The following is a 60,948-nucleotide window of genomic DNA, read 5'->3' as shown; positions in this document are numbered from 1 at the left end:
AATATAATTTTTAGGATAAATTACAAATACACCCCATGATGTTTGATTAAAATACGAATAACCCCCTGTGATTTTGAAAATTATATTCCACCCCCTGAGATTTCTAATTTTATAACGAATCGCCCATTTAATTAATAAATCATCAAGTCAATTAACAGTGGTTTACTGCTAATTGCTGTTAAGTGCTGGCTTTGTGTTATTTTTCCCTCCTCTCTTTTTAGTTCTTTTGATTGGTTCCTCACCAATCTTGGGTTATGTGCTAGCAGAGGATTGTGCTTCCATATCGGTGCCAACCTAGTTGGGATCGGTATGGTCAGCTACGATACTATTTGCACTTCTCGTCTTTGTTGATGTAAGTTTTCGCATGTATCTTGTTTTTTTCATAAATAAAGTTTCTTTTTACTGATCCAAAAATAAATAAATAAATAATAATTTGTAATGATGTTAGAAATATATTTCAATTAATAATTTAGATAATTTTATTATTGTATAAGAGAACAATTATAAATTTTATTTATTTTTAGTTAGTTCTATTAAATAAAAAATACTAACAATGAGATATTTATAATTTTTCAAACCGCATGAGACAATCTGTACTTTAAGCAAATCTTAAGGGTGTATTTGTAATTTATCCTAATTTTTAATATTAAAATATATTTTAAAAAAAATTACCAAAGGATATTAATGATATTTTCATATAGTTAATCCACTCACTAAAATATATCACAAACAAAAATAATTTTTTTAATCTATGTACTAATAATTTCATACTAACAATTCATATATTAACAATTTCATTCACCATTTGTGAGGCATTCTCACTGTGTGATTTGTCTCTGGATTCGTAGATAGAGAATGTTTGAAAAAATGACTATTTTATTTAATTTTTACAAAAAAAAATTAAATTAAAATTTAAAATAATAATTAAATAATTTAACTTTTTAATTATTTTAACAAAAAAATCAACATCTCAAACGGGCCTATTGCTCGTGGTCCATCCCCCGCCAATAATTCCCTGCAGGGCTAAGGTCACCCGCCATCCCCATCTTGGACCTTAGGTTACGTGGCGAAATCCCAATCGACGCAGCAACTACACTTTCTGGATCAACGTGACGCACTTCACGTGAAAACCGATAACATTAACGTTGACGTGCCCACTTCACTCCACGTAACCACGTCCACGTAGGATCGACTAAGCACGTCAGATTAAAAAGGTATCGAAAGAGAAAAAAGATGAAGCAGGTAACAGAAAGGTCACAAGAAGTGAAGCTCAAAAAAGCTCTCTGATAAATGAACATATAGCATAGATATACATATATGCATTTCAACTATTTTCTCCCTCGAGAATGGCGAAGACCGGTTAGGGTTTCTGAAGAGTGAAGATATTGTCTTTGAACGAAGCTTTTGGGTTGAAATCTTAGTCGCAGGTTCGTTTAACTGGAAACTAATTTGAGGGTTTATTGCTTTAATCTGTTTTTCATTTTCATTTGTGTTACTGTGGATTGTTGATTGATATTTGAATTTTAAGTTTATCATTGTAGCTTTGCTTAGTGATTAGATTCTCAATGAAAGAGCATTTGATCTATTTGCTCATGGTCGGTGAATTAAAATTATATTTCTTCAAATTTTCGATTCAAAGCTCAGGTTTGATACTAGTTTCTAAGAGAGAGAGAGAGAGAGAGAGAGAGAGAGAGAGAGAATTGAAACCAAAAAAAAAAATCAAAAAATATTGAACTTAATCATTAGATTCTCAAATAAAAGAGCATTTGATCTATTTGCTCAATTGTATGTGAATTAAATTAGATTTCTTCTAATCTTTGATTCAAAGCTGAGGTTTGATACTAGTTGCTGAGAGAGAGACAGGGAGAATATAAAAAATTAAAAAATTAAAAATTAAAAAAAAAAACCCAAAAAATATTGAAGAAAGAAATTACACTTCGATGGAGTATGGTATACCCCATTTGCTTTTCCTTTACTTGGTTGAGTATGAGGTGTCATTATTGTTAATGATTTTGGATGCAAATTATCATCTCATTCATGGATCTCATGATTTTGGATGCTCCATACTATATGAGTGATAAGACTGGTGTTACCAGAAAATGCTAACACCTTAGCATTTACGCTTTGGAACGCAAGTTTCGAAACATGGTACACTTTTATTCCAAAATGATAAATTTAGCGATCCAAACCAATCCCGTAATTTTTCCTATGCTTTTCATTAAAAGTTCTCCTTAATAGGGAAAAAATTATATATAATGAACTAAAATTTAGATGGAGTGGAGTTTTGAATTGACAAAATATAAAACAATGGGTCATAATGCTCTTTGAACTATGTTGAACAATTGATTTACAATATATTGGATGTCATATTAAGAACGCCACCCTTGTTGTACCACGTTTTAGAGCATGCGGTGTACCACGTTTCAATTCTTGTTCCTCGTACCAGAACAATCAACATTCTAGGTAACATAGGACAGGACAGTCATGGGAACAAGAAGGGGAAGGTGGGAATGGAGACGGAACCCATAAGGAAAGGATACTTTATTTTCAACTTTTTGTTTGGTTGAGTAGCATTTTATTTTACTATTATACTTTTACATATTAACACAAAGGTGTTACTTGAAAGGCAAAATTCTAACATAAAAGATTCATTACTTTCTCTCTTCCTCGGACTAAAAAGGGAATGTATTCAAGCTAGATTAGGGTTGAATCCAATTCAATAAGAAAATACATTGATCGTGTAATCTGACATATGGTCAATACGGATATGTTAAACATCCGATCAAGTATGGTTGTCTAATTTTGTTAACAATAATAGTTCAAAAATTTAGACATATACATTGAATTCAAATGATATTGTACTCGTATTTTCATAATGCAATATTTTGTTGAAATATTAATCATTTTAAATTATGTAAATATAAGCATTTTTGTCCATTGTTGATATGTTTTGTTTTTAAGAATATAGAGCTTAACTCAATATGCCGTTATCCCAATCACTAGGGGTTTAGCTATATGAATCCATTTGCCCATTGCTGGAATACCCTGTTTGAAAAATTCTCAGGATCCATGTATATGAAGTATTAAAGTGTGACTATCAAGGTACAAAATTTCGTTTTGTTTCCATTGAAACAACCAAAACATTTGTTTCCTTGGAAATTGAAATGATTCATTGATGGAAAATTTCAATATTTCCATTGAACCATACCAAACACACCAAAACACTATGGAACATACCAAAACAATGAGTTGTTTCTATGCCTAGTAGGAATATCCAACAATGGTAATTTCTATAAGCCCCTTTTTGTCATAGGAAAAGATTTGAGAACACAAAAATCTTAAATTTACTAGAGAATCTAAGAAACTAGAAAGGAGAAGAGGAGGTGATAAAAAAAAAGTATGATTGAGTTACTTTTTCTTTGTTACCACAAATGTTTTTCCCCCCCTTTTTTTTCTTTTATTTTCATCCCAACTACTACTAGAATTTTGCATTATTTTATATTATTTCTTACAATGGCAAACCCTCTTCCCCAACTCTGCCGTTAAACATTTGGTTTATGAGCTTCCTAGATTCTTTGATCTCAACATGTTCAATTATTTATTGAGAATTCTAATAACCTCTTGTATAGGTTTAGCTTTTGTTTCCAAATATTTTCATATGTTTTTTATATTCTTTTGTCATTTCTCTTATGCTTCCGAAACAAATATATTTCAAAGCTATCCAAAACAACATACCAACATATCAAATTTGATCCTTGGTGTATAAATTTTAGGGGTTTTTAAGGATAGATCCCATTTATGGATCTTGTATAGTATTTATTTAGTCCTATCTATGTTCTGTTAACCTTAGAGGTCCCACACTGTATTAAATGACCAAAATACCCCGCAATATATATACATCGTCTAATTCTCTGACCTAGTGGGACTCACATTTGTCGTCTCTTCTCTACGACCGCCATTGTTTCGCTGACTCTGTCATAGTTGCCACTTCTCTGTTGCCTCCACAGTTTTCGAGGACCCCATTGTCTGGTGTCTCATGGAAAAAATAAGTGCATGAGCTTCACATGATAGGAGGTGATGGAAAATCTACAAGTTGATTTCATATACTAATTAACAATACATAACAACTATTTGAGAAATATATAATTCAACACTCTGTGGGTGGAAGCACATTTTAGCTTTGGGAAACGCTTGAATTTAGTTATGAATATGGAGGGATTACAAACATCTAATATGTAATCCAAATTCTCAGAGATTACATATTACAAGAAATGTGGTTTTGCCATGCCATAGTTTCAATTCTCAAAGATTACATATTACATATGTATAATTTTTAAATATATATATATATAAACAATCTGGTTAAATATTACAATAATCTAGGGTTTGTTGCAAAATCATACTTTTGCAAATTGTTAAGCGATTCACATTTAATGAAGAGAAAAGCTAACTGCACAGGAATTTTTCCCAGAATCAACCCACATGTGCGCCCCACACAAGTGGGTCCCACCCTTTGTGTTTGTTCTGTGTTTGGTTCTATGAAAAAAAAATCATGCATGTAGCACAGCTGTTTAATGAATTTGGGATTTGGGACTATGAAATTTGGAACTAGGATTTTATGAAGAATTTCACACTTTGAAACTGCTCACTGTGAGAGAAAAATTCGTACTGTGAAACTTCACACTGGTAAAATTGAGAGTTGTCACTACACAAAGTGTGGGAATTGGGAGCACCTATGAAGAAGTGAAATTCTATATTATTGTCAAAGTGTAAAATCCATATTGTGAAACTTCATGGGAATTGAGGATTGCACTTCTGAAGAAGTGAAATTCTACTCTTCTAGCATAAAATTGACTGTGAAACTTCAAGCAATTGTTGGAATTGAGGATTGCACTTATGAAGACGTGAAATTCCACACTTCTCTATTGTCAAATTGTGAAACTTTACACTGAAATTCCACACTTTGGGACCCAAAAAAGTGTTATTTTTTATTTATTTTTTTACATAATTTCATATTCAATTGAGATATTGTTTGATAGATCTCATCAAGTATAATTTTTATTGAAACAAATGTGTATAATAAAAGTTATAGAATTTTAAACTTTGAAACACACAAACTCAAAAAATTTGCCAAGTGAGTGTGTCTCATGTGCGCTGACTTCTTTCTTAGATCTCTGCATGCATAGATAAAAGGTGAAAAGGTCCAACATTTTGCTGAAAATTTGAAAAAACAACTTAAGTTTTCAATATTTCATATAATGGTACTTTATGGGATAACTAAAATAGTTATGGGACCTATTGGAAAACAAGGACATGAAGTGGGACTTATCACTAATTTCCCCTACACTTTATGTTGGCCATCAACCTGCCACAACCCCCTCTTTTCTTCGAGCTTGGGACTGGCTTGGTAAATCTATACTTGTTATTGAAGTTATATCTAGCAAGTACAACTTTGATAAAAATAATAATAATAATAACTTTTGCAATTAGATTAGACCACTCTAAATTGTGATCATTTTAGTAGTTAATGGATAAATTGATTGTATCGGATAACGATTCACAACCTGTTGCTGACTCTGGATTGTTGGATTGAATCTTGAATATATGGAAGTCCAATACTTGACATGCCTACCTATTTTTTTAAGGTGCTTGACCCAGACAAAATCCTTCCTTTTCATAAATTGGAGTTTAAACATTTTTCTTAGAACTAGAAGGGAAAAACAAAATATGATTGTGCATGATGTTGAGCTCCAGTGCCTCTGTTAAATCCTTTCATAGTATCTTGTAAAATTGCTAAGGTCAGATTAGAGGCTCACCAACTCAAGACAAGAGAATTGATGACCACTGATGGCTAGATGTTGCTAACATATTAATGCCGAGCATGAACAAAGAAGAGGGAGAAATCTAGATTTTTACATGTACCATGCCTAGATCTTTGTATAATTATGTTTAGGGTCAATTTGACTAAGGTTTTGATGTACTTAATAAATTAGAATTTTGCTTCACAGATTTTATGACTTTTTATTAGGTTTTAGGTGTCAAGTTTATTTCAAAAAATTTGCAAATTGTTTGATATGAGCTATAGGAGTCACCCATGAGTTGTCTTGTGCATCAAATTATGTTATTGGGTTTTATGTGGAGTCTTTATCTTTATTAGGTTTTGAATATTCTAGTTAGTCAAAATTTCTTAATTTCTTATTTTTTAAATCATATTCCTTGTACGAATAGGAGAAGTTTAGTAACCTATAAATATGAGTGCAATCTTTCTATTCATAGGAATTGAGTTTTCGAGAATTGTACGAAGCTTTTTTATGGCAGCTCCAACAAAATTCACCATATCAATCATTCATGTCATATTAATAATCCTAGTTGCCTTGGAAAAGGAAACCAATCACAATAATAATGATGCCACATCCCTGTCTAAGTGAAAGAAAAGAGTGGGCAAACTTGCCAGCATCTTCTTCTTCTTCTTCTTCTTCTTCTTCTTCTTCTTCTCTCTCTCTCTCTCTCTCTCTCTCTCTCTGTGAAGATTTTAGCAAATCTTGTTGATATGATTAATAATTTATCCAAAAAAAAGAAAATGATATGATTAATTAAATCGTGTGTTGTTTACTTTCATCACAGGAATCATAACAATATTTGTATATTTTGATATAATACTTAATATTCTTCCACACCATTGGGGTGGAGTCCTGATGTTCATCTTTATCTCTTTTGATGTTTCTTTTGAACTTTACCATAGTTATCTAGTAGGAGAAATACTTGGTAAAAAATCAGGTCATTATTCTCCTCTTTATAAGTAAACATGTGTGTGTGTGTGCGTGTAATATGCTGTTTCGAAGTGTGCTGTTTCCTTGTATCTGCTTCCAAGCTGATACTGCAGTTTAGAATTTGTATTTGGTGGGTGTATTGTAAATTTAGTTGGCAATGTTCATTGTGGTAGTGAATTACAAACAAGAAGATGTACTAACTTTTGTGGGTATTCTGTTATTGACAGGGAGACCCTTCATCAATATGGGTTCATGAATTGATCAGCTGGTGATATTTATAGCTCAAACATTAAACTTGAACATATGAAATGATGATATTATGGGATCTTTAAGTTTTGTGAATAAGAAGATGGACAAAGTTTGTGAATTCTGCATGGGATTGAGACCAGTTATTTACTGTAAGGCAGATGCAGCATATCTTTGCCTTTCCTGTGATGCAAAGGTTCATTCAGCTAATGCTCTTTCAAACCGGCATCCCCGAACCCCGGTGTGTGAAGCATGCAGATACCGCCCAGCTCATGTTCGATGTTCTGATCATAGGATGTTTATGTGTCATGGCTGTGACTGCAGTCTGCATAAGGACTCCTCTCAACATCAGAAACAAGTGATTAGTAGTTTCATGGGGTGCCCTTCTGCTAAGGATTTTGCAGTGCTGTGGGGTTTTGAATTAAATAAATTGGAGAACAGTACTCTTCAAAATCAGTTCGTCTTGACTTCATGTGTGTCAGTGGATACTGGTGTTAAGAATTCAAACTTTCCAAGACAATCTATGTCTAGTCCACAGACTGGAGGCCCTTCATTAGCATCCCAGGCGACCACTGTGACTTCAATCCTTGGTGCAGAATATGAAGTTGGACTGAGCAGTCAACACACTGAGGTAGGTGTGAGTTATCTGAGTTTAATAATTGTCATATCCATATATATGTTTGCTTGAAATATCCATTTTTATTTTTGCTTGAATCCTGAGTTTCTTTTTGTTGCCATTTTATCATTTTTCAAAGTGTTCTTTATTCTAGTTGATTGCTGTCAATCTAGTGTTCAATCTTTTTTTATAGCCCTAATGATAAAGCTTTGGGCTTATAATAACGCTGACATTTTAGTTAATAATTCAAGTCCACCATACAGAAAACATGATATTGCATATCAAAATCATCATTGATCTTCATCTAGAAGAATGTACCCATTATCCGTTTTTCATGTCTTTGCATTGTGATTGCTAATTATTTATCATCTTCAAATCATTTCTTGTAGTTCTATAGTCCTGATGTTAGTTTCTTACCTGTTACCCATTACCATTTTGATCATATGCTATGAATGCAGAGTCAAATTTTCTGTTGATTATTTATTTATGTCAATGACTTGTATTACTTGTTTGATGCTTAACAGTAGCCCCATTTGTCACAAGACTCTCCACAAATTTGTACAGGTTACCAACCATCTTTTTGTCCGTTGATGATTGGTCGTTCGTTGTTGAAACCACATGGCCCCTGATGGCCCTTTATCATCAGCAATTAAACCCAATTGCTCCTGATCTTGTCGAATCTGTCCAACCACATAACACTGCTGGTCGCTAACTTGATAAAAGATGGTTCTGTATTTTATTGGAAGCTTTCTGGTTTTTGATAGCCTGTGATGAAAGGGACAAGATTTGGGTTTATTGTCCACAAATAATTAAACTGTCAATGTACTTCTGCTGATTTTTATACTAATGCTAAGGACTTTCTCTTGATATGTTTACCATATGTCATACAACAAAACCTGTAACAAAGTTCCAAACTAGATTCATGTAATCATGTTTTCCTCTTTTAAGTTTTAGCTGTCTTTCCTTCTCGTATCCTCGTCTGTTAGGGTTTGGTAGGATTTGAATGTGAACGGCATTCCTTCTCCCAATGAATTCTAGTTGATGTAGATCATGCTCAACACTTGTAGCATGCAACAAAACAATTTTTGCCATGTTAATAACTATTATATCACTGTGAACAAGAAGGTCCACTGTTGTTGTTGAGTTCCAGCCTTCAATGACTTTTTGGGGGGCTTCCACCATGACACAGTGTAATGTGCTCCATTTGTTTCTTTTTAAAAACTACAAAAGCCTGTAGCTAATGTATCCATTACCCCTGTGGTGCTTCATCTTGTAGGTATTTAACAAAGGTAAACAGCAACAAGACACGTGCATTATTCTTCAACAGATTTTTGACTTGGAGAGGCTTCAACTCACTGAAGGAGACAAGAATTCATCTTTAATACGTGGCAAGCAGACAACTGGCATATCTTCATCTACATATGACACATCATGGAAGCTTGATCAGTCTTTCCAGCATTCGCTTGGTCTTGGTGCTGATCCCCATCAGGAGCTAAATGTAGAATATTTTTCTTCACCATTTCCTCCATTAGAGAACTTAACTTTGTCTTCAACTGTGGGAAACCATTTGCAGGGAGAGCCCCTTTGGCAATGCAGAAGTCCAACTCAGAGTTTCCAGGTTTGATCATTTACATTTCTAGACATTCCATTGTGCCATTGATGCAATAAATTACATTATATTTGTTAAGACATTGATCCATCAATACTTCTGGTGCTAAGAGGATGCATAAGTTTTTTCTCTTCCAATTAGCACATGCATGTATTATTGCTGGAAGCAATGCTTTCCATGAGAGGGCGGCGTAAGATGCACGTCTGTTGATTTTGTTCATTTTGGTTTACCTTTTGTTAAATTCTGTGTTGCCATGATTTCACTGAGAATATTCAGACAATATCAATAAATAGCTTATAAAAATTTCATATTTAAGTGTGGTGGCTATTATGGCACTTGATCAAGTACCATATGACTCTCATCTATTTTAGGCAAGAAGCGGATATAAATTTAGATACGCTCAGCCTTGCCATTTTAGCAGGCACTTCAATGCAATTTTCAGGGTGTATCATAACCATAGTTCTAAATCGCGGTATCGGGTAACGTAACGGTATCGATCGCGGAGTATCGGTATCGGGAGTATCGACCGATACGTATCGGGTATCGGGCGTCACGGCTATGAAATTTCAAAAATCATTAGCAATTCCTCTAAAACTCAATTTTATGTATTTTTTGACTCTTTTAGCCTTAATTTATCACATTTTAATCAAAATTTTGATATGTAAAGACACTTTTGACTCATTTTCAACTAAATGATATGTATTTATTTTAGTCTCAAGCTTTTACTTGGCATATATGTTAAACTTTAATATAAAATTGATGTGAAAATATTTTTTTACTTATTTTCAACAATGAAATACTTTCACATGCACAACAAATTAATAAGAGAAAGGGGGATATGAAAATAAATCATTCACTTCAGTTATAATCGCATACAAACAATCTACTACAAATCAACAACTCTAAAACTTAGTAATAAAAAGAATTAAATGGTGGTACAGAAGAATCTCCATATCTCACATCACTTTGATCATCACTATGAATTGGTTGGCCTATTTCTCCATATTGATATTCCTGGTAGTAGTTATTGAAAGTGCATTGATCATAAGTAGTGTTGTTGCTGCCACTGCTACTTGATTGTTGTTGTGTCATTGCATGCCCCCCTGTACCATAATTGAAACCCTCTATATATGGATATTGATGAGGTTGTTGAGAGTAGTTCCAATTTTCCATATAAGGTGGTTGATAGATGTGTGGTGGTGGTTGACTTGGAGGAGGGTAATAAGGATATGGTACTTGGCATATTGGTCGCCAATGTTGAGTTCCCCTTCCATCTTCTTGTCTAACTCCGAGATGTCCAAATTGATTTCTAAGGTCACGATGACCATAAATATCATCAATATGTCGTGAACGCCCAACTGATGCTTCTACATCAGGAGTAGAAATAGAATGTCGTCGTTGCTGTGTAGAATCCCTATTCCAATCATGATCAATATGATGAATACTGCGTCTACAACCATGTGCAGAACCTGCAGACTCCCATTGTCCACCACTACCACCACCTGTTGGAGGACGACTGCCATCACTATCATCTCCACTACCACTAGGTGGACTCAAACCGCGACCCTCACTAGAGCCACTTCCAGCAGACCCTGCTCTTTGATGGTGTTGAGGCACTTGGCTACTAGTTGCATGATCTCCCTCATCATCATCATCATCAACAATTAACCAACCTGAGTTATCTTCATCATCCAAGACTGCATGTTCTCTCTCTTGAAGCCATGGAGTTAATAGATCATCTTCTTCAAATATATAATCAAGATTGATGGGGTTAAAAGATTCCTCTCTGTCATCTTGACTTTTTCGTGTTGCATGTCTAATCTTTAGCCTCATATTGTAATACACATAAACAAGTTTATTTAATTTTTTATACTTCAACCGATTCCTTGTCTTTGTATGTATCAGGCTAAATGTACTCCAATTGCGCTCACAATTAGAAGAAGACGTGGTTTGGCTCAATACTCTCACAGCCACTTTTTGGAGTGCCGGAGCCGATGTACCATAATGGATCCACCATTCAGCTTTATACAAATCAATCAAATATTAGTGATTATGTTATAATTTGATATATAATTGTTGACAATATAACAATAATATGTAATTCAAATAGTTAATAGTTCATTGAGTATATAATAATTACCAGGATTTGTTGCTTTCACTGCTCTTTGTGCTAACACAGCACCAAAAGAATCTTCTTTATTACAAAATAAAGAGATCTGCAATGAACAAAAGGCAATAAACAGTTTTACAAACACAATTCACAAGTCAAATAATAAGTTATCAATTTAACTAATATTAAATAATGACTAACTTGATTTATCGCCTGTATTTGCTCGTTTAAATCTGGTAGAAGTCTCGAAATCACGTTTCTAACTCCACTCATTACTTCTCGATGATTAGAAAGGTGCTCCCCATATTGGAATATGGGATTTAAAAAATAACCTACGTTCAAATATAAAATAATAATAAAAGTGAGACAAGAAACACATGATTTATAATTTAAATAAATTAAAAATTACTTACCAGCAGCATGCAAGTCCGTGTGTAGTTGGAAAGCCCATCGATTATCAATAATCTTCCAATAATCTACATAATAGCGACAATTTTGTTTGATGGCCAACTTTGCTCTATCCATGGCTTCATATATAAAACCCATTGTGGGCTTTTCATCCCCATCTACAAGTCTAAGCACCTTTAGAAGTGGTTCTTGAACTTTTAATACATCTGCCGCCTTGGTCCAAAAATCTTTACTTTGTATAATTTTTTTCGCTTCTTTTGCATCATCCTTTTTGGACCATTTGCTGTGCTTCCACTCTTGAGAATGAAACATATCCTGTAAAGCAGTCTTATGTTTAACAATGCTTTCCAAAGTAATGAAATTGGTGGCAAAGCGTGTGATGACAGGACGTAACAACTCTCTATCTCCTGTGAATCTTTTCATGAAATCAACGACCCAATTGGAGTTGTAAATAAAGCGTGTGATTACTTTTGCACAATCCAACACCTTTGCTACACTTTTTTTCTTCCCAATATCCTCTAACATAAGATCAATACAATGAGCTGCACATCCTGTCCAATACAGATTCTTTCTTTTTTGCATGAGTTTGTAACCAGCAGCCTTTATTGCAGCTTCGTTATCAGTTACGATTTGCACAACATATTCTTCTCCAATTTCATCCACTACCTTGTCCATGAGGCTTAGGTAATAATCAGATGTCCTACTAGGTACATCAGTTACATCCACAGACTTCTGAAAAATTGTTCCACGATTGCTATACACAAGAAAATTAACAATGTGCTTTCTTGTGGGTCCAGACCATCCATCACACATAATTGTAACACCTCTCTCAGCCCAACTAGATTTATGAGATTTTATCCAATTTTGTAACGCTTCATACTCCATTGGTAAATACACTTCAGTTACCTGTTTAATAATAAATAACAAACAAAAACTATTAACAAGCATCTTAATAATTTATTTATTTTTAAACCTAGATAGAGTTTTTTCAAACTTTAAGTTAGAGGCTTACTTCATAAGAAGTAGGTAGCTTTGTTCCTTTTCCAACCTCTCTTGCAGTATCCAACATTGGTTCTAGCCATTTGGAATTAACAACATTAGTTGGCACTGGAGTGAACAATACAAACTGGCTAACTGCTCTTCCTAATTTCTTCTTTGCTTCTTTCAAGAATCTAGAGGAGAGCTTGGATTGTTTGTTGCCTTTGGTCCTATGAAGATCCACATCTATGTCTAATAATTGAACTTCTGGAGAGGATGTATCAATCCATTTCCTACCTGTACTAGCCTCACGAACACTATGACATCGCCGAGCAAAACCAGGAGGAGGTGCAACCTCAATATCACTAGTCCTATTTTGTCGGGCCATAACCATTTCTAAGTCCTCCTCATCATTTTCATCATCATCACACTGACTGGCTCTAATTTGTTCTGTTAATTCCTCATTCATCTTCCTTTTGTCAATCTTTTTGCCCTTATAATTATTCAAATGATCCATCATTAGTGTTCGAACTTCACTACTAACATTAGCACAAGGTGCGACTTGACCTTTCATATGGGCTAAATGTTGCTTCAACCTAGTTATACCACCATTTAGCTCTTTTCCACAAAATTTACACCTAATTTTATGCCTATTATTTTCTAGTGGAATTCCAAATTTCCATCCAATATCATCACTTGGAAGTTTTCCAATAGAACCACCTCCGTGCGCCATTATAACTTTCAATTATCTACAATAACAGTTTTCAATTAACAAATATTGTAATTCTAATTTTGTTACTAATAATAATGCATTTAAAATAAAAATAAAAAATCTAAACTATTAAACCTCTTTACTTAACAATTAAACCTCTTTAAAAAAATCTAACAAATGAAACTTCTTTAAAAAAAATCTGATATAAAAATAATCTGAAATAAAAAGATATGACAGATTCAAAAATTTGACAGATTCAAACAAACACACTATAAGGAAATAATTATCCTAATCAACCCATTGTCATGGCTTCTAAGTTTTTCATGGATCACTAATTCTTTATGACTCAAATGAAGCACGAGAGACTGAAATGATATCAAATTGGGCTTGGGATCTTCTATATTAATTTTTTTATTTATTTTATTTATTTATTTATTTTCATCTATTTTAATGCACTTTCAATCAATAATCAGGGTGACTCTAGTCTCATCCCCCATCAAGCAAACAAAAGCTCTTAAATTTTTTTTATTTGTATTATTAATATTTTATTATATATAGTTTGGTTATTTAAAAAAATCAAGGATCCCATCAAAAAATATATATATATATTCAACACAATAATAATCCTATCTACATACAAATTATAAACTATTATAAACTATTAAACAAATTATAAACTACTATGCGGCAGTCCTACAATCCCACATAAATCAAATAATAATCCTATCTACATACAAATTATAAACTATTATAAACTATTATATAAATTATAAACTATTATGTGCACTGCAGTCCCTACAACCCCCACATAAATCAAATTATATTTTATTATATATACATAAACAAACCGAGCACAGCAAGCAAAGCCATTTGAAGAAGCTCCAGCCAAAACAAAAAACAGAGTAGGAAACAAATGCGAACAGAGCATGAGAGAAAAACCTTCAACGAAGAAACTTCAAATCGGTGATGGGTTTGGGTTCAATTCGACGCTTCTCCTTGCAACACTTTACAAGATCGATGGCCCGGGGAGATGGATTTGGGTTTGATTGGGGAGTTGAGTTTGGTCCGATTGAGGGAAAACTTTAGAGGTTTTTTACACATTTATGGTGTCCTGGTGTTTGTGAGTCTGTGTGTATATATTATTGCTTGAAGAAGACAAAAAAATTGAAGTGAAATGTTTAGCCCGTGAGTCTGTTATCCTTTCTTTTCTGCTTTTTCTTTTGTTTTTGCAGGTGCTTTGGTCGGTTCTTTTTTCTTTTACAGGTGATTTGCTGTCCAGGTGATTTGCTTTTCTTAGTGACTTGCTTTCCTCAATTATTTTTCCATGCTTTGCTCGTTTTTCAGCCGAATCGGACAATATCGGAACTGTATCGCCCACGTATCGGATTCAAGCCGATACGTGTCGGGAATCGGCCGCTACAGACGTGAAATTCAGTCTCACCTGTATATCGGGGTGTATCCGACTCGGCACTCCCATTTTCCGTTACGAACCGGCCGGTACGGGACGTACCGGCCGATATTTAGAACCTTGACCATAACCTTCTACCTCTAACCAAATAAATTTGTAGAAAATTTAATGTATAAAGAGAAATAGAGAATTGTATTATTGATTGATGTATTGATATATATTGTATTACAATGATTCATGATTCCTATATATAGAAGAGGGTGAGTGTGTAGTAGGTAAGGAGTAGGTGAAGTGGAGGTGGTAGTGGTGTAGTGGGTTAGGTTTAGTGGAGTAGGTGAGGTGGTAGTGGTGTAGTGGGTTAGGTTTAGTGGAGTAAGTTTAAGTGGGTGAAATAGGTGGAGAGTGTAGTAGGTAAGGAGTAGGTGAAGTGGAGGTGGTAGTGGTGTAGTGGGTTAGGTTTAGTGGAGTAGGTGAGGTGGTAGTGGTGTAGTGGGTTAGGTTTAGTGGAGTAAGTTTAAGTGGGTGAAATAGGTGGAGAGTAGGTGATTTTAACAGCCCCCGCAAACTCAAGGGGGATAGGAACTAACCAACTTGAGTTTGAAGAGAGTAACAAAACAAGAAAATACATAAAAATAAAAGAGGATAAGAGACACTGTATGGTCGTATCAGACCGATGTAGAAGACAGTTTATGGGGTCATGTCGGACCGTTGTAGCAGACAGTTTACGGGGTCATGTCGGACCGTTGTAGCAGACACTGTGTGGTCGTGTCAGACCGTTGTAGAAGACAGTTTATGGGGTCATGTCGGACCGTTGTAGCAACTAACCGAAATCAATGTCGGGACAGTTTACAGAGTCTTGTCGGACCCATGAAGGAGCTAACCGGAATCAATGTCGGGACAGTTTACAGAGTCTTGTCGGACCCTTGAAGGAGCTAACCGGAATCAATGTCGGAACAGTTTACAGAGTCTTGTCGGACCCTTGTAGAAACTAACCGGAATCAAGGTCGGGACAGTTTACAGAGTCTTGTCGGACCCATAAAGGAGCTAACCGGAATCAATGTCGGGACAGTTTACAGAGTCTTGTCGGACCCATGTAAAAGTTGCACCCTCAAAAGGTGTGCCCAATTTTGTCAAAAGGCGTGCCATCAAAAGGCGTGCCCAATTCATCAAAAGATGTGCCGGACATGATGGCGAGGCACGTGAGTACCTTGGTTGGCGTGCCCGTTTGTCGTCTGGCGGCAAGTGGCGCGCGATACGCGTGGCTGCCTCGGCTATTTAACCAAGACAGAGCTTGAGGCCGAGGCAGAAGCAAAAAACCTGCGAAATCCTCTGTAAAACTCTTCGTTGTGCTGAGAGAGAGAGGCTGTAACACTGTTGTGCTGAGAGAGAGAGTCTGTAACACTCTGTTGCGAGAGAAAAATGGCTTCGTCGTCCCGTGGTCTGCTGACTCTCTTTCCTGACCTCAACGAGTCAACAAGAGAGACAACTGGTGCGGTGGCCAGTGAACCTCAACCAAACACCTCTGGTTTTGCTCCGTTGAACTTTCCGATGCGGTCGGTGGAGCAAAAAATGGCGGTGCAAACTGATATTGAGGCCAATCAGTATACTCTGAAGTCATGTGTGGAAACCATGACGGCGGTCACAAACTTGTCGAACCGGCTGCAGAGTAGGACAAATGAGGTGCAGCATTTAAACGCCCAACTGGCTCTGCTCCAACGCATGTATAAGGATGCGCGAGCAGAGATAAGTGTGCTTAAAGCAGAAAACAAGGAGCTGAAGCGGAAAGCCACCGTGATGTTCCGATTTGGAGGTCCACCATATGCTGTAGTGGAGGAGCAGGGTGGAGTGATCGTGCCCAGTGGAGTGGGAAACACGGAGGCAACACCGGCAAGGGCCGCCCAGGACGGAGGCAAGAAGAAAAGACCGGCTGCAGAGTAGAGAAGAAAAATCCCACTGTGGGTGTGGTTGTTTTGTTGTTTTTGTTTTTTTTTTTTTTTTTTGTTTTTTTTTTTTTTGATGTAAAATGGGGATCGGGGTGAGCCCCGACATGAATAAAATGAGTTTGTGGAATGATGAATTTTTTTTTTTTTTTTTTTTTTTTGAAAAGTAAGGGAATCGAATAATAAAAAAAATATGGAGATAGTGATGAAATGATAAGCATGGTGATGATGAATATTAATAATGAATAAAAATAGAGCACCAATTAAGTTTTATAATAAAAAATAAAATTTGGGTGGTGAATGGGTGTGATTAAAAAGAAAAGTAAGCATGGTAATGATGAATATATAATAATGAATAAAAATAGAGCACCAATTAAGGTTTATAATAAAAAATAAAATTTGGGCGGTGGGACAAAAAGATGGTTTATAATAAAAGTGCACATGGGTTGGTTCCAGAGTTATATTGGTCTCTTCAACCACTACCTCTGTCTCTTTGAAAAATGAAAAGCTAGTCATCTCTCTCTCTCTCTCTGCACCTGGTCTCTCTCTCTCTGGCATGAACTGGTTTGGAGATGAAGAGATCACACGCATACACACATGCATCTCTCTCTCTCTCTCTAGATCCATGAGTCTCTTCGGTCTGGGCAGGAACCAAAGGACATTTCGCCCGGAGTAAGGGGGCACAGCTGAGAAAGCACATTGATGCAACATTAGGGAGTGGAAATCTGAGAGAAGCAGTAAGACTTCCTCCAGGGGAGGACGCTAATGAATGGCTGGCTGTCAACACTGTGGACTTCTTCAACCAGGTGAACTTGATGTATGGTACCCTCACAGAGTTCTGCACTCCAGAAAACTGTCCTACAATGACTGCAGGCCCCAAGTATGATTACAGATGGGCAGATGGTGTACAAATCAAGAAACCAATTGAAGTTTCAGCTCCAAAATATGTTGAATATATTGAAAACAGGGAAAGGAAAATGGAGGAAAAGATGGATGTGGATGGTGGAAATAATAGAGTGGATGATTCTCCGAGCCCAACCCCGAGAGAGAGAGATATCAAGCATCTCTTGTGTATATGAGCTGGTCTGTGGTCTGTGTGGAGGATGGGTCTGGAAAAGCTTGGTCTTCGTTGGCAGCCATTGTAAAGGCAGAGAAGAGCTTAATTATGGAAGAAGGTATGTGTAAAAAACAAACAAGCAGACTAGGTTGAGGTCCGGCGGGCGGCTAAGGTGAGGTTGCCGCCCGCTGGGAAGCGAAAATACTAGATTCTTAAACCTGCTCTGATACCATGTAGAAAATTTAATGTATAAAGAGAAATAGAGAATTGTATTATTGATTGATGTATTGATATATATTGTATTACAATGATTCATGATTCCTATATATAGAAGAGGGTGAGTGTGTAGTAGGTAAGGAGTAGGTGAAGTGGAGGTGGTAGTGGTGTAGTGGGTTAGGTTTAGTGGAGTAGGTGAGGTGGTAGTGGTGTAGTGGGTTAGGTTTAGTGGAGTAAGTTTAAGTGGGTGAAATAGGTGGAGAGTGTAGTAGGTAAGGAGTAGGTGAAGTGGAGGTGGTAGTGGTGTAGTGGGTTAGGTTTAGTGGAGTAGGTGAGGTGGTAGTGGTGTAGTGGGTTAGGTTTAGTGGAGTAAGTTTAAGTGGGTGAAATAGGTGGAGAGTAGGTGATTTTAACAAAAATTTTTTTATTTGAATCATGCCGATCTACTTAAAATTATTATTTATGAATGTATAAGCACAACTCTTAAGCTTGGAAGTTGGAAGAGTTACCTTTGAGATCCTAAGGGATTTTCTTTGGGAAGGAAAGGATGGAGGTAAGAAGGATCATTTGGTCAATTGGGGGGTAGTTTCTCTTCCCAAGGAGAAAGGGGGTCTAGGTAGGAAACTGTGGCTAGGAATACTGCCCTTCTTGGAAAGTGGTTATGGAGATTTCCCATTGAGAGTGTTTCATTATGGCATGCCATCATTAAGAGTAAGTACGGATTTCAAGCCAATGGGAGACTGTCATAGGCAATAATCGATCTCCTTGGAAATCCATTTCTCATATCCTTCTACTTTTGTATAGATTTCTTTCTATGAAGATGGGCAATGGTGAGAGTGTTTGGTTCTGGGAGGATGTCTGGGGGGTGATTCTTCTTTTGATGTGTCATTTATGCATTTATACAATGTGGCTTGGTCTCATTCTGCTTTTGTTGCTTCCTTGGCATCTTCCTGTATGGCACCATTCTTTTGGGATTTAAATTTTTCTAGGAGTTGTAATGATCGGAAAAATCTGGGGTGCACATTTTTGTTTTTTTTTTTTTGGCTTGAGGGAGTCTCTTTGTCTCCAAGCAAGGGTGGCAGGTAGGTTTGGATCATTCATCCTTCAGGCGCTTTTTCAAGCAAATCTTGCTTTGATAAAATCCTTGATGACCTAATATTCTCTCTTTTCCATTTAATAAAAGAATTTGGAAAGAGTTTATGACTTTTAAATTGAAGATCTTTATGTGGTCTTTGGTTCATGAATGCATTTTGACTAATGATACATATCAAGCAAGCAGGCCTAATCACTATCTTTGTCTTCAATGGTGCATTTTGTGTAGATCTTTGAATCATCCCTTCTTGCATTTCTGAGTAGCATTGAATCATTTTGTGTAGATCTTTGAATCATCCCTTCTTACATTTCTGAGTAGCATTGAATATATGGCAACATCTATTTCTATTGGTTGACATTCATTATGTGGTCCTGGGGGAGTGCTCAAATGCTACTAATTGAGTTTCGAGGATTTGGCTTCTAGGAGAGAGCAAAGTGATGTGGAAATGTGTCATTATTGCAATTTTTTTGCGAAGAATTTTTTAGGACAAGTTTGAGGATATTGATTTTTTAAGGGATAAAGTGTGATATGGTGTCGTTTTGGGCGTCTATCTCCCCTTCATTCATAGGGGTTCTGTTTTTTCTTTTTTCCTTTTTTTTTTAATTTCTAGATATTGGAAAGCGGTTTGTGATGTATAAATGTTTTTTAGTTTATTTGGTGTAACAGTTATTTTTTCATTGAAGAGGACTTCTTCTCCTCTTTTTGCTTCCCTTCTATTTCTAATCAAAGTCTGTACTCCTGGTTAGCGGGGCCCATTCCTTCATCTATCTATCTAAGGTTCTTCATAAAAAAGTTTTGTTTGAAAGAAAATTTCATTCTGACAAAGGATTTACTAATCTGGAAAGAAACTATATAAATACCTTTTCTCCATTGCTTACAAATTCTCATGCCTTCCAACACATCTGCTAATTTCTGTCCTAACATTCACTATATATCCAGAAAGTAGGCGTTATTTGCAACCAGTTAAAATGGCATATTAGAGGGTTTATTTTCCTAGAAAGTTCACTAACTAATCACTTGATTATTATTGATAAGCATGTACTCATGCATGCATATTCACACATTTAATACATGTTTTGATTGTGTGACCAGTAGCAACATATCATAAAATGAGGCCAAAATGAATGAGTTTGTTGAACATTTCTCGGTCTAAGAATATAGAGCATTGAGAGGGAAGATGTTTTTCCACTGTGATGATATTTTATACTGTATATAGTGGGAGATATAGATACCCTTCTAGGAGTAAAAAGTGCCTTTGGTCATTATAAATTCTTCTTACATCCTTAAACTCAGAAGTCAAAACCTCTGTAATTATAATTATCTAAACGGGAGTATTTTAACTGCTAATAAGACTAATAGCTGCTTTCGGAAACTCTTAGTTTGGGGTAGATGAAAATATGCTTCCCATGAAATACAACTCTCCTTTCCAGAGACCTGTCTCATTCTTTTGTTTTGATTTCCTTGAAAAAGTACACAACAGCATAGTTTTTTTCATAAGAATAATTTATATTGCTCTACATGAAACAACTATATTCCAAGTTTAGAAGAAAAATGTTAAAGATTTATACACATAGCTTGACATAATTTAGAAACAATAATCTGAAATCAAATTTAGTTATCATTACTTCAGTGTGTGTATGTGAACTTTTTTATGAGGTAACAGGATCAAATGTGAATTTCCTGTAGTTAGATGTCCAACAAATAGCGCCATTGCAAGATAACTTAGGAAACAAGTGATCTTTTTTTCTTTTTTCTCTTTTTTTTGTTTTTTTTTTTTGGAAACAAGTGATCTCATTCTGGAGAAGGAAATAATTATTTTTAAAAGTATAACTGAAAAAAAGGGTTGTTACTTTTGTGTTACTTTAATGCAATTTCCTTCATGGTATAAGTCATTTAGTTCACTGTCATCTTAATTAATTCATATTCTTTTCAAAATAGAAAAAGAAACTATATGCGTAGAATTCAATCACAGAAGCAGCGGGGAGGGGCAGAGAGAGAGAGAGAGAGGGAGGGACGGAGGGAGAGAGAGAGAGCAACCTCGCTTGTTCGCAGCTGCGTACCGCCATTGCCGGCGAGTGAAGTGAAGAGCAACCTTGCCTGTCTCTCTCATTCGCGATTTCTTCAGTCGTCTCTGATCTCTGTTCAGCGATCCAGCGAAGTTCTCCGCGGTACCCACTCTGCTCCCGATCTCCCCTCTCATCTTCTAAGTTAATGGTGCATTAAGGTGGAGAGTTTCCTATGCAACCGGAGCAAAACCTGAGTGTTTGCTGGTCTTGCCTTCCACCTGTTCGACAAAATGCCTAAGTGAACTTCTGTTACTGAGAAGTCATAAGATGATTAAGAAGAAAGAGAGAGAGAGACAGAGAGGGTAGCAAGCTATCAATGAAGAAGGGCAAACTAGCTAAGAGCAAATTAGCCAAGAGTAAATCAAAATGTAAATCTGTTAAGTGCAAATCAACCAAGGTCTCCTTGAAGGAGTTTGATAATTAGGTGGATGCTCAAATATCTACTGATGAGATGCCTGCTGTACTCCCCGCAGGTCTACACGCATCTGAGTAGCCCCCAAATCACTCATATCTGGAGATTTTGTGGGACCATGGCAAGGGCCCTCGAATGAAAACAAAAAGGGATTAAGGGATGTGGAATCGGAGGATAGCTCAATCGAGTGTGATTGTGTCGATCTATGTTTGTGTGGAAATCTTGGTACACCACGGTTGCAAATGAATGTGGAAATGCAAGTCTTAACTGAGCAATCATCAAAGCAGCACCAAACACCTAATGCATGGAACACACCAACTAGAGTGCTAATTGATCTTGAGCAGTGGCCAAAATTGGCCATTGTTTCCCCACTGGCGGCAAATGAAATGATAATGTCAAATAAACTTGGCTCACCCAGTGCTAATCAAAGGAAAGAAGTAATTGGTACTGTACGGGGACGAAATATCCTCTGCTTTCCGTACTCCTTGTATTCCAAGCTTCTCTTGGGGGCGTCTACCTGGTAACACAGAAAAGGTGAGCTTCCCGGCGGTGGTGTGCCGGAAAGACCCTCCGACGATCAAGTCAGTCCACTTGAGGAAGGAGAAGACAGATAGAGAGAGAGAGTGTTTTCTTTGGGGAAGAAGTTGCATACCTCTAACGTTCGTCCTCCTCCCTATTTCAAGGCTAGCCATGCAGCCTCAAGATTATGCGCGCACTACCTCTGCTGTCCTTCCCAAGACAGGTGGCAGTGCTCGTCTTTCACCACCTTACGCGTGTACAGGCTTAGTCCTCCCACCAGTACACGCAGAACTGTCTAATGGTATTGAAGCATGCGTGGAGCAGATGTCCTCTCCCTCATGCCATTGGCCCAGGTGGCACACCTGACCGCAGTACCACGACCGGCCTAACTCTCGCGAAGAACTATCACTACAGGCACTCAACCGCGCTATGCCCCACTGGACTGCCCCTTGTCAAAGGGGCAGAGGGATGATGGTCATGGGCTGGGCTGGTATTGACCGGTTTATCGTGGCATACCGGTCGCGAGGCATGCCGGCCTCCGTCCGTTCTACCTTCATCCGAGGTTATCTGGAATCTGCCCATCTCGGCTATCCGGTCAGAGACGTGCCATCCCTCACTTGTCCATAGTTTAGCCCGAGCTACCCGTAGCGCGGTCTCGCCACTTGGCTGTGTGCCCTATCGAAGGTTTGCTAGTCGCAGCTCGGCCAGGCTTAGTTCACGCCCGATCAGCCGATCTTTTTGACCGAGCAAAACAGACCCACGGCCCCCTCAATAGAGGAAACAGCACGGCGCCGTGAGGTCTGTCACGACCCGCCCTATCTTAGCTCGGCCGTACTAACGGCACAAATCTCCCCTCTCAGGTACCAAGCAACGGAAGAGTGTTGAAAATGTGCGAGCTTGTAGTAATGAAGATTTCGTTGAACTACATATGGAAGACACAATCTGGCAAGGGTGAATGTCTTGATGGTGATACAACTGCTATATCAGGTAAACCTCTACAAGCTTGGAGCTCTGTACTTAAAGAAGAGATTAACAAGGTGTCAAAAATGAAGTATAAAACAGGTGCCCATAAGATTGAGAACCTAGTAGATGGCATGTACAATGTCCCTATAGAGATCTCAAAAAAAGGCTTTTCTCATTGGGAAAATGCCTTTGTTGGATACTTCATTGATAAAAGATTCTCTTTCCATTATATGAAAATTTGGGCAGAGAAACTTTGGGAAAATTTACTTGAGGATGTTGTCTCCATTGATAATGGGTTTTTTATTTTTAAAGTAAAAAGTAAAGAGGCTATAGACAAAATTTTGGAAAATGGCCCCTATTACGTTGGAGCTAGATTGATTGTTGTTAAAAATGGCAACCTGTACTAAAACTAACAAAATGTGAATTTTCGAGTGTGCCGTTATGGGTGAAGTTGTATAATGCTCCTTTGGAGCTCTGGACTGAAGAAGGTTTGGGTTACATTGCTAGCATCATGGGAACTCCTCTTTATTTGGATGGGCCTACGTTCAAGAGAAGCAGACTTACGTTTGCGAGAATATGTATTGAAGTGCCAACAAATAAAGAGATCTCTGAGTCTTTCAAAAAAAAATTTGGTTATGGTGACCCATATGAGATTCAAGTTGAGGTTCCATGGAAGCCTCAAAGGTATGATGGTTGTAAGATTTTTGGTCATACCACTAATTTGTGTCCTCAGAAGCCAAAGACCTTGAACCCTCCATCTTCCAAACAAGAGTGGAGAGTCAAGGAGACTAACATATAAGTTCCAACTAAATGGGAAGTGGTGAAGAAAAAAGAGAGAGATGGTGGGCAATGTTCAACGACAGTGATAAACAAAGAGGGAGAGGCGCAGCGTTTCACCCCATCAACATCTAATGCTTTTGATGTCCTTAAATCATGTGATATGAGAGAGTTGGGAAATAGAGAATTAAATCAAGAGTTGTTGTGTCAAACAAAGAGCCTACAAAGTAGAGGGGGTCCATCTCCAAGTGATCCCATTAATGAGGAGACTACAAAGGCGGATAACAGAAGAAAACTCAAAGCGAAACTTCATTACTTGAAGAGTGCTAGAGGGAAATTTTGAATCTTTTGTTGTGTTTGGAGTGTTTGTCGTCTATAGGCTTAGTTTGTTTCTTTTGAGGGAGTAGTTTATTTCTTTGTTTATGTTTGTTCTCCCTACAAAGGATGTGTATTGAATTTCATTGTATATCTATCTTTCTTGGTTATTGTACGGGGAGCAAATATTCTGGCAAGCCCGTACTCCTTTCTTCCGAGCTCCGTTTATGTCCGATCACCTGCGCGCAAACAATGGTGAGCTACCCGGCGGTGTGTGGCCGGAAAAACCCTCCGACGGTCAAGTTAGCACACACCTTAGGATAGAGAGAGAGAGAGAGAGAGGTGTTTGAATATAAGAAATTCCTTACAAAGTGTTCATCTGTCGCGTATAGGGGGCGCAGACATACTTATATACCCTCTGCGCCCCATATCCACTCCCAGTCATCTCCTGACACGTGGCTCCGCTATCCCATCTGTCAGCATAAACTTTACCGATCATCACCTAATCACAACTGCCTGCCTTCTCAGCTGGAGCTCGGCAGCCGAGCTGCTCTATCCACGGCCGTGCTGTGCTTCATACCCAAGCGCTTCACTGGCTAGGCCCAGGGAGGACCGGGCTAGGCGGCATCTCGGCAAAGCCAAGCCCGGGGCACCTCCTGTGGTCGGCCTTCCTGCCGATCAAACGGTTTCCTCGATTGACCACGCCTTTCCGAGCGCCGGTCGCTCAGCTTGTCTGGCTTCAACCATCCCCTGATCAAGCAGCTCGGTCCAACCGAGCACTGCCTTGCCGAGCTTCTTTACGGTCCGGGGCGGCACACACTTGGCCCAATTCCTACCCGGGCCAAGTTCTGGCAGCCCATCTCCGGGCGGATAGTCGATCATCTCGGCCCCATGCACGGTTGGGCTCTCAACCTGCTCGGTCGTTGCCTCGGCCCAATTCCAGGTCATAAACCACCCTCTCAGTTATAATATGACTTACTTATCCAAAAAAAAGTTCGCTGTCATCTCGTTATATAAATTAAATGGCTTTCTAAATCAAATTTTGGTATATATATTTTTTGTATGACAGATGTGAATTTCTCATTCATTTGTGGGTATGACCTGATATTTAGAAATTTACATAAAAAATTTCTTCAATTGCCTTTTGCAGCTGTGGTCTCAAAATATGCAAGATCTTGGAATCTGTGAAGAACTAGCTTGCATTAATGATTTCAACATACCTGATGTTGATCTGACATTCCAAAACTTTGAAGAATTCTTTGGATGTGATCAAGATTTAACCAGAGCATTGTTTGATGACAAAGATATGACATGCTCCTCCGTGAACAAGGATACATCCCTCAATTGGTTAGATCACAGCCATGCAAAAGAAATTGAGGTTTGCATTGTTGTTGCTTTTTTTTTTTTTTGAAAGTTTAGTTTGTGATGTTTGAAGCATTTATTTCTGACATGTCATTAGTTTGGATGATGTGGAAACTTCTGCGGGAAAGCATTAAATGTTTGGCAAATCTTGGTAACATAAGAGGCAACTTATGGATAAACAACCCAAGTCGCTACAAAATACAATTCTTGACAATGTATGAGCAGTTTAGATGGTAAGGTTATTTACTGCTAATGGACGAAACTTCAAGAAGCAATATGTTTTTCATTTTAAAATTATTACAATAAGCTTGTCCATAGAAAAAACAAAGGAAACTAATGCAAGGAAAATCATGTCAACCAAGAGCTATTCTTGTTGATATCAGAGAGAGGTGCTCTCAGAGGTTTATGTTGATTGATGTTCAACTAGTGTAGAGTATATTGTAGTCTAATTCCAATATATTATGACCCTCAATGCCACATAATGTCTCTTGGTGTCTCGAGACCCCCATCTCTATCCTATCTCAGGCTGCATGGGTATTGCTGCGCAGTTGGTTATACTGCAGTCGCAATCTCATGGCTTAATGTACCTTAGTATATATACATTATGCATCAAATGGTTGTGAATCTTTACCGTAACTAGATATCCACATTCCAATGGCACTAAACCGTCCAAATTTAAATGACATTGTTCTTCTGGTGTTTGATAGCTTTGTACATGCACAAGGTGCTGTCATTTCTAAAGACAACCATAGTTTGATGTCTATTTAATCACTGAATTGAAATTGTTTCCAGTAATTCCGTTATTGTAAATCGTTGTTATAGCAATTGTAAATATGTAAAGATGTGTGCCAATGGATTCTGTTTAAGGCTCCAATATCATAGATATGCATGCTTAAGTTGTCTTGGCTGAGCATATTTGTCATAGATTCTCTTGTTGACAAGGAACAAAATTCTGTGTCATTTCCATATTTATGATGGATTCCCTAATTTTTCTGGCTGATGTTTTGGTTCCTGACCTGTGGTTGCATGACAATTTTACCTTGCTGGGTTGATCAACCTTATTATGCTTATTAGAGCTTGGGATCATTGTGCATGGTTAGTTGTTTCCTGTCACAAGACCGGAGGGCTAACTTGTTTTTGTTTTTGTTTTTGTTTTTGTTTTTATGTGACATATAGACTAATTGTGCCTTGCCACCTTGGTTCAGCTATTGTTTCTGTTATCGGTAGCTTCAACTCACGTGTGTCCTCATAGTATTTATTGGTAGCTTAAACTCATTGTCCCTGTAGACTGTAGTACTTACCATTTTTGTTTAAAAGAGTCCATGTAAAATTGTTTTCTCTTAACTGTACAAGCAGTATAATAAAAGTGTACCAACATTTTTCCAACCTAGCTATATGATGATTGAAGACAAGTAAGGAGGCTTGTTTGGCTTCTTAAGTGCATGCCAAAGGGTGCCGTGATTCAAGCATTTCAGCCAGTTGCCTAGACTGGGTGCTTTGACCTAAGAAAAAATTAGAAAAATCTAAAACTTGCATGTTTGAAACTGATTTATTTCAAACTCAAAGAGCAATATTGAAGCGGTAAACTCCCACCAAGTGAGATACATAAATATATATATACATGAAAAAGATTTATACTGCTAAGATGCTCTAAAGCTAATTAGATAAAATTTATTGAATGGCCAGAAAGTTTCACAAATCTTTTGCTGAACCCAAAGTGGTGGGTGGGGCTGCAAACGAGTCGAGTAATAGATTGTTCAAGCTTCGGTTCAAAACTTAATGAGCTTTAAAACATGTTCAAGCTTGGCTTACGACCTTTTAACAAGCCAAACACAAGTTGAGCTGGAGTGGATTGGTTTTTTTCAGTGCATATATGCTTATCGAACTGAGTAGCATTTTATTCAAACTTGGCTTGAAAATTTGACGAGCTTTAAAATATGTTCAAGCTTGGCTTGCTTACATAATGAGCAGATCTCAAACACGCATGAGTCGAGCTCGAGTAGCTTGGTTTTTTTTGGCAGCCATAGTGGTGGGTAGTTTGGTAGACATTAGACATATGTAGTAAACCATGCAGGATGCTTGTCTTGGCTTTCTTTATTCTGACAACTCTGTTCACAATGCTTAACCTCCTCACAAAGTGGTTTTTCAGAAGCTTTCTAATAATCGGTAATTTTATCGAATCTTGTTGTCACTGTATAAGATTATTGGGCAACGATTGTTTTTCTTCCTGATTCTCTAAATTACACCTTTCTTTTCTGTCCATTTTCCTTCTGTAATAACAGGATGCATCTGTTGCTTCATCTGTTTACATTATTCAATCAGCTAATCTAGACAAAGATATTGGTCTTTTTAGCTGTGAAGGTTGTTCTTATCAAATTCGACCATCTTATTCATCATTGTCGCCTTCACTTACAAAGTTCAGTGCTGAAAGCAATGCAACGGACTACATGGAAGGTTGCTTTTCACCTGTCATTGCAAGAGAGGAATCTCCATGTAATTCACCTGAACTGAAGGGTTCAGAATCCAACACCGAAGGAAATGCCATGTTGAGACACAAAGACAAGAAAGTGCGGCGGTGAGTATCAGCTCTCTCCTTGTTCCGATGATCTCCTGATTAATATCCCGTGCAAAACAAAAAATGAAAGCCCATCTGCCTGATTGAAGTAGTTATTAAATTGTTGACCACCAATTCATCTCAAAGCTTAAGGCTGTTAGAGACAGGGCCCAACTTTATTATTTATATTATGTCCTCAATATGCCACCTCACGTGTGGCCAGGCTCTCCTCAGCAAACACGTATTATCGGATAGGCAGTGAAGTTCTATTGTCTGCTCTGATACTATTTTAAATTGTTATGGTCAACAATTTAATAATTATATTTATGTGCTCAACAATAGTATCGCTGAAATAATACCCTCCTTTTCATCAATCGTCCTTTATATTACCTTAACTTCAAACTCCACCAAACTCCTAGACTAGAGTTGTAGCAACTCTTGTTTTGTCATTGTGGAGCTATTATAGTTTTGAAGCTTGATATGAGTTAATTGATAGAAAAACTGTTAAAACCTACTATTACCTACTCTACCTACTACACCTACCACCACCAATTACCACCTACTACACACCTACCACTACCACCTACTACCACCTACTCCACTACATCTCCTATATAAGGAGCCCCTCACCATTTGTAATAAATAACATTCATCAATCAATAATATATCAATTTTTAACATGGTATCAGAGCAGGTTTAGAATCTAGTATTTTCGCTTCACCGGCGGGCGGCAACCTCACCTTAGCCGTCCGCCGGACCTCAACCTATTTCGCTATCATTTTTTTCTTGTCAGAACATCTCTGTGTACTCTTCTAGGTTCGGTTAATATACCCTCTGTTGTTACTTACAATGCTCAGAGATCTGGTTACCTTCAAAGGCCAGAGGACATGACCACTTCAAGGCAAGTTTACAAGATCGACCCGAACAACCCCGGGTCGGACCTCGCCGGCGAGACCACCGCCGCTATGGCAGCCGCTTCTGTTGTCTTCCGCCACCACAACCCCTCCTATGCCAATGAGCTCCTGACCCACGCTGCTCCAAGACCCATCAGCTTCTCGTTCCCTCCGCCGTGCACGGCGTCACCAAGTTTTTCGATCTCCCTCCGGTGGAGTTTCACCGCCATTATTCCGGCCTCCGTCAGCACCAATCTGACCAAATCGTCCGTGGCGGCAGATGTCCCACCCGCTCCCCCTTCCGGCAACACCACGGTGGTATCAGCTTCCTTACTGGAACCAAAAATGCAAGATTCAGCTTTGGATATTCCAGTTTCAAAGGTAAAAGATCTTCAATGGAGGATTTTTATGCGACAAGAATATCCGAAGTTGCTGGCCAGATGGTTGCTTTTCTTGGTGTATTTGATGGTCATGGTGGTTCAAGTACAGCATACTCTCTCAAGACCCACCTTTTCAAGCATTTCAGTAGCCATCCCGATTTTATTAGACACAAACCCCAACTTTATTGTTGGGGCACGTATACATACATTGTTTTTTTTTTTATTATCAACCCACACTCTCTCTCTCTCTCTTATCTTTCCACTTTCAAACCCATAATTCTTTTTTTTTTTAATCAACCCATTCCCTCTGTTTTCCTTTCTTTTTATTTTTATATTATCCACCCACTCTCCCAACACACCCAGCCTCCTCTGTTTTTTTCCTTTCTTTTATTTTATATATATATATATATATATATATATGTTTATATCTTTTCCTTTCTTTTATTTTTCTTTTTTTTCAAACTCAAAAAAAAAAAAAAAAAAAAAAAACTAGTCACATGGGGTCTATTTTTAATGGCTAAACACATGGATTTAAAATCAACTTGGCCGAAAACAATGTCCTACACAATTTTTAGAATGGTATATATCATATGTGAATAATATATTCCTTAATTTTTTAGTGTGTGCATATTTCATTGGTAGGTGCATATTTCAATGGAAGTTTCGTTCTAACCAAATAAAAACATGTAAAAAAAAAAAAAAATACATAAATAAATAAAATGTCTGTACTATTCCAAACAAAACACAGATTCCACACAACCTCATTGCTTTTTCTCTTTTTTTTTTTTATTTTTCCACAAAAAAAAAAACAAAAACAAAAACAAAAAAAAAAAAAACAAACAAACAAACAAACAATTTACAAATTTGCCCAACACCCATATTTTATTCATCTCAGGGATCAACCCCGATCACAATTTTCCACACACATAAAAAAAAAAAAAAAAAAAAAAAAAAAAAAACCACCAAAAACACAACACCCAAAGCTTTGTTTTCTTTTCTGCAGCCGGCCAACCACCGACCTCACTTCTTCGCCTATTCTGCCGGTCTTTTCTTCTTGCCTCCGTCCTGGACGGCCCTTGCCGGTGTTGTCTCCGTGCTTCCTACTCCACCGAGCACGTTCACTCCCCTCTGCTCCTCCGCTGCAGCATATGGCGGCCCTCCAAATCGGAACATCACGGTGGCCTTCCGCTTCAACTCTTTGTTTTCCGCCTTTAGCACACTTATCTCTGCTCGCGCATCCTTATACATGCGTTGGAGCAGAGCCAGCTGGGAGTTTAACTGCTGCACCTCATTTGTCCTACTCTGCAGCCGGTTTGACAAGTTTGTAACCGCAGTCATGGTCTCCACACATGACTTCAAAGTATACTGATTGGCCTCCACATCCGACTGCACTGCCATTCTTTGCTCCACCGACCGCATCGGAAAGTTCAACGGAGCAAACTCCGGGGCGCTTGGTTGAAGTTCCAGTGCCACCGCACCAGTTCTCTCTCTTGTTGACTCGTTGAGGTCGGGAAAGAGAGTGAGCAGACCGCGGGAAGACGAAGCCATTTTTCTGGGCAACAGAGTGTTACAGAGTATCTTTCTCAGCAAAACGAAGAATTTTTCAGAGGTTTCTCTCAGTTTTTCTGTCTCAGCTTCTGCCTCAGCCTCAGCCTCCGTCTTGGTTAAATAGCCGAGGCAGCCACGCGTATCGCGCGCCACTTGACGCCAGACGACAAACGGGCGCGCCAGCCAAGGCACTCACGTGCCTCGCCATCATATCTGGCACGCCTTTTTATGGATTGGGCACGCCTTTTGATGGCACGCCTTTTGAAAGATTGGGCACACCTTTTGAGGGTGCGACTTTTTAAGGGTCCGACAAGACTCTGTAAACTGTCCCGACATTGATTCCGGTTAGTTTCTACAAGGGTCCGACAAGACTCTGTAAACTGTTCCGACATTGATTCCGGTTAGCTCCTTCATGGGTCCGACAAGACTCTGTAAACTGTCCCGACATTGATTCCGGTTAGTTTCTACAAGGGTCCAGCAAGACTCCGTAAACTGTCACAACAACTGTCACAACATTGTCTGCTACAACGGTCCGACATGACCCCATAAACTGTCTTTTACATCGGTCTGCCATAACCATACAGTCTTCTACAACGGTCTGACACGACCATACAGTGTCTCCTATCCATTTTTTATTTTTCAGATTATTTTCTTGTTTTGTTACTCTCTCCAAACTCAAGTTGGTTAGTTCATATCCCCCTTGAGTTTGCGGGGGCTGTTAAAACCTACCATTACCTACTCTACCTACTACACCTACCACCACCTATTACCACCTACTACACACCTACCACTACCACCTACTACCACCTACTCCACTACATCTATATAAGGAGCCCATCACCATTTGTAATAAATAACATTCATCAATCAATAATATATCAATTTTTAACAAAAACCTTGATCTAATAATACATGCATAATTTGTTGTGTTTATCGGAAAAGCATTGATCATAATTAGGAACAAAACTTAGTTGCTTTTCTTACCTTTTTTTCGGGGGACGGGCAGGTGACAGTTTCAAGTATTTTTAAGAATGTGTATGATTTTTGCAGGCAAAAACAGAGGGCTTGTAGTTTTTGTGTTTAGAAAGTGTTTTCAAGTCTTTCTAAGAAAGCATATAAATTTTGGGTTTGTACCATCTTGCTTACAAAGTGATAGGGGCAAGGTATGCTTGTTTGCAGATAAGGTTTGTCAATGCTCATATATCACATTGTAACTAATTTGATTTTCAGGTCTGGTAAACAAAATCGATATGCATCTCACAAAGCTAGAACTGACTCACGGAAGCGTGTAAGGGGTTGTTCGTTTTCTTAAGGCAGAGGGCTATGAATCTGACAACATTGATGTGACACAACGAAGCTATTGAAGGTACCTTCCAGTTTCTGCATAATGGTGTTGTACATAATAAGGCGAGCTAGGCACTTCAACAACTTGTCCATGGGTATCCTCTTGTTTATAACTCCATTTCTACCAATTCTTTCAAGACTTAAATGTATATAGCTTGTCCTTTAGTTTTAACAGGGAAAAAAATCAAAAAACAAAGAGCTAAAAAGAAATAAGGCTTTGTATTTATCGAATTCCCCTATTTGGCTTGAACAAATATAATAGCCATCTCTCTCTCTCTCTCTCTCCCCAAAACAAAAAATGAATGAATGAAAGAATCGACATGTGTACATGCATATGGCCAAACTGGCTTGACAAAGAACATCAATTTTTCATTAGGTCAGGGGTATGCAGTAGATGTGGCTAGCTTAACCATGACTTAACAAGAAAGTGTTTTGATTGGGCAAATGTAGGATAATGGGTTATTCACCAAATAAAAAAAAGATTGTGAGCTCTAATTTATGAGCTCCTCTAGAGAGTTCTAATTTGTGGTATGTGATATTTTAATCTTAGTTTTAGTTTTCAGTTTTTTTTTTTTTTTTTTTTTTTCACATCACTAAAGCTGAGTTTAGAATCTTAGCTATAAAACTCTCTATCATTTCTGATTCACCAATATATGTATTAGGATATTAGGTTTGATGGTAGAGTTATGGACAAGAAGTTAGTTGAAAAATTCTAACAATAAAGTGATGAAAAAATCACATTACAATAATATTAAAAATATAGAGATTAAATTAAAATTATAGAGACTAATGATCCCAATATCTCGCCTCTTACTAAAGGGCAAAGTATTCAATTCTTTATTTTTATTCTTTTAATGAATTTTAATAAAATAAATTTTAAAAATATATAACAACACTCAAAACAAAAATATAGAATGTGTAAATTGTAAACATGCGTGCATTTGGACACTTCGGTCAAAAGATACCTTGTCAGAAACCACTAACCCAAACTTGTCTATTTGTAAATGTTAATTAATGCAACAATAATTCATCCCCTTTTTTTTCATTCCTTTTGACCCTTTCTCTCTCTCATTGGTTACATTTTTTTTTTCTTTTTCTTTTTTTTCCTGCTCTTCCAATCACCACCCATCACGTGACAAAGGGGGTGAGGGAGTGACTCCCAAAAGAGGTTCCCAAGCATTATTCTAATTAATGATAGCCCCACAAACCAAAGATGCTTTCTTCACCACTTGTTTTTTATTTTTATTATTATTATTATTATTTTAAGAGGTTGTTTGAATTGTCCTAAATAAGTATATTTTTTATATTTTTAAACTAAAAAATTAAGAAAAAAAATTATAGATGTTAGGATTAATTTTTTGACTTTTTATAAAAAAAAATATATATTGAAAAATTATATAAATAAGTGTGTAAGAAAAGTTAGTGAAGTAGGTCATACAGATTGGGAAGTGCAGTTGGTTGGGCAGATGGGAAAAGATTGCTTCATTTTTGGGCTTTAATTGGACAGTGTTATTCGGCCCGTGGGGGCCCACCACGGGTCCCGTTTTTCTAATCGGAACCGTTCAATATGTAGAAATCGTCGAGTGTTATATGCTTGTAAAAAAACACGTTGATTGGATATCGATAGCTATCTAATCGTGTTAATTTTTTTTGTCAACTGTTAACTATAACACCATCAATTTTTTAATGCAAAACTGATTTGATCATGTAGTTAGCGATATCTGGTAGACGTGATTTTTTACAGGTATACAGTATTAAACGAGTTTTACATATTAAACAGTTCGAATTATCAAAATGGGACCTATGATGAGCCCTCACTGGTCCAACTTTACCATCCAACTTAATGAATATACACATGTAATTTCTTTTTTTCCTTTCACTGTATTTGCTTTCACGTTAGTATGTGAAGTTGATTTATATTTTAATATTATTTATATTAATTTTTTAATATTTTTTTAATAAGTAATAATAATTTTTTAATTTTTTTAATAATTTTTTATTTGTTTTTTAAAGTTCACAGGCCTAAGATTCGGCTTTCTCCACCACTTTAAAACCAACGCGTTTTTTTGGAGTCAACTTCAAGCGAGGCAGGCTGGATTTGGCCGAGTGATGTTATAGGTATATTTTAAGGTGCAGTGAGAGAGATGTTAACGATTCGAGCTAATTGAATAATGACAATTTATTTAATCATCAAATTAACATCTTGTCATCTCAATAAAAAAAATATAAAAAAAGATTTTAACCGATGATAAAATATGTTTGCCTTTGTTCACATATTTTAAAATATAATTTTTCATTAATTTAAAAACGTAGAGCCTATAATTTTGGGTGAAGGAGAGATTATTTGGTGGTTTTGAAATAATATTTTATTCTATTTATTATTTGATATTTTATTTTTTAAAAAATTAATAAAAAAATAGAAAAAATTTGTGATAAATTTAATTTGGAAAGTGTTTAAGGCATTAGGCTCATTAAATATTTTTTGTTGGTAAGAGGTTCACCATTTGTCAAATAGTTTGGTGAAATGTTCTTTTATTTGTTTTAAAGAATATTTTGTTTTCAATTTTATCCCTTAATTTATCTGTTGACTTTTTTTATCTGTTTGATTTTTTTTGACTATCTATTCAAATTTATATCTATTTGTACAAATTTTTTTTCTATCTATTCAAATTATTTTTTTATCTATTCAAATTTATATCTATCTGTTTAAATTAATTGTCTTTTCGAATCTATCTATTGATTTTTTTTTGTATCTATCTATTAAATTTACTAAGTTTATTTTTAATCTATCTGTTCAAATTTTGATCATATCTATTCAAATTTTTGATTTTATTTCTTCAAATTTTGATTCTATATTTTTATCTATTCAATTTTTGTATCAAACACAATATTATCTGTTCTGTTTTAGATTAAACACAACATTTTTTGTCCAAAACACAACAAATATATATATATCAGAGATATAGCTAAAAATTATTTGTTCAATTTTAGATTAAAAAAAAACAACAACAGAGCCACTATTTGTTTATTGTTACAAAAAAACAGATAAAGAGAAAGAGAAAGAAATAAATAGTGGAAATTTAGAGCTAGACACACGTACACACACTCAACTAGAGAGATAGATACACACAACCAGAGAGATAAACACACATACAACCAACAACAACAACAAAAAATTCAAAAAAAAATGCTAAAATCTTTGAGTTTATTTTCTTAGGCATGCGGCGACCGCTGGTGACGGAGAACTTTTTCTAGTGAGAAGATGCACTATTCAGATCATTATGTGGCAAAAAAACATCATCGAAGTTTAGATTCAAAGGTTTCACCTAGATTATTAACAAACACTTGAAAAAATACAATCATTTTGAAACTGACACGACCAATTGTTGACAAATATGAAAACAAAAACTAAAACAAAATTGTGAAATAAATCGGATCTGTTCGTGTAAGGAGAGAAAAATGAAAACATAAAAAAAATGATGAAATTCATACACCAGAGTGAAGATCTGCAGCATTTTCATACAATTGCTTTAGTGAAACAACTCCATCACCATTAGTGGACCTATTCGAGGACTCGTCACTGCTTGAGAAACTCTCAGCCAGAGGAGGAGGCATCGATGACTACGACACCACGTGATTGTCTTATTCTTCATCATCATCGTCCTCATTCTCATCGTCTCCATATTCATACTCTTCAGCATCAATTTCATCATTATAGTTATATCCTTCGTTCTCTTCATTCTCAACTCTATTCTCCTTCACTCCATCACATCTTTTGAAACAAGTCTCACACCAGAAGTGTTCCACGATGTTGGAGACTGACGAACATGATCATAACCATCGCCATCGAAATAGTGAAAGAGAAAAAGAGAGATCGTTGAACGCTGGTCCAGATCTTTCAATCTTTACTCCCAGCTTGATTTGCAAACGAGCCGAGCAGAGCTAAGCTTTAGTATGTTTGGGGTTGTTTATTAAGATTTTAACAAACTCGAGCTCGAGCTTGAACTCGAGCTCAATAAAAATTTAACAAATCGAGCTCGGAACCAAGTTGACTTAGGCTTGACTCGAGCTCGAGCCTGTTCATGAGCCTTAACGAATCAAAAGATTTATAAATTCATACTTGCGTATAAGACTAAAGTTACAATTAAAACTTTGATTATACAATATACATAAACATTCTAAAAAAAAGTCAATATTTTATCAAAATAATAATATCTACTACTACTATTATTATATAAATGTACTATTTATAGTTAACTATTATTTACATTTATATTTTTTAAATATATAAATAACATATTTATCTTATTTTTTATACATATTTTTATATTATTTAATATATAATTAATAAATATTAAGCGAGCCAGCTAACGAACTGAGCTTACGAGCCGAGCTTTAAAATGTTTAGGCTTGTTTATTAAAAATTTAACGAGCTTGAGCTCGAGCGAAATTTTTTTTAACGAACCGAATTTGAACGAGCTCTTATCGAGCCAAGCTTGAGTCTGTTCACTAACAACTCTATTCATTTGCAGCCTTAGAGACGACTGAGAAGAACGGATGAGGATCATCTATGAAGGAGGGTGGAGGAGCGTGACGGAAGAGGGCAGAAGAGCACGACAGAGGAAGCAATGGCGGAGTAGCGCACAGAGAGAGAGAGAGAAAAAGAGAGATAGTTTAGAGAGAGAGGGGATTAGGGTTTAGAAAAGGGGGAGAGGGAGAGAGAAAGAGAGAGAGAGTAATTATGTGATATCCGTGTATATGATATGTTTATGTATATATAAGGGTATTTTTGTCATTTTTCTTAAGCTTGTCCTTTAATACAAAATTTTTTAGCACTTAGGCAAAGAAAATTTAAATTTACACTTTTGAACCGAGTATCCTAAAAAATAATTGTATTTCACTATTTTAATTAATAAAGAGTAATATTAACTTATAGGCCCCGTTTGTTTTAGGCTATAGGGAGGGTATTGGGACTAGTAATACCAAGGTATTACTAATGCCCTTGTTTGTTTGCAGAGATAGCCTTGGGACTATTAGTCCCTTGGTATTACTAATACCCTTGGAAGGGGGATTGGTAAGGAAGAGGTAGAGATGGTATTAGAAAATAATGAGGGGATTAGAAATTTTTTTATTTTTTATATATTGGGAATTTTTTTTAAATATAATGTTTAGTTTTTTATATATTTTTATTTTTTTTATTATTTTATATAAAAATAATTTAACAATTCCTCATTATTAATCCCCTCACTATCAATCCCCTCACTATTAATCCTCTCACTAACAATCCCCTCACTATCAATTCTCTCCATTCTATCTCCCAAAACAAACGGGCCATATAGTTCATTTCATACAAAATTACTACACCTTACTTTTAAGGGATTGTTATTTGCACTCTACTTTTTTTTATAATTACACTTCAAATTTTATCAGGATTGTTTAGTAACATTTGAATAAATGTATTTTTTAATTTTTTATAAAAAGATATAAAAAAATAAAAAAATAATCACCTTGCTTGTTTTTATTTTTCAAAAAATACTTTTTAGAAAATTTTATTTTCTTATTTTCTGTGTTTTTTTATTTTTACTGATTTTTTTTTAATATTTTCAACAATTTTTTTTTACTTTTTAGACACACCTAACATAAATACACCTAAAAAGTAAAAAAATTGTAAAAAAAAATCTTTTAAAAATTCACTAAATACCAAAAATATAAAAAAATACAAGAATTCAGTACATTTTTTTTATTTTTATGTATTTATTAATTTTTTAAAATATTTTTTCACAATTTTTTACTTTTTTAGATACATCTAAGTAAGGTGCATCTAAAAAAATTAAAAAAAAAAAGTTTAAAATTTTAAAAATATTCACTAAAAATAAAAAATACGAAAATTAAAAAAGTCAATTTTTAAAAAACTTTAACCAGAAAACTTAAACTAAACACACTGGATATAATTAGGGGTGTTCGCGGATCGGTTTTGTGCGGTTTGCGGTTCGATTTTGACCCGTCCGCATCTATGCAGTTTGAAAAAAAGTCAACCCGCGATCGCCTGCAGTACGGTTTGCGGTTTGTGCGGATAGGATTTGCAGATATGGGGACGGTTGCGGGCGGTTTGCGGTTTACACTTTTTTCTTTAAAAATTAATTTTTGAGTTTTTTTTTCCTATCGAATTTAGGCATCAGATTCATTTTATATATTTGTGATCATTTGACAACAATTTTCTGATGAGTTTACAAATAAAAATTGAATATCAATGCATTAAATGAAAGTACCAAAAACAAAGAGACCTACACTAGCATTTTTGTCATAAAAAAATATATATATCAATGCATTAAAAAATGTACATCAATGCATTAAAGGTTGTACTCAATTAGAATTGTCAGTTCAGTAATCAATAATCAAACTAGAAGTTCCATCGACAAGTTTTTTTAGGAAAAAGTGGATGAGTTACCAATGAAAATCATATAAGAAACCAAATTTATGACTTGATAATTATACGACATTAAGAAAGTTAAGAAATACTTAAAAATAAGGATCCTAGTGTCATAGAACATAATGGTGCTTTTGTTAAAGTTACAAAGTTGGTATATAAATAATAAAGTGCGGGCGGTTTTTTGCGGGTTGCGGGTTTAATCCGCGATCCGCTCGTAACTCACAAATTTGTCATATTTTAAACTGTATTCGCCCGTATTATATTTGTGAAATCGCCCATTTATATACGAATTGGACGATTTGAGCGATTCAGATAAACCGTTACCCATCCCTAAATATAATTTAAAATTTAAAAAACATACTTACAAACAAATAATGTGTATTGAAGATTGTGTCATGTGTACTTTTTTATGCTTAAGACAAAATATGAAGTGTAATTATAAAAAAGAGAGTGCGAATAGCAAATCCCTGCTTTTATATGGCTTATAAATGACCACCTTCGTCAAGACTCCGTGTGCCAGAGGGTGCCAATTGAATTGTGTGAAAGAGAAAAGGGAGGTTAGGCTTCACAAAGCTGTAGGATGGAGAGGTTTTGAGAAGAAAATACATAATTTTCTTCCCAATCCCTCCCATTCCTATGACTTTATGTGCTTTCTCCATTTTCCCTCATACCTCCATCTTTCTGTTCTTCCAAAAAGAATCAGATTTCTGTTTGTTGCCATAATCGAGAGAGAAAAAATTACATGTAGATAGAGAGAGGAATAAGAGGGAAAGGGAGGCAGATCTGCACGAAGTTATTGGCATGGTGATCTTGGGAAAGAAAGAGTTGTGTTTTAGATCTTTTCCAAGACCACCCATGCCGATGATTTCTTGCAGATCCTCCCTTTCCCTAACTTGTCCTATTTAGATCTAATCTTAATTTATGCTTCTCAGGTAACAAATCTGATTTCCTTGGTGTTTGTAATATGATATTTTGTTGTTAATTGATTTGCTTGGATATATAAATATATATATATATATATATATTGATTGTTTGGACAGTTGTTTATGCCTTGTTTGATTGTCAGAAGGTCAGATCTGTTTGAATCTTTGAAGCTGGTGATGATTTTTTTAGAAAGCAAACTGGTTATGGTTTTAGAGCATCTCCAGCAGCAGCCTCAGTATATCCCATCCGGAACTACAGTTTCTAGCCATGTTTTTCATCAGGTTTTTAGATTGGGGTTATGATTCATCTTTCTAAAACTAGCGCTCAAAGTTTTAATTGAGATCTATTGAGGTGAAAAATTAAAAAAATAAAATAAAATAAAATAATAAAAAATAAAGTTAAAATATCACATCTGAGTAGGATTCATCTTTGGTTGGAGTTGAAAAAGGGGTTTATAATAAAAAATGAGAAAAATATATAAAACGTAATTATATTTATTTTATTTTATTTTTATTTTTTCAAGCTCCTTTCTAAATCATAAACGTCCCAGTGAAAATTGCAATACCGTTTGACGGTGGGAAAATCTCCTGAGGAAATCTCTAGTGGCTTCTTGGGTTGATTCTAATTTTGAGATCTTGAATTTTGTTCTTAAATTTTTATCACTTAATTATATTTGGTGTAATTTTTAACTAATTAGAAATAAGAGCTAAAAGCACTTTTCTACTTTCTTTTTAATAATTATTTTTTTAACTATTTAAATTATTTTTATTTTATAAATTATAAATAAAAATTATACGAAATATTTTGATATGAAATTTTTAAATAATCAAAAATAAATATATGTCTATATGTATCTAAGAAGTTTCCTAGACAGAACAAACTCATAGGGGACACCAAACAGTCCATGACTTGTATGCCACATTTGTATGCCACATTTGATTAACAAATATGATAATGATAAGTACAAAATTATTTTTTAAAAAATATATAAAATTATGTGAGTGTTTGGAAAGTGGGTTTTTATGTAGGTTTTTTTAGTTGTAGAATATTATTGAATAAAAAAATTTTGGTATTTGGAAAGATAGTTGATTTTTTTTGTGATTAGATATGATGTTTGTGAGAAAAAAAGTGAAATGATTATAGAGTTAAATGTAATATTTTGTTTAAATATATCTTTTGATTTTGCAAAAAAATTATCTTTCAGTGAAAAAAAAAAAAAAAAAATCTCAAACCCAAGTTTTCAAAAATTGTTGAGAAAAGTAAACAATGTTGCGGATCTCAAGAAAATTAACCAAAAATTGCCCAAAAAAAATAAGGGAATGGCTTCTGTCCAGTCCTTAATCAGATTGGACCGTGCTGTTGGGCTCCTGGAGATTCACCACGGGTTCTGTTTTGATAATCTGAACCGTTCAATATGTAGAACTCGTCGAGTACTATATGCCTATAAAAAATTACGTTGATCGGATATCGATAGCTATGTGATCAAAACAGATTTTTGTCAACCGTTAATTTATTCACCGTTTATTTTTTTTTTATACAAAACTGATTTGATCACATAGCTATCGATATCTGATTAACATGATTTTTTACAGGCATATAGTACTTGACGAGTTCTACACATTGAACGGTTCAGATTATCAAAACGGGACTCGTGATGGCCCTCACGGGCCCAACAGCACGGTCGGACTGGACAGAAACTATACCTAAAAAATAAAGTAAGGTGGACCAGATTTATTTTAGGAGATTTTTTTCTTTAAAATTCTTGATATTAAAATTTTATAAGATAAATTACACATAATATTTTCATAATAGTTAAGCCTGCGTTTGGTTGTGTTTTGTAAATGTGATTTGAGAGTATGAGTTGTGTTTTGAGTTTGTGGGTTGTAGAATTATGATTTGAGTGTAGAAAATTTGTTTGGTTATGGTTTTTAAATAGAGTGTTGAATTGTGTTTTGAAGATGTATTTTGAATTAAGTTTTGAAAGTTTGATGTGACATGTGAAATGTGAAAATTTGTTTGGTGATGTGTTTTGAAAATAGTTTTCAAAACTTAATTCAACCAATAATTTATCATCAAACACACAACTCATATATCGATATTCATATTTTTTATCAACAATAATAACCAAACTATTTTTAAAATATTGAAATTAAAAATTGATTTTTTTTGTCAATTATTTTTTTTTGTAAATTTTTTGAATAATTATTTGTTTGAAATAATTTTTTCATTTTAAAATAAACCTATGTCAATTATTTTCTGTCAATTAATTTTTCTATCAATTCATTTGTAAAATACGTTTTTAATTTTTTTCTAACATTTTGTTAAAGTCAACAACTTTTGAAAATATATATTAATAAAGAAAGAGTAAATACACTAAATTTAATATTTTAAAATACAAATCATAACGTAAATCTTACAAAACATTATCAATTTTTTTTTCCATTTATTACATGCTATGAATTTCGTCCAGATGTGGAAACAAAAATGCAATGCATATTGTACCCGTTGAGCTCATATAATTGTGGGGATTGACATACGAAATGATTATTATGCCCCTCTTGACTTAAATGGAAAGTGATTACATAGAACAAAATATAAAGGGTAAGATAGTAATTTCACTTACTTACTACCTACCCCTTATTGTTTAATACACACTGAGGTAAAGAAAAAAGAGAGGCTGCAGCTGTGTACTTAGTACACAGATGTGATATCATTAAAAAAAGTAGGGCAAATTACATATACCCCATTGAGATTTAGCAAAATTACAGATACTCCCGAAGTTTGAGAAATTACAGATACCTCCTGAAAGTACTATTTGCATAACAAATTAGAGGGCAAATTGTTATGAAAATATAAACCTCAATGGGTAATTTATTATGAAAATATAAACCTCAAGGGGGTATCTGTAATTTTTGAAACCTCAAGGGGGTATCTGTAATTTAACTAAACTTCGAGGGAGGTATATGTAATTTTCCCAAAAAAGTAATAATATTAAAAACAAATAATATTTAACAAATAAAAAGTAAATAAAAAAATACAACATGAACCTTTTGAACCTCACCTTTTTTATTAAACCTGAATCTCATTCCGTTTACCACACCAACTTCACCATCTCAGAAACACATTCTCCAGTTACATCAGAAAACAAAAATTAGAGAAATAGAGCATATCCACCATCTCATTAGGTCCTCCTTCTCCACTTCCATAATTTACAAGTTAGTTTTGATGCCAGTTTATCTTCATATTAACTTCAGATATTAGCTTCAGACATAGGATGTGAAAACTGCGCACATATCATCAAACCCACTTGACTATGACCTTTTGGAACGACCACTGTCAGTTTGGCTGGTTGCAGGGCCCCTCTTGTGACTTTTGTCCTTTGCTGGATCCATATACTCATCCCCGAATAAGTCAACAGGAATGGCCTCAGCAGCATTACTCCCACTAGTGTTACTCCCACCAGCATCAGTGTTCCAAAATTTATTTAACATGTCATCTTCTTCTTCTAAGTCAAGGGGTCCTTGTGTGGATGCACGAGACAGGGCCCTTGTGACACAACAATTTTCAACAATTTCTGTCATTTCTTGAAAATATTCAAACCCTTTTGTCCTAAACTTCTTCACATTTCTGCTAGCCTACAACAATTACAAAACAAGAACTAAACACTGTATATATCATGAAATGTTTAAAATAAAATTAGAAAATAGTACAGATTAATGGAAAACCTTATTCCAAAATTCATCGGATGCAACAATAGCGCCTATAATAGGATCTCATCCCAGGCCAGTTTGTGCCTGCAGTCGCTTAAATGTCTGGTAATCAGCTTTCAATTGCTGATATTTTTGGCGCACCTTGACACCTGTATACCGAAATCCATATATGTTGTGCAACTGATTTGCATAATGATTCCAATGTCTAATTGTCCACGAAGTAGTACGGCCCGTTGTTTGATTGTTTTTAACCTCATCTCTCAACATATTTATTAATTTCGTTTCAATTCTGGACGTCCACATTTTGGTGTTCTCATTGTCATCGGAATTATTTCCATCCATCTATAAAACATACAAATTATATTTAAACTAGTTTGGGATGGATATACAAGCATAACAGAGTATTTTAAAGTAGTCTGCGATAGATATACAAAAATAACAACGCAAAATGGTTTGAAGGAGAACACAGATAAAGGAAAAAGAACAGATGATTTTATTTCGAGTAAAAAAGTACGTAGCAGGTTAATTGAATTTAAATAGCAAAAATATAACCACAAAAAAAAAAACATTCAGATATCAGAAATATAACCACAAATAATAAAAAAAAAGTCAGTTAACATTGTGTTTAAATAGTAGGAAACAAATCAGTAAAAGAAAAATTAAGGAAAAAAAATTAGTAAAAAAGCCCGGTAGGTTCAAACAGTTGATGGGAGGACCGGTAGGTTCAAACCATTAAGGAAGAAATGGAAAATCGGAAGACAAAACCGGAAGAGATGAGAGGGCCGGGTAGTTGACCGGCCGGTCGACCAGCCGGATGACCCGGGGGACGACCGGCCGGGTGTCCCAGGCACTGCCGCTTCAGGTTCTGTTCGATGAAAGGTTCAAACAGTTCATAATTTAAAATAACAACCGATCTGAAATGGAAAATACGCCTCTGCAAATTCTCATAAACCATTTAGGAACTGATTTCAACTTCTCCGAAATCATTTATACATAACAGATGAAAATTGATTTACTGACTATTCTTGAAGAACAAAAAAGTTGAAACAGTTCAGGATGAAAGATGAAGAATGAAATCATTTATCGACTTGTCTGAAATCATTTTCAGATAACAGATGAAGGATGAAGGATTTATTTACCAGATTAGTGGGAGTTGAATAGTTATCGCCGGTGATGGAATGTGTATACTGATTGAATGTGCCACTGTTTGCTCATCGGATTTGACAATAAATTTGATAAATTTGACCTGAAAAAAAAATAAAAATAAATTAAGATGAATTTCTCAAATAATTTCCCTATAACAAAATATGAAAATAAATTTGTGAGTAATTTCACCTCGCAGTCGTCGTTGTTTGGTTACCCGTAATAAGAATCGTCCGCAACGCACAAATCGTAACTCAGTCGATTTGTGAAATATGATACCAGTACAGAGCGGGTTGGGTGGATTCATTATTTATAAAATGAGTTTGACTTCTAAAACCCACCCGTGATGAATCTGAAGGACTGATGTAGATAAGGTTCACGTGAAAAATGCAGAGACGATGAAGAAAGCAGAAACGTTGAAAGGGAGATACAAGCTGCCAAACAGATTTTCAAAATGTAATTTGAATTAACACGCAGAATCAACTTTTGAACGTCGTATCCAAACGTCATGCGCGAGTTCACGTGTTGAAAATTGATTTGAATTAACAACCAAACAGAGCCTAAGATTTCTCAACATTTTTATAGAAAAAATTTGACTCAAAATTTTTTTATCCGACTTAAAGAAATTTCATCATAATTCTCCATATTTTAATTTTTACAAAACAATTTCTCTGTGATAAAATCAGAGAAATTTCAAAATTTCTTTGAGTCGGGGTCGAAATTTCTTTGAGTCAAAACCAAATTTTTTTTAAATTAAGTAAAATTTCTCTAAATCGGGCAAAAAAATTTCGAATCGAATTTTTTCAATGAAAATATTAAGAGATCTTAATTAATAAAAAAAAATATCTTCAATCTCTTCTAATATACAAAATAAAAGATGGAAGTTTTAATAATTTTTTCTTCATTTTATGTGTGGCTCGTAAATTTGAATATATATCACATTTATCTTTTTTGATGGGTTTTTTAGTACTTTTTGTGGACAGAGGAAAAATATCAACAACAAAAAAAAAAAAAATGAAAAATACAAAAAATAATTGTAAATTTATAAAAGTACTATATTTATTTATATAATTTAATACATAAACAATTTGTATTTCATGAGTTTATAATTATTTTTTAATTTTCTATTTTTTTATATTTTTCCTTAAAAAATGACCATTGAAATAATATAGTTACATTTAAATAATGTTGGCTTTTTTGACTTTCGAAAGTTAATTATGTAATTTTAAGCGTGTTAGTAAGGATCAATCAGTCTTCACAGAATTTTAATTGTCAACCAATTATCAAATAAATGTGTTGAAGTTCTTTCAGTCTCAATAAAGAGAACTTTTACTGGTGGCTTGTTTGAGAAGAAATTTATAAGAAATAACGAGTACAGAACAATTCAGAAACTGAATTTCATTAAGTAAATACAAACTTATAATGAAATAACACAGTCTTGAAAAGGTTTACAGTAACGACTATTCGAAGCTACTCCTAGGAAATGAAGTGCAGAACAGGAATTAAAGTGCTAGAAAGGTAAAGAACTGGAAATGTAAAACTTAAAAGAAATATAAAGTAAATAAACTGGTTTTCTGGATCTGAGTTTGGATTTTTCATTCTGGGGCCTTTTCTTCTATTTATACTCTTCAATGGTAACTGTCGAAGTGGGTATCCAACCGTTGAAATGTCCTCCCACGATTACTGATTATGGTCTCTTACAGTTAATCCCACTACGCCATTCTTATAGTTAGGCTTCCCTCCTGAATTTGAATTTGAATTTGTGAGTAACCGTTGGGCCACGTCATTTTGTGCCTTCTAACTGTTCCAATACTGCGTAAATCCATTATTACCGATATGAACCGCCATGTGTCTGTCGCTGGTTGGAGACTTGTATTAACTCCCCAAATTATCTTTTTCACGCGCATGTGTTAAACGGTGATTGGTTTATACAAAATATATAGCCAACATTACCCCCCGTACTACTATACCAAATACTTGGAGATATTAGTGGACTAGTGCACTTTGCCCACATCCTAAGATGTGCTTGGAATTGGCTAAAGTATGACCGTCTTCTTAGAAACAAAGCACTGAACTTCATTAAATCCTTCATTTTGCTTTGAACATTCCCTTCATTGTCTATGAAATACGAAAAGATTGATACATCTCTAATAGCCAATCAAACCTGTTCTTATATTGATCGAGCACACGAGGAGGCATGTGACAATGATGATCGACCTCGAAAGAACCTTCATGCATTTATTGGCCACATTTATCTACCCCCATTTATACAAGTTATGGAAGTGTTTGCGCTATATGAACCTCTGGACCAAACATTTGCACAAATAGATCTTGGAAGCTCTTCATCTGCTCAAAAACTCTCTACATGGAATAAGGCTGCTTCATCATCTTCTGGAAATACTGGCTGGGTTGCTTAGCCTACACCCACTCAACCTCAAACAAGGGAACAAATCCACCATTGATTTCCTGAATTTGATGACCCCACTGTAATTTATCCCCCCATGCGCAGTTCTGTAGTCTATCCATACGATTCCTTCGACCGTCTTCGCAGCCTTGAGGACAACTTGCTTTCGGTATGGTATACTTCTACTTTGCCGTCCAGAATAGTGCGAAGGACTCCGCACCCTATTGAATCCTTGGGAATCAGTCATTCACTCTTAGCTAAAAAAGCAAAATTTTGTTCCTCTAACTAGCTAGAATGTGTGAACAAGCCTTAGTTCCCACCTTCATCTGGAGAGGACCCAACTGCTCCTCCTCTGCCCCCCAATCCTAACTGGGTTGAAGAATTGAAACTCACTCTCTTCGAGAGCCAGCATTTTACTTCCTACTAGGCTCCAATTCCTCTCACTATTTACCAACAATATAGAGTCTAGACTCTGCTTGCCGCTTTCTTCCATTTATCCTTTGAGGTCCTTCGAGATAACATTCCTTACAGGAATTTATTATGGTCTTGTGATATTATCTCTCGAAGCCACATCCTCAATCCTGTGGCCTAGGCAGAGCTTCATACTTTCTTGGATCAACTGCCTCTTCTACTTAACTAGCACACAAATGTTTCTATTACCAATGAGTTGTTGGAAAACACCTCTACTGCTCGTATTCACATTCAATATGAAATAGAGAATCTTCTTGAAGAATATGAAGACTTCAAGAACCACGACTCAGAGCATGGAAAAGATGCCATTATGGGCGATGTACATAAGAAAGAAGAAATGGATGAAACGGAGAGGGCTTTTAAACAAACAGAACTTGAAATGAAGGCCCAACAACTCTTCTTCCAACTAAGGGTTCATTAGTTGGATAAACCAAATTTAGATAGGATAGAAGATAGGCTAGAAAAAGAGTATATATTTATTGAATTTTGCTGGACAAAGGCCCTGTTTGGTAGGGCTTATTTCCAGCTTATTTCAGCTTTTAGCTTAATTTAAGCTATTTTAATGTGTTTGGTTTAGCTTAACAATACAGCTTATACCTTTTTGTAAGTCAAAAATCAACTTATTCTTTGAGTGGGGGAGGAGAAGCTTAATTTATAAGTCAAAAATCAACTTATGTTCACAGTTATAAGCTATAAGCTGTTAAGTTATAAGTTATAATCATTTTCCCACAGCTCTACCAAACGGGGCCAAAGTTTCATGATCTTGTGAGTTTGTTTATTCCTTATTTTTATGGAATTGAGAATATAACTAAGTAGGTTTTCCCAATGTAATATGCATATCAATAAAACTGAGTTCTTCAAGTCTCATCTGTTATGATCTTGTTTTATATTCCAATTATATAATCGATTGCATGGTGAATGTGGCTTTATTCTTTATTCTGTCTATGTAATTTGTGAATAACAGTTTCGAAGTAACCAACATGCTTTGATGTCTGGTTTTAAATACTTTGAAGCATGGAATTTCTCAAATGAGTGTTCATATTTGTCTTGGGTTTTCACACTCCAATCGTATAGTTAATAATCTGTGTATAATCTGTGTAAATAACAGCTTTGAATTAACCAATCTTGCTTCGAGGCCTGGCTTAGGTGTTTTGAAATATGAAATTTCTCTAAGAATGACCACTTTTGCCTTCGAATGGTCTTATCTAAGCAAAAGTGAAAGATAAGTCCTTTGGCCCTTGGTCTTTCTATATTACTTAACCAAGAATTGGTTCCATAGTGCTTTTTTTATGCTGAAAGAATAGGCAAGAACCATACTCTAATCATAGGTCACTACCAAGATCCCTTCGAAGGAAATTTCTTTTGTTGGAAAGTTTAAAAGCATACCTCCAAGATTCCTGAAGTGAACAAATCTCAACTATGCTTGAATTTAAGGTATAAGACTAGCTTCGAAGCCAACCACTTGTTTTCAAAGCTAAGCTAAGTGTTTGAAAATTGGCTTCGAAACTAACTAACCATTTTCGAAGCCAAGCTGAGTACTTGAACTATGCTTTCCTCCCAATATTTACTCTTGAAGGACTCTCCATGTTGTGTTTTCAGGATCTCTTATGCTTTTAAAACAAAGGCTTTAAATCCACATGGGTCTCAAAACAATCAAGTGATTGTCTTAGGTCTATTTGACCTATTTAGGCTGATTGGGTAACTTTTAGATAGTAAGGTTTAAAACCCTTTCTTTTCGCATTTTAACCCACCGACTTGTCCAATATTTCCTACTCTTTATTACTGTCGACTCTGAACCCATACCATTCACACATTCATTTTCCGTGCTCTCCTTTCCACTCCTCACTAATGGCGTCTTTCTCTCTGAAAGTGCCAATTATTGATCATGTGAGCCCGATGGTGGCTTTGAAGAGATATATTGGGAAGGAGATAGCTAAATTCAAAGTTGGTGAACCAAGTGCCATAGATGGGCGCCTCTTTATTCCACGCCAAAGTGAACAATAGGAATACGTTTTGGAACCTATCTTTATAGAAGCCCCTGCCTAACTTCCTACTTTGTATCCTCGTTTGGAGGATCACTACATTCTCTACGAAGAGGGGCTTGACTAGAGCAGCTAGAGGATGAATCAACCTCATCGCAGCTAGCCAACATTGAAGGTTGAATAAGAGGAATGGTATGATAGGGTTGTGCCCCGCCAGAGAATGGGACCTACAGGAGCTCTGGATGCCCTTCGTCTCTCTAGGTTCATTATTCTCGAAGACCTTTTTTTGATTCATGTAGCCCTTTGTTTTTGGAACTCGACTTTCATTTTTTCTAGTTTCGGTGTGGTATGATGGCCCCCACCATTCTTGACATTTGCTATCTCCTAAGGCTCTCACCACTTGGTGCTCCCTTTATGACTGGTTATCTAAACCTTCCGGTCAATTTCACCATTCCACCATTGAACTCTTCTTTCAGTGATTTTGTAAAATTTGAGAATAAGAAAGTAGGTCCTATAGATGACTGAGAGTTCTTTTATTTCATTCTATATTGGCTATGTAAGTTTCTCTTCTGTACATCATCCTAGTGGATTATGCCTGAGTTTTCCCCACTTGCCAAGGCACTTGCTTCGAAGAAGAAAATAGCCTTGGCTCCTTACATTTTAGGCCATATTTATAGGAATTGTTCCCAATTTTGTGAGAAACCTCTGGATGTCAACCAAGGAGGCCCCTTCTAGGTACTACGACTCTGGCTCTTTGCATATTTTACTGGTTTACACTCCAGGCGTTTGAAATTCTTAGTTCAAGATCCCACTATCTACGGAGAAAAATATGCTAGGATTTCCCTATACCCCTCTACTTTTACCTACTATTTCACTTTTTTCCATCAACTCCCTATTTCTCCACCTGCTACCTTTTTCTGTCCCTTCGAAGCCAAAAAAGGGCCAGGTTGGTTGAGGACATTTTTGGCTGACAAGCAGTGTTCCAATTCATTGCACAAGGATATGTGGACTTCTATCTTGTTGCTCAGGGAGCTTTTTATTAGTACTTTGAACCCTCGAGCCTACAAGTGTATATATGAGGTTTACTGTCCTTCCCAATTTGCCAAGCAATTTGGGCTCACTCAGGGAATTCCTATCCCTCTCTGCAGCTTCTCCAATGCCAATCTTACAGTTAGAGACCTGAAAGTGCCCAAAACCCAATTAAAGGAAGCAACATTTAAACTGTTACAAGATTTGAGCGAGTTTAAATTTACTCCTTTCATTTCTCATGGCACAGCTTTGAAAATATTTCAAAGTTAGTAGATAGCCAATATGGAGGTGTACCTGCCAATACCTCCTAAAGATTTGTTGGTAGGGCTAGATGTATCCTCTCAAGACAAGCCCAAAGAGACTGGGATCACCATCACTTCTTTTACTGCTCTTGGTATCCCAGCTCCTACTCCTGTTGCTTCTTTTCCTCCTCAAGGATCACTAGGGTTGCTTCGAAGAAAGGTATGCATTCTTACTGCCCCTTTTCTATTTCCTTTTATAATGCCTTGCTCATTTGTTTATAATTTCTATTCTTGTTATAAGAGCTCCACAAGATGACTCTCATCAGAGAGCTCAAGCTTTAAACATTCTTAAGGGCAAGCAACAACAACAGAAGAAAAGAAAACTTTTACTTGATCTTAAAGAACCTAAGGCTCACTTGGAAGAGAAGGAAAGAGAGACACCATTGAAAAGAATGAGAAAAATAACAGTTTCTCCTTCTGACCTTATTGGTGATCCTACTCACGATGCAGCTGCCAAAGCAGTGGAAGAAGAGCACTCCAAAGAAATTATTGCATTTTAGAGGTCTGAAAAGAAGAGGTAGCAACAAATACTAAGGAATGAAGCTGCTGCTGTTGGTGTACTACAAAAGGAAGCTACAAGGAAGAAACAAACTGCTGAGCATTACTCCACTCGCAGTTCTCCAACCAGCACCGCTACAACCTTTGAAGCTGGTAATTTCCTTCAATCCCTTTTGATAATTTTCCTTTCCAGGATTTTAGCATAGAATTAATACCTTCTCCTTATTTTCTGATATGCAGAGACAACCATTCCAATCCCTCCTTTATCAACACTGGCTCCTTCTGCATTGCCTACAGATGAAGGGCCCTCTTTAACTTCTATAAAGCTGGAAGTAATCTCAAAAGGAAAAAGGAAGACTCACACTAAAGTGCTAATGAATATAGAGCCTATCTAGACAATACTTCCATTTCCTAGCTCTACACTCTTAATGCCCTATATCTTTCCTTTTGTGAAGCAAAGCCTTATACCTTTCTTATGTCCAGGTTTAATTTCGTACCTACCTCATTCATCCTTTGTTTCATCTCAATGTACTCTTCTTACAATCCTGGTTGTCCCTTTATCACCTGAGACAATTCCGGTTGTCACTTCATCTTTAGTGATAACTAGTACCCCCAAAGAAGATACTAGTAACTCACCCATCCATTCTCTACCATCCATCTCCAGTCTTTATTCTCTAGACTTGCCGGTGGTCAGGACTATTGATACTGCTAGGGAAACTTCCACTCATTCTCCTATCCCCATGCTTTCATCTCCTTCTTCATCCGGTGACTCCTCTGTATTGCTAATGTCAGAGGAAGAAGTAGACATTTTTGAGGCTCAGCTGGCCAGCTTATTTGACATATCTTCACTAGTTCGAGTGTCAAGCAGTGAAACTAAGCCATTGATCCTTGTTGGCTCCCTTTAGAGATTGTTAAGAGCTCTACCACCACCACTAAAGTTTCCTTACCTCGGGTGGACTTGGGCACTTGTTTGGATCTAATGCGATCATTCTCAAGGATTCCATTTGAAGCCTTACAAAATCCTATCATAAAAATGGTTTCCTCGAATGCTATAAAGTTTTTGAGTGATCCAACATGGCATTCTCAAGCCACTTAACCCAGGCAGCAGCCACCATAGATTTTTATATCAATATCTGCCATATGGCCAAGGTTGCAGAAGAGAGACTATCGAAGGACAAGGAGTTTGTCTCCTATATACATGCTGAAGTGTTCTAATGAATGGACAACATTCCTATGCCTCTCAATTTCGAATCCAACTCTTGAAGAAGAAAGCCCAACTAGAAGAGGAGCTAGTAGTAGTCAATCTAGCTTTGGATCAAAATGTCAAAAAGCTGCAAATTACTAATCAAGGACTGATTGACAGAAGACAAGACATGGCTACAGCCATTCAATTGTTCCCATCCCTTAGGAGTAGAGAATTAATTGTAAGCGAACAACTGAAACATTGTACTGATTTTTGGGCCAATTTATGGCTACATGTATTTAGTTCATTATGAAATGAAATCATTATTTATTATTTGAGTGTTTTATGCTCTCTTGTTTACTCTTACTTAGCATTTCTCACACTTCTTGTATTTTCCACACAGTTGGGTAATAAGGTTTCAAATATCTGTCATTGATTTTCTTGGGATGCACATATCCATTTAGATTTATCAAATGGTATGTTCCCCTAGGCAAGACTCTATGAACTTGATATGGTCCTTCCCAATTAAGTGACCATTTGTCAAATTTGTGGCTCTTGATTCCTATTGGCAGTATTGTCTTCCATACTAAATCTCTTTCATCAAAACTGATGTGCTTGACTTTCTTATTATAGCTTCTGGTTGTCTTTTTCTTTTGGAAGAGGATATTGTTTAATGCCAAAATTCTAGCCTCATCCACATATTCTATCTCCAAGAACAAGCTTTGATGATATTGCTCAGTAGTTAACTGGTCTTGACATTTTACCCTCAAGGATTTAATGTTAATTTCTACAGGCAACACTGCATCATGTCCATATACTAAGACATAAGGAGTGATCTTTGTACTTGACCTCGGAGAAGTCCTATAAGCCCATAGCACATCTAACAACAAGTTATGTCAATCCCTAGGATTATCTTCCACAACTTTGTGTATTCCTTTTTTCAAGGACTTGTTAGATGATTCAGCTTGATCATTTGCTTGTGCATAATAGGGGGTGGAATTGATAAGACTAATTCCAAATTCTGCTGCGAAAAACTTCACCATCTTTCCGTCAAATATAGTCTCATTATCTACAGTTATGGTCTGAGGGATGCCAAACATATGGATTAATTCTCTGATAAATTCAATGACCTTAGTATGATCCACAGCCTTATAAGACTTAGTTTCGACCAATTCAGTGAAGTAATCTGTGGCCACTAGAATGAAACAATGATACTTCGAAGAAGGTAGATATATTTTTCCTATCATATCCATTGCACATCCTCTAAATGGCCATGGTTTTACTACTGCATGTAAATCAGCAATTAGCATATGTCTTACCATGCAATGCTTTTGGCTCTATGCAATCCTTAAGGATGGTTAGCCAATAGTAGGAATGCCTTTGAAGCAACCATTCCATCTTCACACCAAGCTGATGGGCACCACAAATACCTTCATACACCCCAGCCATAGTAGTCAGCGCTTCTTTTGGCCCTTAACATTCCAACAACAATCCATCTGCTCTCCTTTTGTAAAGAGCATTACTATATACTATATATTGCAAGACTGTAACTTAATTTTTCTGCTAGCCTTCGAAAAAGTGCCAGTTAAATATTGAATGATTGGATGGCTCCAATCATGCTCTTCTAAGTTATTCTGGTTAACTTCTACCATGATACCCCTTTTAGCCAAAGGTGAAATTAACTTTTGATATGTTGCTTAACTTATGTCCACTTGGGTGTCACAATTTCTTCTGAAATTTGAGGCCTTCTAGGCTACATCATTGGCCTTGTGATTCATGAATCTTGGATATAAGTCACATTGGCTATCTGAAACTGAGAAAGCAGATCCAATGTAGCAACATAATATGGTAACATGCTTGCATTTTGATATTTGAAAATTCCTTTTACTTGATTGATTACCAATTGAGAATTTCCAAATATATCAACTGCGTGAGTGTAGCAATCCCAGTTTCGATCCTTCTTTCATGTTTTGCCACTTCGACTGGGCCGGTCGGGGGTCGAGCTGCCCAGTTAACTCGCGGGGGTCCAAGGGCAGCGCCCCTCAAAACAAAAATGCAAAATGCATTCGAAGTTGCTTGTCCACTCGAGCGGCCGTTTATGCGCTCGAACGGAGAATGTTTAATTTCAGAAGTTTGACCTGTCTACAAAAGTACTGGGATAATGTATTTGATGCTCGAGCGGGGCTTTCCACGCTCGAGCGGACCATGTGTTATATCAGTTCGTGAATCTGATATTTCACATCACTTTTGTATATCTCTCTCTCTAAAAACATTTCCTCTCCCTTCTCTTTACATTTCCTACCAAAAACCTCACAAGATCTTTGATTTCTCCAAATCCATTGGGATTTAGATCCAAGTCCTTCATCAAAGTTGGTTATCTAGGTGAGGGCTACGTTCTATGCGGTGGAGATCGAGTTTAAGCATCGTTGATTTTGGGGTTTTAACTCGTTTCTTCTTTAAAACTTGAGGTAGGGATTTTCTGCACTCTAATATGATTTTTAGCTTAGTTATTTGCCATTGTGTATAGATAATGAGATTTGGTTGTGGTTTGGACAAATCTAGGATTTGGGTGTGAAATGAAAATAGGGGTTTTGATGAATATGAGGTAAACGAGTATGGGGCTTGAATATAAGATCATGTTGTGCCAAAATAGTTGATTTTGGTGTTTGGGTTGATATTTGGTGAAAAGAGAATTTTGTCCTAATTTTGATTAAATTATTATTTTGCATAAATAATTGGGATTAACATTGAAAACGTGAAATTGGAAGGTTGTGATTATAAATGGTGATATTGGATATGTATTATCTCACCTATGGAAGTTTTGAATAAACTATTTATTTTGATATTGAACATCTCTTTAGAAATAATTGCATTGGGCTATCGGTGGAGGATAGCTATGATTGTTGTAGAAATTACATGAGGATTAGGCGATTTAATACTAATCCATTGTTAGTGTCATTGAATATGACCATGTTATAGATATATTGTATATGTATGTTTATTGGGAGGAGAAAGGGAATGTACTCCATATGTGATTATGTTTATAAATACATTGCATATGTATATTTGTTTGGGAGGAGAAAGAGGATGGACTCCATTTAAAGTAAGTTGGCCGGAGTGTCTTGAGTGAAAAACCCGAAATTTTATATATAAATGGGTGTCGATTTCTTCGGACGAAATATCCGTAAAATGACAGGTTTGAAGTGTTTATGTGAGTTTTGCATAATTGGAAAATCATTAAGTTGTAGTCTCATTTGGATTGTTGAAAAATAACAAATTTAACTCATGAATTGAGTAGCATATATGAACTGGAAATGAAATTAAAGGAAAATGGAATAAGGTTGGTCTTAGTGGCATATGGATATGCAGGTCTTGTGGATGTTTCAGGATCGGTATTGTTTATGTACGTGGTATTTATACTTTTGCTAAACCTCATAAATTGTGTTAGATTATTTCTACTGGGCTGTTGGCTCACCCTATATGGGAATACCATTTTCAGGTACAGGTGAGATGCTTCCTCCAAGACAATAGTGTGGATGGAGTTTTAGGAAGCAAGAGCTTCTTAATTACGCCTTATGTGTGTATGTTTGTTATTTGTAAAGCCAATGGCTTAAGATGTAATGAGCAAGACTCAATTTGTGTAACCAAGTAATGACTTGGAAACATGTAAGCTTACATGGCATTTAACTGGTTGTTAAACAGTGAACTTTGATATATGAAAGTATGTTGTTCCACATATGAGTTGTCTTTATTGTATTATTTTGGGGGCGTGATAGCGAGTCTGTAATCTAATAAGTATCTCAAGTCTCATTATTAAAGTTTCATACTCAACTTGGTTTCATCAACTCTGAAACCATGTGTGGTTTCTACCCCTATGGTGATTTAATTATAACATCAATTCCAACTAGACCATTGGCTTTCGATCCCTCGAACCACATTTGCCATGGTTTAACATTGACCATACCAAGGTCCATTACCTTTTGGCTTTTTGTTTGACATTGACGATCTGCCAAAAAGTTAGCCAAAACCTATCCTTTTACTGCTTTTTGGGGGACATATTCTAGATAAAACTCTGAAAAAGCTAATATCCATGTGCCAATTCTTCCTCTTAGCATAGGTCTAGATAACATATATTCAACTAAGTTTGTGGTTGCAATTACCAAGGTAGCAGTAGGCAAAATATAATATCTTAATTTTATTACTGCAAAGTACAATGCTAGACACAACTTTTCTATAGCTGAGTATTTACATTCATAAGAATTTAAAAACCTACTAAGGTAATAAACTGCTTGTTCCTTGCCTTTTTCATTGTTCTAAGCTAGAAAAACTCCCAATGAATCTTCTGCTGCAACAATATATAATTTCAAAGGTTTATCCCTCCTTGGTGGCATCAACATAGGAGGCTTGGCCAAATAGGCTTTAATTCCTTCAAAAACAGCTTGATGCTCAGCTGTCCACACAAACTCTTCTTCATTTTTTAGCTTTAACGAAGAAGAAAAAACTTTAGTTTTCCCTGCAGTATCAAAAATAAATCTTCGAAGGAAATTAACTTGACCAAGGAATCTTTGTAATTCTTTTTTCCTTGATGGAGGTTTGGCCTCAATGATGGCTTTGGCTTTATTCTGATCAATCTGTTTTCCTTTCTTGTGCATTACATACCCCAAAAATTTTTCAACTGATACGCCAAAAACACATTTGAGAGGGTTAAGTTTCAACTTAAACTTTCTCATTCTTTCGAAGAACTTTACAACAATATGATCAATGTAACACTCTAAGTATCCTCCAATGAGGTCATGAAAGATAGGATTCATTGCCCTCTGATATGTTGTCCCGGCATTCTTCAAACCAAATGACATTTTAACCCATTCAAAAGTGTCAATATTCCCAGGACATCTAAATGCTGTCTTATGGACATCCTCCTCTACAATGCAGATCTGGTTGTAACCAGAATGCCCATCCATCATAGACAAAATCGTGTGCCCTGCTGAATTGTCCACCAATAAATCAACTATAGGCATGGGGTATTCATCTTTTGAAGTTTTCAAATTCAAATTTCTAAAATCGATGCATACCCTCATCTTGCCATTTTTTTTAACCACAGACACAATATTAGACAACCACTCAACATACCTGGCTATTCTAATGAAGTCTACCTTAAGGAGCCTTAGAATCTCCTCTTTCACCTTTTGAACCACTTTAGGGCTCATCTGTCTTGGTTTTTGCTTGTGTGGCTTGAAATTAGGATTCATAGGGAGCCTGTGTTCCACTAATGACTTGTCCAGTCCAGGCAATTCATTATAAGACCACGCAAAGCAATCCTTATATTGCTTTAGGGTTACCAACAGCTGGTTCCTGTTAGTGAGACTTAGCCAAGAACTGATGCAGGTAGGCTACTGTGTAGAGTCTTCCCCTAAGTTAACTTCTTCCAAAGGGTCTCGTACTTGAGCATTTACTGATGCTTCTCCTTTGACTTCTTCTACCTTCGAAGCAACCCCTTCATTTTGTTTTGCTCCCACTTTTTTTGGTTCAACATCTTTGTTTTCTTACTCATAGACAAAATCTATCCATAAGGCTTCTTCTTTCTGTATTTCTTGGACTTTTGTATCAATGTCCGATGCACAGTACTTATCAAGGGCCAAAGGCCTGGCCTTTTGTTGCTTCTGATTACAGCCAATCTGTCACGACCCAAACCCGCCCCTATGGGTTTAGCATCGTAACCGGCCAGTAATCCTTGGATTACCAAAGATCTCTTAACAGATTAACAAATAATTAGGGGCTGCTGAAGCAAATATACAAAATATACGAGGTCCAATGAGCTGTGATGACATACATAGGATAGAATAGTTTAAACTTTTATAGACTTACGAGTGAAATCAAAAGATATAATATTTATATATCACACTTAGGCGTACATGCCAAAATCTCGCCCACAACTTAATAACAAACATAGCCTAACATGATTACAAAAACAGCCACAAAACTTGACTTCATATGAAACCTCCTCAGGAGGCGCAAAGGTTGGCTGACAAAAACTAAAACATAGGTCGTTGTAGACGTCCTCGAACGTCCCGGGAGGGAATCCCCCCGTTTTGTTTATTGGGCTCACAACAGTTCAGGACTCAATGTCACGGTCCTGTATCTAATCTCGCAGAGTGCAACACAAGACCGATAAAATCATCAAAGAGTCCAAATTCGGCAAATCGTTTTTGAAAACAGATTTTTTGAAAGAAGTGCCAAACATGGACTGCTTTGCCAGATACAGAGTCGCCACCTAAATATTTTTATTTTGGGAAATTTAGGAAACCCTGACTCGTTGCCTAAGGCCACGTGTCCGTCATCACCAAAGTTGCCTCGGCTCGGGAACTTGGGTACGATTGGGGAAGGTCACTTCGTGAGCACCCCCGCTCGCCCGATCAAAGATCGGCCTTTACTAACCATGATATCGGGTTTTGAAAACACTATGCGTTCTTATTCCAGTTATTAGCCTAGATTTACTATGTGATGCGCACAGCATACAAGTATAGACTGGATCGCCTGAATTGGAATGAAACATCTCATGTTTGTTTTGAAAATGGTTTGCTACTCGCAAGTAGGCTAAAATGTGGATTTGCCACCCTCAGGTGGGCTTAGAAAACAAGATGATTTGCCACTATCTAGTGGGCTTAAAACTCACAATTGATGCATTGTTCCACTCCAAATAACCCAACCTTCACCCACAGGCATTCCGGCAGGTATATCACATAAGCACATAGCTTCATGGTAAGCATGCTATCATGGCAGTCACTCATACACATGCAAGGATGCTAAAGCATAAACACTTACCGAGTACTCCAAGCCAAAACAAAAGATATGTTAGAAATCCATGCATGATCCTAACTATACAGAAATGCCTAATGCAACACATGCAAAAATGCAACTACAATAGGCTCGGCTATTCTAAAGATGGCATGTGAAATGCTGTAACTAACAAGTATTCAAATTGGAATTGAAATACAAATGCAGTTAGTATGATGCGCCGAGCCCGATGCATGCAAGACAGATGAATTATGCAAACATGCAAGCATAAGTATGCTAATTGAAACATGCCCTGATCTAACCATCATAAGCTGGTAAATAAAAGGGAGAAATTCGTGAGGTTGGAGGACATACATCACACGCACGCACACTTATTACAGTTGTGCCCTCGCTCGGAGGGTTCGAATAAATAATATACAGTCCGAATAAATAGTATAGTCCGAATAAATACAAAATCCTAATTAATTAACAAATTAATCTAGGAAAGCAGGTAAATTGGCACGTAAATCCATGGACCGCCTCAGCTCTGTTCCGAATGATGGGAGATGCATGCTTGAGTTGCCTGGCGTGAAAATCCATTGCGATGCCCCGATTTGCCTCTGTTTGCAATTAATGCCGGAATGCTGTGCAAGGCTTTAGAAAGCTGCTGATTTCTGATTTACTGCAATAGAGAGCAACAAAGGGGCATGGCAAAGAATTTCACATATGTATGCATGACTACTCTTCAAGGAGTGTAGTCCTCGATCCTCGTGCCACCAATCATGCATATCGATGCATGATGGCCGAGGAGTCGAATTGCACGACTCAATATGAAATGAATGCACATGAAAACACAACAAGACCTAAACTCCATCATGGGTAATCCGAAGTGTCGGCGACAGGGAATTGAGACACGTTCCGTCACTCGGAGTACGAAACGTCCCTCGCTTCCCGTGCTCGGGCTAATTCCTATCCCAAACATAATGCAAATGAGATGGCATACACAATGCGACTAACATACAACTTAGCATACGCAATGCTATGAAATGGCATACATAATGCTCGATGTAACATGGTATACACAAAGCTCTAACACGCAACCTAGCATACGCAATGCTATGAATTGAAAAGGCATAATGCATAATGGACTTACACCAACATGAGTGGACCTCATCCACACTCACATCAGTGGTCATAAGATGAAAATGAGATGACCGAAATGCGTGCACACATGTACGCAAACCGAGGACCGAACCTAAGGCATTAAATGCCACTCTACCAAAACATGGCAAGGATGAAGCATGGCATTCAAACATGTAATTTTCAGCACTGAAACATAATGCTAAATGGTCCAGAAACATGGAAATATGGCACCCGATGCATGGAATAAGCCCCGAAACTCAAAACTAGTCCAATGCATTAAACTACAAGTATACAAAGCAAGCATTATTTGATCATGAAGTCTAAAGACAGAGCCAAGGCAGTCCCAAAACAAGCACATTTCCAGTTTAAAGCATGGCCAAAAGATGCTAACATGATGGACTAAAATAGCATGCAACATTGGCTAGCAAGCACGGTTTACATGACATGTATATGAAGCAAATGAGAACTTATCAAACCAGCCAAAACAGTGAATAAAATATGCCAAAATATGCCCAAATAATCACTAAAATGCAGCCAATGCATGGAAAAATGAGGGGCTTCTTTGGAAGGCCATTCAAGGGGTTGTTAAGCACATATAAGATAGACACTTAGCATGACCAAACCAACTCTGGAAATGAGTTATGACAGTCTTAAAACTC

At 36.3% G+C, this 60,948-nt stretch overlaps 2 protein-coding genes and 2 long non-coding RNA genes across 7 annotated transcripts; 3 read left to right on the top strand and 1 right to left on the bottom strand.

Moving 5' to 3' along the window:
• Window positions 1-1,235: 1,235 nt before the first annotated feature.
• On the top strand, window positions 1,236-32,573 carry LOC114321498 (putative zinc finger protein At1g68190). Of its 4 annotated transcripts, XM_028268659.2 has the most exons (7): window positions 1,250-1,427; window positions 6,998-7,647; window positions 8,909-9,130; window positions 9,206-9,250; window positions 25,366-25,593; window positions 27,860-28,152; window positions 32,183-32,573. In XM_028268659.2, the coding sequence occupies exons 2-7, from the start codon at window positions 7,090-7,092 to the stop codon at window positions 32,262-32,264; spliced, it is 1,428 nt and encodes a 475-aa protein (XP_028124460.2). In that variant the 5' UTR covers window positions 1,250-1,427; window positions 6,998-7,089; the 3' UTR covers window positions 32,265-32,573. The 4 variants fall into 4 exon arrangements, with proteins under 4 accessions (XP_028124459.2, XP_028124461.2, XP_028124460.2 ...); XM_028268658.2 differs by having other exon boundaries at window positions 1,236-1,427; window positions 8,909-9,250; XM_028268661.2 differs by lacking the exon at window positions 25,366-25,593.
• Window positions 10,080-12,707, bottom strand: LOC145791068 (uncharacterized). The gene is made up of 4 exons (XM_082870855.1): window positions 11,765-12,707; window positions 11,553-11,683; window positions 11,382-11,457; window positions 10,080-11,262 (listed from the first exon to the last, which is right to left on the bottom strand). The coding sequence occupies exons 1-4, from the start codon at window positions 12,705-12,707 to the stop codon at window positions 10,151-10,153; spliced, it is 2,262 nt and encodes a 753-aa protein (XP_082726981.1). The 3' UTR covers window positions 10,080-10,150.
• A 6,656-nt stretch (window positions 32,574-39,229) lies between the features above and the next one.
• On the top strand, window positions 39,230-41,609 carry LOC145791066 (uncharacterized). The gene is made up of 2 exons (XR_014330715.1): window positions 39,230-39,658; window positions 39,767-41,609. It is a non-coding gene; the product is annotated as an uncharacterized LOC145791066 (long non-coding RNA).
• A 9,323-nt stretch (window positions 41,610-50,932) lies between these two features.
• LOC145791067 (uncharacterized) lies at window positions 50,933-52,705 on the top strand. Its single transcript, XR_014330716.1, has 2 exons — window positions 50,933-51,342; window positions 51,430-52,705. It is a non-coding gene; the product is annotated as an uncharacterized LOC145791067 (long non-coding RNA).
• Window positions 52,706-60,948: the final 8,243 nt, after the last annotated feature.

Source organism: Camellia sinensis, chromosome 5 (genome assembly GCF_055761805.1).
Source record: "Camellia sinensis isolate YWXY chromosome 5, ASM5576180v1, whole genome shotgun sequence".
In the NCBI taxonomy this organism is placed as follows: domain Eukaryota; kingdom Viridiplantae; phylum Streptophyta; class Magnoliopsida; order Ericales; family Theaceae; genus Camellia; species Camellia sinensis.
This window is presented reverse-complemented; position numbering and strand designations above follow the sequence as displayed.

Coding starts and splice junctions, on each gene's coding strand:
- LOC114321498 (XM_028268658.2), top strand. CDS start 7,090: ATGGGATCTTTAAGTTTTGTGAATAAGAAGATGGACAAAGTTTGTGAA. Junction 7,648..8,908: donor TGAGCAGTCAACACACTGAG/GTAGGTGTGAGT, acceptor TTCATCTTGTAG/GTATTTAACAAAGGTAAACA. Junction 28,153..32,182: donor AAAGACAAGAAAGTGCGGCG/GTGAGTATCAGC, acceptor TTTGATTTTCAG/GTCTGGTAAACAAAATCGAT.
- LOC145791068 (XM_082870855.1), bottom strand. CDS start 12,707: ATGCTTGTTAATAGTTTTTGTTTGTTATTTATTATTAAACAGGTAACT. Junction 11,684..11,764: donor CACGGACTTGCATGCTGCTG/GTAAGTAATTTT, acceptor ATTTGAACGTAG/GTTATTTTTTAAATCCCATA. Junction 11,263..11,381: donor AGTGAAAGCAACAAATCCTG/GTAATTATTATA, acceptor ATTTGTATAAAG/CTGAATGGTGGATCCATTAT.